The 70,692-nt window shown below is 41.1% G+C and overlaps 3 protein-coding genes, 2 long non-coding RNA genes and 2 pseudogenes across 8 annotated transcripts in view; 1 reads left to right on the forward strand and 6 right to left on the reverse strand.

Annotated features, from left to right (window-relative positions):
- The window catches only part of LOC146499002 (uncharacterized), a 9,918-nt gene extending 893 nt beyond the window's left edge, over nt 1-9,025 (reverse strand). Inside the window, exons 1-3 of the long non-coding RNA XR_014870224.1 lie at nt 8,474-9,025; nt 7,320-7,728; nt 1-1,426 (exon numbers count right to left, since the gene is read on the reverse strand). The exon at nt 1-1,426 is cut by the window's left edge and continues 893 nt beyond it. This is a non-coding gene — a long non-coding RNA (uncharacterized LOC146499002). The remainder of the gene's footprint in view (nt 1,427-7,319; nt 7,729-8,473) is intronic.
- LOC146499001 (uncharacterized) overlaps nt 1-16,141 on the reverse strand; it is a 19,517-nt pseudogene extending 3,376 nt beyond the window's left edge. Inside the window, exons 1-8 of the transcript XR_014870270.1 lie at nt 16,022-16,141; nt 14,808-14,991; nt 14,332-14,469; nt 14,131-14,248; nt 13,887-14,029; nt 13,597-13,755; nt 12,349-12,755; nt 9,989-10,050 (exon numbers count right to left, since the gene is read on the reverse strand). The product of XR_014870270.1 is annotated as an uncharacterized LOC146499001 (transcript). The remainder of the gene's footprint in view (nt 1-9,988; nt 10,051-12,348; nt 12,756-13,596; nt 13,756-13,886; nt 14,030-14,130; nt 14,249-14,331; nt 14,470-14,807; nt 14,992-16,021) is intronic.
- Nucleotides 16,142-20,535: 4,394 nt separating this feature from the next.
- Nucleotides 20,536-23,273, reverse strand: LOC146499003 (leukocyte elastase inhibitor-like). Its single transcript, XM_085138084.1, has 7 exons — nt 23,142-23,273; nt 22,711-22,894; nt 22,143-22,280; nt 21,942-22,059; nt 21,700-21,842; nt 21,406-21,564; nt 20,536-21,272 (listed from the first exon to the last, which is right to left on the reverse strand). Exons 2-7 carry the CDS (start codon nt 22,876-22,878, stop codon nt 20,862-20,864), a joined length of 1,137 nt encoding a protein of 378 aa, XP_084994210.1. The 5' UTR covers nt 22,879-22,894; nt 23,142-23,273; the 3' UTR covers nt 20,536-20,861.
- Nucleotides 23,274-26,333: 3,060 nt separating this feature from the next.
- LOC146499004 (leukocyte elastase inhibitor-like) lies at nt 26,334-30,415 on the reverse strand (annotated as a pseudogene). Its single transcript, XR_014870220.1, has 7 exons — nt 30,330-30,415; nt 28,183-28,366; nt 27,703-27,840; nt 27,504-27,619; nt 27,260-27,402; nt 26,959-27,126; nt 26,334-26,791 (listed from the first exon to the last, which is right to left on the reverse strand). The product of XR_014870220.1 is annotated as a leukocyte elastase inhibitor-like (transcript).
- A 4,272-nt stretch (nt 30,416-34,687) lies between these two features.
- On the reverse strand, nt 34,688-36,966 carry LOC146499005 (leukocyte elastase inhibitor-like). Its single transcript, XM_085138082.1, has 6 exons — nt 36,783-36,966; nt 36,013-36,150; nt 35,812-35,929; nt 35,568-35,710; nt 35,279-35,437; nt 34,688-35,145 (listed from the first exon to the last, which is right to left on the reverse strand). The coding sequence occupies exons 1-6, from the start codon at nt 36,948-36,950 to the stop codon at nt 34,735-34,737; spliced, it is 1,137 nt and encodes a 378-aa protein (XP_084994208.1). The 5' UTR covers nt 36,951-36,966; the 3' UTR covers nt 34,688-34,734.
- Nucleotides 36,967-49,553: 12,587 nt separating this feature from the next.
- On the forward strand, nt 49,554-56,291 carry LOC146499006 (uncharacterized). The gene is made up of 2 exons (XR_014870225.1): nt 49,554-50,371; nt 51,859-56,291. It is a non-coding gene; the product is annotated as an uncharacterized LOC146499006 (long non-coding RNA).
- LOC146499007 (leukocyte elastase inhibitor-like) lies at nt 52,299-57,940 on the reverse strand. Of its 2 annotated transcripts, none has more exons than XM_085138074.1 (7): nt 57,780-57,940; nt 57,290-57,478; nt 54,034-54,171; nt 53,833-53,950; nt 53,589-53,731; nt 53,315-53,482; nt 52,299-53,154 (listed from the first exon to the last, which is right to left on the reverse strand). In XM_085138074.1, exons 1-7 carry the CDS (start codon nt 57,912-57,914, stop codon nt 52,747-52,749), a joined length of 1,299 nt encoding a protein of 432 aa, XP_084994200.1. In that variant the 5' UTR covers nt 57,915-57,940; the 3' UTR covers nt 52,299-52,746. The 2 variants fall into 2 exon arrangements, with proteins under 2 accessions (XP_084994200.1, XP_084994201.1); XM_085138075.1 differs by lacking the exon at nt 57,780-57,940 and adding an exon at nt 57,661-57,768.
- Between the last annotated feature and the right edge of the window lie 12,752 nt (nt 57,941-70,692).

A 70,692-nucleotide genomic window follows, 5' to 3' on the forward strand; every position in this document is an offset into this window, starting at 1 on the left:
GCCCTAGAAACCTGGAGCACTTCTGTTGTCTTTTGTATGTATTTTGGAGTTTGTACGTGCTTCTGAGTTTTTATGTGTTTTGGAGTTTTTACGCATTTTGGAGTTTGTACGTGCTTTGTCTCTTAAGGTCCACCATAAATATACTTTATTTATTCACGCCACATAAAATGTAATAAATAAGTCATATAATACAAAAAACAACTATTTACATTTTAAACTTTTAACTATTTAAATTTTCAGCTTTTTCCTTTTAACCAAATTTAACATGAAACAACACAACACACTGCAAACCACAACACAATTAAATATAAATTAAAATATTAAAACAAAAAGAAGATGCACATTCTCTGTCATATGGGCCTGCATGATTTCTGAACCCTTTATCATCTGCAACTGAAAATAGCGGATGATTACTATACCTTTCTAATGTGACGTTGTTGTCCCTCGCTCTCTTTCTCTCTGGCTCTGTTCCTGTGCTACTGCGAGTGTAACTAACGCCCCTCCCCCCTCTGCCCAGCGCAAAGTACAGGCCGCGCATGCGGAGTTCAGCGGAAAAAAGTGCGAGAGAGAGGGTGAGAGAAAGAAAAAAAAAACAAAAAAACCTCACGGCTCCCAATAAGGAGCCGGCTTGCGTCATTCACTTCAAAGAGCCGGCTCTAAGAGCCATTTCGTTCGCGAACGACCCATCACTATTATTTACACAAACGAGCCTGTTTACATTTTCAAAGCTCAAGACAGCTCTCTTTTTTGTTACTATGTGACCTGCAAGTGAGAAAAGTCTCTCACATTAGACAGAAATGGCAGGACTAATCAGATACTTGCGGGTAGGGATGGGTATCGTTTAGGTTTTATCTGATACCGGTGCCAAACCGGTACTTTTGAAACGGTGCCGGTGCTTAAACGGTGCTCGAACCGGTGCTTAAAGAATGGAGAACACAAAATTGGTCCAAAAACCTCTCATGTTCAGCTGTTTTTTTGTAAAAAGATAACAATGTTAGCCTTTTCTGCAGCTATGGGGCATATATGGTATCACTCTGGGCTGGAAGCAGTGCTTAAACAATGGAAAAAACACAAACTTTGTCCAAAAACCTCTCATGTTTAGCTGTTTTCCACTTTTTCTTTGGTCATTTTAGCCTTTTTGGCCAGGGTGAAGGGAGTATCTGCCATCAAACAAGAAGACAGCCGCATGTAGCTATGATGGTGTTTGCTAGTTCACCTTACATGCAGTAATGTAATAACGTGGTTAGCCTAGTCAACGTAAATTACACACGAACAACATTAAGCTACTCACGCAGAGAAGAACGGCTGCTGCTGCCATCATCATCCTCATCATTTCTGCTACACTGGCAGGGCTAGGGGCCAGGACTCTACTCTTCAGCTTTTTGGGGGATGTTGCTAACTCTGGGTCTGATAACAGGCACCACACCTGCAGTAGATGCGCTCGGTGTGAGGTCTCGCAGCAAGCTATCAAATACGGCGCATTTTTCGGCTTTTAAAAAAAAACGCTAAGCGTCGCCAGGTGTTTCATCGGATTTCAGGTGTTACCTCCTTTCCACAGTATCAGCTTAAAGCACTTGTTGCAGGCTGCTGAGTTTGCATCTTTTGCTGTGAAGTACAGCCAGACTTTTGACCGCTCCGCCTTGGGCGTTTTTAATCTGTAGCTCTGCTCTAAAAGAACATACGTACCTGGACCCGCCTACTATCCCCGGAAACGTAAAATGATTGGCTAGAATTCAAAGTGTATTACATCTCAGGCAAAAAAAGCACCGAAATAAAGCACCGAAATGTGCGCTGCTTTTCGGTCTGGTTACTACCGTTTATGTCAGAACCGGTGCCATCATGGCACCGGACACCGGTACCCATCCCTATTGGCTAGAATTAAGATTATTTTTATTTTTCCAGTTCATGAGGACCGTTTTCTTGGCGATGCATAGGGCAATAAAAACCATGTGGACTGTATTAATTTCTGTAGTGACATCATCCAAATTTCCCAACAAACATACTAAAGGGGAGGTTGGAATTTTACATTTCAGACACTTTGATAAGTCCTCACATATCTCGTGCCAAAACTTCTGCACTGGTGGACAGAACCAAAGAGCGTGGATGTAACTGTCTGGTGTATTGCCTTGACAGTGTGAGCAGTTGTTGGCGGATGTAAAGCCCATCTTAAACATTCGATGACCTGTATAGTGCACTCTATGCAGTATTTTGTATTGTATTAATTGCAGATTGGGATTTTTAATCAATTTAAAAGGTTTTTAAGCAAATCTGAGACGTTTTGGTCTAAGCTGACTGATAAATCTGCTTCCCACTTTGCAATAGGAAGGGATATTGATTCATCTATTTTAGAAAGTGTTCTGTATATTTTAGATAATAGTTTGGGGGATTTAAGAGTAAGAAATTGAACCACACTTGGTGGTGTTTGTAATTCAACTTGACTGAGGTTAAATTTCTTTTTTACTATGGATTTAATTTGTTGATATTCTAAAAATCTTTTCTTGTTGATCCCATATTGTGTAACTAGTCTGTCAAATGGAATAAATTCTGTTCCCTCTAATATATGTTCTAAGTATTTAATTCCTTTACAACTCATTCTGGGAAATTAATCATATTATTGTTTTGTAATATGTCAGGGTTATTCCAGATAGGTGTACGTTTGCATGGGATTAATGAAGACTCCGTTATTTTTAGAAACTCCCACCATGCTGTCAGAGAAAAGCTGATGTTGATGCTTTTAAAGCATTCATGTCTTTTGATGTTTGAGCTAATAAATGGTAGGTCTGAAATCTCTAGATCATTGCATAGTGCCTGTTCAACATCTAGCCAGGGCTCATCTAAGAGGGTACATTTTAACCATTCTGAGATGAACTGAAGCCTGTTGGCTAAGAAGTATTGGTGAAAATTAGGCAGATCTAGTCCTCCTCTATCCTTGGTTCTTTGTAGCGTTTTTAAGCTGATGCGCGGGGGTTTATCTTTCCAAAGGAATTTAGAAATATGTGAATCCAGAGATCTGAACCAATCTTGTGATGGTTTTTTAGGGATCATTAAAAATAAGTAATTTATTTTTGGCAAGATCCTCATTTTTATAGTGGCGACCCTTCCCATGAGTGATATGGGTAGAGATTTCCATCTAGTCAGATCGCCTTCTACTTTCTTTAGAAGTGGGATGTGGTTTAATTTAATTAAGTCTGAAAGCTTAGGAGAAACATTAATACCTAAATATTTAATATTTCCAGATTGTAGTGGGGCAGAAGATGAATTATGGAAGGAGCAGTTAATGGGAAGAACTGTAGATTTTGGCCAGTTAATTGAATAATCTGAAACTCTTGAAAACCAGTTTATTAGAGTAATTACCTCAGAGAGGTTGATTTGTGAGTTTTGCAGAAAAAGCAACACATCATCCGCATAGAGACTGATTTTGTGTTCTACGTTATTACATTTTATGCCCTTAATTGTTGTAGCCTGTCTAAGTGCTGCTGCTAGAGGTTCGATAAAAATTGCAAAAAGTGAAGGGGAGAGTGGGCATCCCTGTCTGGTGCCCCTCAGGAGACAAAAGCTGGAGGATGTCTGGTCATTTGTTCTGATACGAGCTGTTGGGGAATTGTATAATATTCTTATCCAATTTATGAAAGAGTTTCCAAAACCAAATTTGTGTAAAGTTGCAAATAAAAATTTCCAGTTAACTCTGTCAAATGCTTTTTCTGCATCTAGAGATAATATTATGGTTTCAATGTTTTTATTGTATGAGTAGTCTATTAAATTAAGTAATCTACGAGTGTTTGTTGAGGAGTGCCGACCTTTTATGAAACCAGTTTGGTCAGGATGAATTAAGAGGGGGGTTATTTTCTCTAATCTCTTTGAGAGAGCTTTGCAGATTATTTTAAGGTCTACATTTATAAGGGATATTGGACGATAACTTGAGGGAAATAAAGGGTCTTTTCCTGGTTTTAGCAGGAGACTAATGTTAGCAGAATTCATATTTGGTGGTAGTCTGCCATTTTTCTTGATTTCCTGCAACATTCCATGGAATACTGGTGCCAAAATTGTCCAGAATTCTTTGTAGAATTCTGCAGGAAAGCCGTCTGGACCTGGAGCCTTATTATTGGGCATACTTATCAGGGCTTCCTGGAGTTCACCTGGCGTCAGTGGCGAATCCAGTGCCATTGCTTGACTGTCTAGTAATTTTGGAAGAGTTACGTTGTCAAGAAACAAATCAATTTCATTTTTAGACGGGTTTATTTGTGGTGAATATAAAGTTTCATAGAAATCCCTAAAAATCTTGTTTATTCTTCCAGGGTCATATATTGTGTTCTCCGATAAATCTTTAGTAGCACATATAGTTGTTTTTTCTTTATTTATTTTTAACTGGTTTGCTAGAAATCGACCAGATTTGTTACTGTGTTCAAAATTCTGCAAGCGAAGTCTTTGTACAAGGAATTGTGTTTTTCTATTAATAATTTCATTTAATTCTAGTTTTGTTTTGCATATTTTGTTCATTATTTCTTGATCTTGGTGGAACGCGTAGGCTTCTTCTAAGGATTTGATAGTTTTTTCTAATTCCTGAATATTGTTGTTTTCTTCTTTCTTTTTGTGTGATGAGAAAGAAATTATTTTACCTCTCATCACAGCTTTTCCTGCTTCCCATAGAACAGAAGCAGATGTTCCGGGAGTGTCATTAAAGTCTAAATATGAAGTCCATTCCTTTTTAAAATATTTAATAAAGTCTTCATCTTTAAGTAGTGATGTGTTAAATCTCCAGTTTTTACTTGGCGTAGTATTATTCTTGTGTATTAGTGTTAAAGATACAGGAGCATGATCGCTGACAGCTATAGGGTGAATCTCAGTGTCTGAAATGTCACTCAGCAGTGAGCTGCTGACCAAAAAATAATCCAGACGAGAGTAGGAGTGATGAACATGTGAGAAGAAAGTATATTCCTTACTGTTGGGGTGAAGGGAGCGCCATGCATCGCAAAGGCCATAGTCGCTCATATACTGTTTGATTATATTTGTGGATTGCCAATTGCGCTGAGTTCCTGTTGTGTTGAGCCTATCCATTTCTTCATTTAGTCCAAGGTTGAGGTCGCCTCCAAGAATGAGTGTGCAATCAGGGTGTTCAGAGAGTGCACTAAAAAATCCGTGGAAGAATGAGGGTTCATCAACATTTGGACCATATATACTTACAATACATAGTTTAATAATTAGAAATCTACCCTCTGGATCTATAACTGTATCGAGTACTGTAAAATTAACATTTTTATGTATTAAAATTGCTACTCCTCTTTGTCTAGAATTATAACAAGCTGCAAACACATTAGGAAACTCAGGTGTTTTTAGTTCGTTTAAACCTGTAACAGGTCTGTGAGTTTCTTGTAATAAAACAACATCTGCCTGTAGTTTTTTAAGCTGGTTAAATATCTTTAACCTCTTTCCTCTGGTGCCAACCCCATTTACATTCCATGTGACAAACCTCAGCATGCCCATAATTGTGTGTGTATGTCTAATGATGTAAGCTGGGTGTTTCGTTTAGACGGGTGGAGAAAATGTGGAAACATCACTTGTTTGTAAATAGAAAGAGAAAAAAGTGTGGTGATAGGCTCCATAAGTCTGACTATGTGTGTGACTATTCACTAATATGAACAAGCGTGGCTTGCGTATGTGTCCTGTAAGTCTGTGCTTGCTGTGAGGCTGTTGTAAATGTGCTGCCGTTGAGCGCATGTGTTTGCGTGATCGTGGTGTGAAAATATGGAGAAATAGAAGGTGTTGTTTGTAGGTGAGTGGGGAAGTAGGTGATCACAGCAGTGAAAGACAAGAGAAAGAAAGAAACCACATAAACTGTGAGCGACAACAAAAAAAAGAAAAGAAACGGAAACATTCCAATTAAAGTAATGACGGAGGGTGACTGTGTTATATCTGCTATGACATCATACTGATATTACTAGGTTAAACCCATGTTAAAGGCGAAAGTGTGAATGAATAAGAAAAGAGTGTAGCGGGTTCTTATCTGGAGTGCAGTCAATATAACCACGGTGTGGTGCCGGGGTCGCGGTAGAGCTGTCCGTCCACGTAGAGCCAGTCCACGGCGATGACAGCGCGGGAGCCTTTCCGCATGAAGCTACGTCGGACTGGGAACAGGACCTTGCGTCGTTCCAGGATCTCTTTGGGGAACTGGTCGTTCACGCTGAAGTCCGTTCCTTTCAGTTCCCTGCCGCGACTCTTCACCTGTTCCTTCTGTTTGAATTGACCAAATTTGGCCACAATAGGACGTGGTCTCCCGGTCCGCGACCTCACGCCCCCCAAGCAATGCACTCTATCGAAGGCGATGTTCTTTACGGTGTCCTCCGGCAGCTTCAGGTGGATTTTAATGAAGCTTTTCACCGTTGCCTCCGCGTCCTCTCCGGTAGATTCTGGAATACCAGAAAAAACAAGATTGTCTCTCATGCTACGGGCTTGTAGATCGATAACGGACTCTTTTATTTTTTTATTTTCAGTGTTTAGCTGGGTCACGTTATCGGCGAGAGATTTGACCGACTCCCGTAGCGTGGCATTTTCAGCGGCAAGCGTTTCCACCTGCTGCTGGCTGAATTCCAGGGATTCTCTCAGAGATTTAAATTCCCGGTGTAAAATCTCCACCAGGGACAGCCTCGCATCGAAACTGGACAATCGCTTGTCGATTGACTCCAGGATATCTGCGATGTCTTTGCCGGCAGGCGATGTTGTGCCGGGGGAGTCTGCCGGGCGACATCTCTTCGATGACGGCGTCTTGGTTTTGGCCGGGGAAGATGCACTCTGGGCCTTCTTCATTACTAAATCTTGGAAGCAGCGGTCGATGTATTCTTGGAGAGCGTCTAAACTCTCCCCGTTGTCCTCCAGGGTGTTAGAGATGATAAGACAGATGTTGTTAGTTATATGACAGTTGGTTAGTTTATTTGGCAGTACTGAAGCTTAAGGAAACTTTGTTAAACTCTACGCTACCATTCGCTTTTTTTTTCCCCGCCAAATCTCCGGCGTCTGACGTCACCTACAACATGGGTCGCTTACCTTACCCGTCACTTCCGTCACTTACCTCCCGTCCGTCACTCCATGACCATGCTTGATGCGCAATGTTGGACAGCAGCAAGGCATTCTTGCTGCTAGTGATAGTCTTATTGCACCAATAAGACTATCTTGTGGTCACTAACGACCACAAGATAGTCTTATTGGTGCAACCTGCCAGCAATGCAACTATCACCTGAGGGCTTGCTCTCCCTCGGCGGTCCCAGATGCTCGTTGCTTTAAAAGAAACAAATCCACCCCAAATAAATACGAGCCCAACAGAACACTTATCGCATGCACTAAGTGTTTTAGTTCAGGCAATAATCGGTGGCACTAAAATCACTCTTAAAACTTATTCACTGCAAATCCACACAGAGCACCTCTAAAAGACCTAATTCCCCTTAGGTAAGAGCCCAGCTCAGGGATTGCCTGACTAATATTGCACCAGCCCAGTAGAAATAAAAACAAACCTGGCATAAAAAACAGTTTTAAAAGGTGACCCTACTAAAACCAAAAACGCAACAAAGGAGAAGGAGGAAAGAACAGTGACAAATTCACATGTGCAGCCTGTCCTGCAGGAGGCAATACAATATAAATTGTAGTGCATAAATACACTTTTTTAAAATGTCAAAGTTAACATACCTCCAGCAGACAACTGTGTTTGCTGCACACCTGGCTTGTCTTCTAAAATCACTACTAGAAACATAAAATACAATAAACATCAAATACATTTCAACGAATTTAAAAAAAAAAAAGCACTAAAAGAAAAACAGCCTCTACCTCGAACCTCTGCTGTAGAGGTTTAAAACAACCGTTTGTGTAGAAGACAAGTAAAACTTCTCAGGCTTTTCACCTACTCACACAACCATTGTTCACAGCTGCTCATCAGTGCAAATGACAGAAGAGCACCTGCTGCTACTTCCTCTTTTATACCCTCTCTTGGGTCCCCTGGGTCCTAAAGCCTTCCCCATTACATTAACATTACTCCTTTATACAATGTATTTTATTGTAGTTTAGGTGACAACAGTTAGTCCACACACTGATCTTTCTAAGCCACACAGGATATTACAGGCTAAAAAAAATACAAAAAACTGGAGCTCCCCTCTTAAAATCCAGAAAAAGGGTTAAAAGAATTAAGTTTCCCTAAAGTCAGGGCTCAATTTCTTCCTCTCCCCCAGAGGATAATCTTCAAACCAGGAGGGCTAGGTTTACTTACTCCCACTTTAAAATATCAATAAAAAAAAACTTTAATACATGAATTGGGAGGGCTAATTTGCTTATTCCGCTGAGTTAAACTTAAAAAGTTTAAACAAAAAGTGGGAGACTTAAGTTACTTACTCCCTTGTTCAGTTATCCAATGAAGCCCTCAATGGGGAGAACAAAAGTGTGTTTCACTCCCACTAAAAACTAGGGCTAAAAAAACTGTTTGAATCCTAATTACCTTGTTCTGGGGGAGTTAAAATCCTTGCTCACGCTGGTCTGAGAGGCATCCCTAACGTTTCGCGACTGCTACCGCTTCATCAGAGGAATCAGCGCAAGTGAGGGCAGGAGAGACAAGACAGTAGTTAAGTGATACTCTGAGGTACGCCCACCTGTGTGGGCCCTCCTCAGGATAGGTCACCACGGGTCACATGACAGTGTTCCTCCCGTGGTGCATTCACAATCACCTTCTTAATCATGTACATTCTATTTCCCCACAGGCTACAAAACACATTTCACAACACATAAGAAAAGGACAGATGTAAATTCTCAAAAATAAAAAACACTTAAAAACAACCAATCCTCTAATAAAAACTTTTATTAAAATCATCCTAAAAAAAAGGAAAAGAAGAAGGGGGGGGGAACTCCACCCTCAGGACCTGCCTGGCAGTCAGCGAAGAGCTAACATGATTATCCCTTACATTTCAACATAACCCATCAGGTAGAATGCCCACACCCTCAGGAATCAGCCATTCAGGATACTTACTATTTCCTGCAGGGGCTATTAAAAAGGTTTGAGGCCGACTTTATATCAAGGGTCCTTATTAAGGGTAAGATTAAAGGCTTTATTATCCAATTTCGGTTATCATGCCTTTTATCTCCACAAATTAGCTTTAGAATAAAGAGGCCTTAATTTTAAGTTGCATATCATATGCCTTTTATGGTTAAGGTTAGGGCTCCCACCCTCACGGGTTATGTTTAGGGCTACTAAATCCTGGGTCAGGATTAATATCTCGGCCTTCTCAAGGTTAAGGTCAGGGCCTTATGCCCAGGTCAGGTTTTCAGGACCTGATTGCCCTGCTTCAATGGGTTTAACATAGTAAATCATGTCCATTCAATAATGTCACCATATAAGATACACAGTATCTATAATATATGTGGCAAGGTCAAAGGTCAACGAAACACATTCTCTATTAAAGTTCATTTCACACTTTATTTCAGATCAAAATCAGGAGGGGTCCAGGATAACAGACCCCTGGCACAGGCTGGTTAGGTATTAGGAAATTATGGCTCAGTTATCTCCATTTGGAGCTCAGGTGCACGGTCCTAGCGGCCGACTGGACCATTATTCTCCTTATGATCTCCTAGTGTGCTTCTCCTCTGCTTTCCATTGTATGTTAAGGCCTGGTAAACATCCCACATGATAGCATATAGAGAGGATGCAGATGTATAATCCCTGTTTTGATGCACTTATCAAGGGAAATGGCCACAAGTGCTCAGGTCAAAATAAAAGAATAAAAAATTAAAACTCAACTAATTGCCAACAGGCGATCAGATCTTCCCACACCTCCATAGGGGAAATCTCACCCCATTTTTTTTTTTTTTTTGATAACACTTTATTTGGTTTGTGTATTTAGTAAATGTGAGAGTAATGCAGCTGTTAGCAAACACAGCAAACACAATCAATTAGTTTTAAACTCTTTTATTTACACATCCATGTTAGTGAGTACTTGGAGGTCAAGGAAGATCTGCTGACCTGTCGGTGTCTCGTCAATCTCCCACTCCCTTATTCGGTCTGCCAGTTCAGGGGTACTGCCCCTGATCTCCACACAGCATCGTAGAGGCGTGTCAACCAAGACAGCCCTACAACATCTAGAGCCTTCAGGAACTCGGGGCAACCCTCATCCACCCCAGGAGGCCTGCCACCAAGGAGATGTTTATTAAGATGACCTCACCCCTGGTGATGGACGAGTCATCCTCCTCATCCCCAGACTCTGCTTCCTCTACAGAAGACGTGCCAGTGGGATTAAGGAGGTCCTAGAAGTATTCCTTCTACTGCTCAACAATATCCTTAGCTGAAGTGAGCAGCACTCCACCTATTACCTGCCTACACAAGGCAGGTAATACCTCCCGAGTTGCCTGACGATTTGACAGAATCTGTTCGAGGCAAACTGAAAGTCTTCTTCCATGGCCTTTGCGAACTGCTCCCACACTAGAGTTTTTGCTTCAGCCACTGTCCGAGCTGTGTTCCGCTTGGCCTGAAGGTACCCATCAGCTGCCGTCAAAGTACCACAGGCTGACTAAGCTCAATAGGACTTCTTCTAGAGCCCGATGGTTCCCTTCACCTCCGGTGTCCACCATCTGCTTCAGGGGTTGAAGCAGCTTCAGCAATGGAGATGCTGAACATGGTTCATTCAGACAGAATGACCCCAGTCTCCCTTGGAATGCTGTTAGAGCTCTCCCGGAGGTGGGAGCAGAAGATCTTGCAGATGGGGGTCTCTGCCAGGCATTCCCAGCACACCCTTACTTTACGTTTAGGCACTCCAGGTTTGTCCAGTATCCTCCCCCACCACCTGATTCAACTCAAAGCCTGGTGGTGATCAGTTGACAGCTCAACACCTGAGTTTGCCCAAGTGTCCAGAACATGCGGCCGCAGATCTGATAATACAATTACAAAACTGACTTGCAGCCTGGGGTGTCCTGGTGCCACGTGCACTCATGGACATCCTTCTGTGCAAACCACAGTTTGTTCATAACTAACACCATGTTTGAACATCACTCCAGTTCAGATCTGGCACGCCGTTCCTCCCAATCACGCGTCTCCAGTTATCACTATCCGTGCCCACATGAACGTTGAAGTCTCCCAGTAAGATGACAGAGTCCAAGAAGGCCCAGTAGTCTGACCTATCATTTGGTATATAGCCGCAGACAACAGGGACTTCCCTACAGGTAGGCCCATGTCCCTTTTTTGGACTAAGGCCTGGCCTCGAGGTGCTTGCCCTCGGACACCCCACCTGGACCTGGCTCCAGGGCAGGGCCCCAGTAACCCTATCCCAGGCAGGGTGAAATGTTCCCTGGATCCTCTACTGATAGGGGCTTTTGAAATGCTCTTTGTCTGGACCGTCACCTAGGATCAATTTTCCATGGGCAAAAGCCCCCCACAACATAGCCCCTGGGGTCCTTGGGACACACAAACCCCTCCATCAATATGGTAGCGAATTATTATACATATAACATTCAATTTACAACAACGTTTCAACATTAAACTTGTCAGTGGTAGATTTCATTTTTGAAAACATTGTGTCATTATGTGAACTGTAAGATTTTAGAAGCATATGAGGCAAAGGAGATAAGTTGATGATGGCATTTGAAAATGCATCATTGCCTTTCAGAGCGTGTCTTTAAGGACCGATCAGGTCCCATCACAGGTAACGGATGTCATTTATACCTGCATCCATGCAGGCCCGAGTATCATTTGAGAAACGTTGATACTGAACAGCATAAGCAGTTCAGTTAATAAGATATCAGTAAAGTCTGTGGGGCTCTGTTGTGAAACACAGACCAGGAGAAATGGTGTTAAAACCTGTGGTTAATTTAGAATGCCAATTTCAAAAATAAAAATAATAAATCTTGAGCGACTAAGTGTAAACAACTGCATTGAGGTCACCATATTTTATTCTTTGTAAAACAAAAAACATACGAGATGTGTTAACTTAGAAAAATTGAATTTTAAGCAAAAAGGCCCTTTTAAATATGATGGCAACAGGTCTCAAAGTTGGCACAGAGTCATGTTTGCCACTGTGTAGCATTCCCTCTTCTTTTAACAACAGTCTGTAAACATGTGATGAGAGCAGCTGCGAGATTTGTCTGGTCTTGGAACCTGGCTACTCATAATAGCTGCACAGTATCCATGTTCTACAAAGCTGCTAGAGCTCGTGCTTGTACAAATACCATCTATTATCAAACAAACTAAACAAAACCCCAACACCCCACCCCCATTTTTTAAAATGAAAAATAAAGTTTTATAATTAGCAAAACATCACAACACTCCATTTACTTTATTTCAGAGATTTTTTTTAAATTGCAACATCATCTTCCTCTGCTGCTTCTGTCTACTGAGGAGATGAGAATCTGCCAAAGAACAGGATGGACTTGGTCTCATTATATCTGATGAAGAAGAGGAAGGGGTGATCTGCTGTGAAGTGTGTGTCCGCTATAAAACTCTCCAGCTTGATCACAGCACCTGTGGCTGCAGCGGCCTCTGTGCCCTCCTCATTCACCTCCGCAAAGGCCTTGTGGGCCACCGTAGACAGGAAGAGCCCAGCTTCACCGTTCATGCCAGACAGGTCAGCCCTTCCTGCACAGAACACGTCCTTCATACCCAGTTTAGCCAGAGGATCATTCAGCTCGTAGTCTTCCTCCAGCTTGAACTTTGGCAGGTGAAGGACAACTTCTGAATCAACTTCCATGTTTTTCCTGTCGGTCCATTCATTCAGCCTCTCCTGTGTTAGCTCCTTCTCCAGCTGGAACACAGTTAATACATTTTGTAATATTTCTTTTGCTCAAATTCAATTCATTTTATACAGGGAATCAGAAGCGGTCTGTTAAATGATCAAATTTAAGTAAACTGAAGTGAAGCATTTGTGTAAATGACCTTATTTGGCCAGACATAATTTGGTAATATTGACACATATATTGATATAGGCCAATTTCCTTCAGGGTCAACCTTCAGGATCAATAAAGTTTTATTGAATTGAATTGTTTTGGAACTACTTTGGTTTTATTTTGAAACAGGAAACTAGCGCAAAACACAAGATGAAGGTTTGTTAATAACGTGGGTTTTACAATATGGCCTTACGAAGATAGATCATGTATTTTGTCTGTATTAATTAATACCCGGCTGACAGTGGCACGAGTTTTGTTAATGTTACCTTTAATGTAATAAGTTATGTGCAATCAAGATGTTGTTTAGAGTTTTTGTAAGCTAATAAAGTAAGAGCAAAGCAGTTGAACTGAAGCAATGTCATAAGAGAATTTTAGTTTCCAGTGAAAGGACTTACCACCCTTTGATTATGTAGGATTGAGAGGTGAAAAATATGCATAAGATTCATGATATAAAGTGTAAATTTGAAGTTCATGTTATAGTTAGTGTGCAGGAGAAATGAGTGTTTCCTTAATATTTTAATTTTATGGTATTAATATGTTGGGTTTTTGACAGTGTCTTCACCAAATGTTTCAGTGAACCACACCTCTAATAAAAATTCTGTGAAGCATCAGTATAAGAGACCATCATTCAATCAGGGATGCTACAAGAAGAGGTTTTCGTGGTTTTTCCTTACAGGAACTTGTTTCTAGGCTGTGTACCTTCAGCAGAGGGTCTGAGGACTCCTTAGGCAGCAGAATGAACATGCTGAGCTCCTCACCCACATAGGGCAGCTCCAGGATCTGCAAATCATGGTCAGCAATGTAGTTGTAGGGAAGTTTGTTCTTCTGGTACATCATCTGGACTGGTACGGTCTCATTCTGACACACAGGAAATCCAGGCGACCAGATCATGTTATTATAAAGCTTCTGATGGTGTTTACCGTAAACATTTTAGTTTCCTGTATTCAAACTTTTGATTCAGATTTTGTATCCTTCAGTTAAATTTCTACCTGTCTGATTTCAAAGGGCATCTCTTTGGTTTTTGCCTCATCAAATCTGTTCCTCCAGTTGCCCTTGAAGTAGACAGCATTGACCAGAGCCAGTCTGGTATCTTTGTTGACTGTTCCTGGCTTCAGAAGGTCTTTTATCTTATCTGACCGGAAATACAGAAACACAACAATATTTCATTATAATCCACAGAGGATGCTAAAATGATTCCCTGCTGTTCAGGCTGTGGAAGATACACAGTCTCACTTTCTGTCTGCTGCTCAACCCAGCTGTTGATCTCTGCTCTGCACGCCTCTGGAGCTCCGATGAAGTCCACAGTCTTCAGGTCTGCCTGGTAGTTCTTATGTGTGTCTTCAATGAAGTCCTGCAGAGAGCAGACATCTGTTTATTAATCCAGTCTTTGTAATGAAGAACTTTATGAAGAGAATCATTGATGTGGACACTCACTGGGAGGAAGTGGGCAGTGTTTTCTCCATAAAGACGGTTGGCTAGTTTCAGGATGTAGGATGCAGACGGTGAGTTGATGTCAGCGTTCAGTTTCTGGAAGTCTGCATGGACGCCTTCACCTGAGCTGAATGAGAGGGCCTGTGTGGCATTGAAGACAAAGACCGAAAGGATGTGACACTGAGCGACTCTAATGTAACAATTTATGGTCCAAAGGTAGAAACTGGACAACTATTCTTTATTTATATACACGTTTAATGAAACCCGCAAAGTTGAATTCTGTCCATTCATAAACCTACTGAGAAGAAAGTATAAGACAGCACTGGTGTCACAAGAAGGACAAGGGGACACACACACACACACACACACACACACACACACACACACCTTTTAAAATGCAACGAGGGCTTAAAGTTTCACAGGCATGCTGGCTGATTAACTGATGGGCTGGTGCAGGTAACAAGTGACAGTGAGCTGACCTGAGCAATCTGAGCTGCAGTGTCTCCTTTAGCTCCCATGTAGACCATGGCCAGGGCTGAGCTGATGCTCAGAGGGGAGACAAAGATGTTCCCAGCAGGGTTTGTCTGGCTCAGAGCTCGGAACAGCTCCAAGGCAAAGGCTGTGTTTGAGCTGCTGACAGCGGACATGGCTGATGGTGTTTTCCTGTAACATGCAAACAACCGTTTAAACTGCAACAACATTACATACCGGAAACACAATAGGAGCCTTTATATTAACGCAATGATGGGGAAAAACAAAACAACACACTTCAGGAAGTAACACCAGCACTGCTGGGAGAATATAGATAATCACCCCCAATCATCTGCCAGCTGTGCATTTATTTTAACAACCCGAGCCGTTTTCACAAAGCTGATTTCTGTGACTTAAGCACGCTTTACTCACTGAGTGCGAGAAACTCAAAGCAAGATGAGAAGAGAACGATAAGTGAAACTCGTAGACACATAAAACGAGGATGAGCACAGGAATGAGGAAAGCGTGTAAATAAGGTTGGTGGAATAAAGAAATGCGGTCCTACGGAAGACGATCAGGGCAAAAACAAGAAGAAAAAGAAAACTGGGGACTTTAATCTCAGAATTCTGTAAGAAAAGTTGTCCCCACTTTTTTCCTGTTTCCAGTGGCAGTGGAATCCTCTTCTGGTGATGGCTTATTTTATAGAAAACAGCATGACTAGTTCTCGTGTGTAAACCGGAACTCAGATCGATCGACTCTGACGGGAACGGCTGATGGGAATGAAGCTCCTCTAGTGCAGCTCATTGGTTATTCATTTAGTTCCTACGAAACATGGAGCCTGTTCTAAAAAGCACATTTTACAGTCTGGCTGTAATCTCCGACTGTAAGTTGAACTCACAGAACACAGTGTCTCCGATCTGATTATTAACCACATATTACGGCTCCTCCAAACCAACGGCCGCGGCAGGCTAAACATGGGGATACTGAAGACACGCAACAATAACGCAGGAAATGCACTTCTGAGCTACTGTTCTCTTTATTCAAAACACACATCAGTACATGGGATCCAATATAAAACAAATGCACAGACTTCACAAAGAAAGATGACTGCCACTCTCAAAGTTTTACACCAATTATTATGCCAAATTGCGATATCCACCCGCAGAATCAGACACACTGCACATTCAGTTGCGGTCAACAGAAAGTTTTACCCCATGCTCACCTTACGTCTCTGCTCATCAAACAGCAGGTGCGCTGAACAGGTGAGTGCAACAACATTTATTGCCCAATACACACTCATGAGTCACGCCCCACGACCGTGCACCAATGCAGTGTGTGCATTTTAAACCAACCCTCTTAACCCCAACAAGGAAAAACTCACATATGGCTCGTACAACATATGCACATACGTACATTCCTCTATAAAATACTCCTGTGTTCTGGCCGGAAATGTTTCCTCTTTGCTAACTGGTGTTATTTTTTCTTCGTCTGTTACATCATCCAGGACCTGTATCTCTCTCATGATGCCCTCCTGTACCTCTGTTAGCCGACTAACATCCTACAAGGCTTTCCTGATTCTGGTATCCAGCTTTCTTCTTCTTCATGATGGGCATTCTTGATCTTCAGGGTGAGTTTGTTTTTCGAGCAATGAATATGTTAAATATATAAACAAAAAAACAAACAAACACAAACAAAGAACAACAGTAAAAAAAATTTTTTTTCTTCATTGCTGATTGGAAGCATATTGAAGTGATGGTTATTCTTAAAACGTTCAACTTTAACTGTTAACAGATGAAAGTGTCATATATTAAAAATAACTAAAATCATTCAATAACTGTAAAACAGCCAAAAATTCTCCTTTCCATGAAAGAACAGCGGCACACACAGCTGCATACAGCGTAGGAGTGATGGGGGTTTTAGAGTGTCAGCAGATGGCGATAGAGAGCTTGTGAGAGGGCCCGGCCTCTCTGTGGAACCGTAATCTTTTTGGCCTCACAGTATTCTGTAGAAGTGAAAAGAATTCCGGTTTAAGGACATTGCAGTGCACTGGCTTTTCATTTCAGACCTCTGTATCCATGTCCATATTTTATCATGTCTTAATTCCAGCAAATACTTTATTGCCAGTTTGAGGTAATTAATGTGAGTCCGTATCTTTCAACGGCAAAAACGACCTTACTTTTTTTTTTTTTTTTTTTTTTACATATTTGTGTCTCCCATGAGGAGTAGACTGTTTAGTGGAGTGCCCACTGATATTGATCATAAGATCAAAGTCATAATTTCCATTTTGTTGAGATGCCCTTCTCTCTGTATCAAAATTCCTCTCTTGACATTGCTGCACCTTTACCTCTCTCAGTGCACATGGATCTATTATCATATACAAACTGATTACCAGTTCTCTCTCCTTCATCTGCAGCTGATTCTTCTCATCTCAAAGCTGTATGTATAAAGCTTCTATCAGAATGTTGAAGTGGCATGCTGTATGTTGCTGTCTACAGCCTGAGGAACATAAAAATAACAGTGGCTCCTCGTTGCTCATTTGGAATGCGTAGTCCTTCCTGCTTGACTCATTGGAAAGTTTTCCAGTGTATTATCTAGACCGCACTGAGGATAATTACGGGGGAATAAACACACAGGCTTTTGCCATTTTCTGGACTTGAACATAGTCTGAGAGAGAGAAACTTTATTGACAGCCACTGATATATACACATGTACATCACTTGCCAAACACTATGCATGTTATAGGCTGTTTCCATGTTCCTTTATATACTCTCTGCATTCATTCAAACATTGTCCCTGTGTGTTGACAATGCTGTATAATTATGTTTTTTAATTGAGAGCATATTTGTCTTAAATGAATGTCAACACTGTCATCCCTAAGATTTGATTTTTTGGAGAAAAAAAAAGTTTGGAAATTCTCACAGTTGTGCATTCTTGTGAACTTGCTTTATGTGGCCTTGGTGTTTCAGGTATTTCCATGCTCAGTTTACCCAGAGCAAATACAATGATGAGTCACTCTTTTAGCACCAATTAGTGATCAACTTAAATATGACTGCAATATTTTTCTAGCAATGATTCAGCTCAATACTGGCATCAATAGGCCAGTATGTTAACGAGCTCGCATTCTCAGCCTGGTCATTCCACAAGCTTCCTTTCAACCCACTCAGGTCAAATGCTCCTTGCGGCAGGTTCACGTTAATATAGAAGCATTTAGTGAAATGACTGCATTGTCTTACTGAGAGACTTCAACGCTCATGTGGGAAACTACACTGAGACTTCCGGGGGCAGGAAGTCTCACTGATTGGGAGGAACCGTCAGGGTCCGACAGTCTTCCGCGGCCTACCTGCCCGTTGTGTCCATGTGCGCTGTTTTTGTTTGTGTCGTCGAAGCGACCTCTCAGCTCAGAAGTGTTCCGGCGCTGGAGGTAGCTGCACCTGAGCTTCAGTCAATGCTGGATCATTGAGTTAACCCTCATCAGTATGGCCGTGATTGATAGTGTTTAGAACCTCGTGTCACGATGGGGTACGCTGGTGTGTTTCTGGAGCGGACCCAAAATCAGACGAACAGTAACGAAAAGGGAATGGCTGCAATCACAGCATTGTAAGATGGTGAAAGATGCACCCTTAGGCCCCCTCCTCGATTCAGAGATGGTATTTCCCTTTTCACCCAAATGGTCTCCTTGACTCCACGCTTAAACCAGCGTTCTTCCCTTTGCAGCCATTCCCCATCTGTCTGTGAATGGTACTCATGGCCATTGATCAGCGGTCCTTGATCAATGAGCTTTGATCAGTGGTTTTTGTTCAATGTTCATGAGAATTTTCATACTAATGATCTAGGAACTGATGTCCCAGCCCATTGTTCATTCAGTGGTGCTAGTTTCTGTCATTATGCAAATGTACTGTTTATAAGATTGGGGAAACCTGCAGTCAGCTGAGACTGAGAAAGTAACTTGAAAGAGTGATGAAATGTTTCTCCCACTGAAAACGCTACGTCCAGATGAACAGAATCAACTTTTTGGGATTTACTTACCTGGATGATTGAGCGTGCATCAAGACGTTCTTTTGATTTGGTTTAATAATATGCTGCAGCAGAGAGAGCAATCCGGTTAAACGCCAAAGGCAGCGCACAAGGCAGCGCCCGTCTGAAGATGGGCGCTGCCTTGTGCGTGCCTTGTACAAGGCAGCGCCTTGCACAAGGCAGCGCCTTGTCTTGTGCGTGCCTTGTATGCAAAGTGACAAAACATACAGACAAAGACATTCCACAACACTTACACATTGCCACATCACATGGGTCTATACCTTTAGCTTATTCTCCCAGAAAGAGTTATGACCTTGTTTTTTACTTAACCGTCACCCAAAGATTAACTTCCTGAAGCCTCCTTCTTCCATGAGTAAAGGAGAAGGAGTTCCACTATCTGTCTAATCTCCACAACGCCTGGATGTCTCTAACTTACTCACAATGACCTAACTGCGTTTGTCTAATAAAGCATAAAACACATGTGTGATGCTATCATATATGTATATAACTACATGACACAAAAAGTGATATTACTATTACTAAAGTGAAATTGCAAAAACATTTAAACATAATAAAATAAAGAAATTTGTATCACACCCACCTCCTCAGTCATGTTGGTTATCATGATTGCCACTGAAATAGTTTATCAGCATTCTGGTTTTTAGGGTTTTCATTTCAAAATTATGTCAATGTGTGTTGTGCAAGTTCAGATTTCTGCTGAGGGGGCTCAGAGACTTATTTGCTGGACCTAGATGCCCGAGGCTCTTTCATAACCACGACACTGCTTCAGCGACAGGCAGGATTCATATGTTTGCATCATCCTTGCACACTACTGTGTCACTGTTTCCTGATAGGGAGATACATTTAGCATTGCTTTCATTTCCTCCTGAGAACCAGCTTATTCATTTATTTCCTCTGCAATGGACATTTGTTTTTAGTCTGTCTTTTGACTCATTTGAGATATCTTACTATGTCCCGATCTACTAAATAGAAGCCATCCTGGGCTTTCCATTAATATCAGATGTGTTTAGGTGGGTGACAAAAAAAGTTCAATGGAAAGAATTTTTGTACTCGGTTCTGAGGACGATATATCCACATGAGTCATTGTATGGAAGTTCATTCAATCCACCATATTGAGCCTTTTATATTAAAACCCATTGTGTAACCTCTCCTGCTGATTTTCTGCAAAGTGAAACTTCATAAGTCTATACAGGTTTTGCTGTGTGTAGCCACATGTGGAGTTTCTCTGCATGTTAATGATTAAATGCTGCACATCTTTCTTTGCTCACTGTCCATTAAATGTTGTCTGCCTCACCTGCTTGGCTGTCTGAATCCCACATGTCACATGTATTCAGTCTTGGCTGTTACTGTCATTACTGCAGTCCAATCATCTTCTTGCCTGCCTTCTCTGAACCATCAGCCTTTGTGCCGCATGGTTTAAATCTGTGCTCTCCTTCATTTTCATGGATTGTATTTGTAGGGCTTCTCCTTCATCTACATAATCTGGACTGGACAGGTGACTAATGATGTCATGTATATCTGTAGTGTGTGCTACAGCCCTGCAGGCCTGAGCACCATTTGAGAAATGTTGATACTGAACAGCATAAGCAGTGGAGTTAATCAGATATCAGTAAAGTCTGTGATACTCTGTGTTTAATGTATAACCCCAATTTTAAAAATTGTTGACAGACTATGTAAAATGTAAATAAAAACAGTCTGCAATGATTTTCCCACATTTTATTCTCAGCAAAACACAGAAAACACATCAGATGTGTAAACTGAGAAAAACTGATAATTTTGAGTAAAGAGCATCACGACAGTCTCAAAAAAGTTGGTACAGAGTGTTTGCCACTGTGTAGCATTCCCTCGTCTTTTAACAAGTCTGTAAACATGTGAAAAAAGCAGCTGCTAGATGTTTTTTGTGATATTGTTACTGCTCATTTTTCATTGTGGCTGTAATACCTGCAGTATGCAGTTTAGCGTCATCATGGTGTAACATAAAAGGCCTTCTCTGAAAAATATGCTGCTGTAATAACTGCTGCTTCTGTCTACTGAGGAGATGAGAATCTGCCAAAGAACAGGATGGACTTGGTCTTATTGTGTCTGATGAAGAAGAGGAAGGGGTGATCTGCTGTGAAGTGTGTGTCCGGTATATAACAACAAGCGGTGATCATAGCACCTGTGGCTGCAGCGGCCTCTGTGCCCTCCTCGTTCACCTCCACAAAGGCCTTGTGGGCCACCGTAGACAGGAAGAGCCTCCCTTCACCGTTCATGCCAGACAGGTCAGCCCTTCCTGCACAGAACACGTCCTTCATACCCAGTTTAGCCAGAGGATCATTCAGCTCGTAGTCTTCCTCCAGCTTGAACTTTGGCAGGTGAAGGACAACCTCTGAACGGGTGTTCATGTTTTTCCTGTCGGTCCATTCATTCAGCCTCTCCTGTGTTAGCTCCTTCTCCAGCTGGAACGCAGTTAATACATTTTGTCATATTTCCTTTGCTCATATTTAAATTCATTTTATACAGGAAATCAGAAGCAGTCTGTTAAATGATCAAATTTAATAAAGTAAGTAAGCATGTTTCTAGGCTGTGTACCTTCAGCAGAGGGTCTGAGGACTCCTTAGGCAGCAGAATGAACATGCTGAGCTCCTCACCCACATAGGGCAGCTCCAGGATCTGCAAATCATGGTCAGCAATGTAGTTGTAGGGAAGCTTCTTCCTCTGGTGCATCATCTGGACTGGTACGGTCTCATTCTGACACACAGGAAATCCAGGCGATCAGATAATGTTATCATAGAGCTTCTGATGGTGTTTACCTTAAACATTTTACACAGTTTCCTGTATTCAGACTTTGTGTCCAGATTTTGTAACCTTCAGTTAAATTTCTACCTGTTTGACTTTAAAGGGCATCTCTTTGGTGTTTGCCTCATCAAATGGGTTCTTCCAGTTGCCCTTGAAGTAGACAGCATTGACCAGAGCCAGTCTGGTATCTGCATTTACTGTTCCTGGCTTCAGAAGGTCTTTTATCTTATCTGACCAGAAATACAGAAACAACAATATTTCATTATAATCCACAGAGGATGCTAAAATGATTCCCTGCTGTTCAGGCTGTGGAAGATGCACATTCTCACTTTCTGTCTGCTGCTCGACCCAGCTGTTGATCTCTGCTCTGCACGCCTCTGGAGCTCCGATGAAGTTCACAGTCTTCAGGTCTGCCTGGTAGTACTTCTGTGTGGCTTCAAGGAAGTCCTGCAGAGAGCAGACATCTGTTTATTAATGCAGTCTTTGTAATGAAGAACTTTATGAAGAGAATCATTGATGTGGACACTCACTGGGAGGAAGTGGGCAGTGTTTTCTCCATAAAGACGGTTGGCTAGTTTCAGGATGTAGGATGCAGACGGTGAGTTGATGTCAGCGTTCAGTTTCTGGAAGTCTGCATGGACGCCTTCACCTGAGCTGAATGAGAGGGCCTGTGTGGCATTGAAGACAAAGACTGAAAAGATGTGACACTGAGCGACTCTAATGTAACAATTTATGGTCCAAAGGTAGAAACTGGACAACTTTATTCTTTCAGCATCAGGTTTAATAATAACCTTTAACATACTGTCAGTCTCACTGAACATCATGCTCTCAGTAACTATACTGCTTGTGCGTTTTATGGACTTTCATGCCATTTATATAACACATTCTAGCTTCATATGTTATTTACATGATGGTGTATTGTTAGAACAATGAAGTTTTGACGTTATAACGTGATATAGTTCGATTTTTCTTTTGCCTAGGTGGCAGCTCAACGCTTCCGTAACTGCTTTTAAAATACAACGAGGGCTTGAAGTTGCACAATCATGCTCGCTGATCAACTGACAGCGCGGTGCAACTAACAAGTGACAGTGAGCTGACCTGAGCCATCTGAGCTGCAGTGTCTCCTTTAGCTCCCAGGTAGACCATGGCCAGGGCTGAGCTGATGCTCAGAGGAGAGATAAAGATGTTTCCAGCAGGGTTTGTCTGGCTCAAAGTGCAGAACAGCTCCAAGGCAAAGGCTGTGTTTGAGTTGCTGACGGCGGACATGGCTGATTGTGTTTTTCTGTAACATGCAAACAACCGTTTAAGCTGCTACAGCATTACATACCGGAAACACAACAGAAGACTTTATATTAAAGCAACGAGAAAAAGAGCGCATACAGACAGAAACCACCGCCCCACTCACTGAAGCTAAGACACCGGACACGGCGCAGCCCGTTTCAGAAACTTGTCAACAGCGACTCGCTTATCTGAACTACAAGCTACTTTATTCCCACACACATAAAACGAAGACAAATCCAGCAGAATACCTGATTTACAGGGTGAGATATTAGTCGAACTGCAGTTCTTTGCTGGGTGTAAATAAAGTTGGAGGATTGGAGAAGGACGATCCTACGGAAGAGGAAAGGGCTTCGGAGCGTGATGTCACGGGAGGGGCGGGGCCAAGAGTTTTGGTTTGCAGGTAAACAGAAACAAATGATCCCTGTTGTCTTTGCTTAATGATTGGATTTTGTCCTGACAATCCACATTGCTGGCATCGTATCTTTCAGCATGTGTGTGGGTTGATTTGAATGATCCAGATGTACGTGCAGCCACTCAGCCTCTACTGCAGATGTGTCACAAATTAATCTTGTAAGTAAACTATGGCACTTGGCCACAGGTGGCAGTAGTGGACTGACTTCCATTTGAGACTGCTCCAGCTGCTTTGTGATAGTCAGTAGATCTGCTACAAATTGCAGATCATATGGAAGTTTTGGAAATAAATCATGAATATTCCTTGCTTAGCATTAAAAGTAAACATTTCTAGCTCTCCCCCACACTCAAAAACAGATGACAAACCAACTGACACACCTGAGTCACTCACTTTCTTAAATCCACTCACTCTCACTGGCTCTGTTTATTACTAAACTTCTGCCACCCTTGAGGAGTCAACTATTAAGTGGAGTGCCCATTGAAATTGATCATAAGATCAACGTCATAATTTCCATTTTGTTGAGATGCCCTTCTCTTTGTATCAGAATACCTCTCCTGATATTGCTGCACCTTTACCTCTCTCAGTGCACATGGATCTATTGTTATATACAAACTGATTACCAGTTCTGTCTCTCCTTCATCTGCAGCTGATTCTTCTCATCTCAAAGCTGTATGTATAAAGCTTCTATCAGAATGTTAAAGTGGTGTGCTGTATGTTGCTGTCTACAGCCTGAGGAACATAAAAATAACAGTGGCTTCACACTACTCTCCAACTGTCATCCTCCTTATTACATGACATATAGCTGCATCTCACCGAGCACAGTACAAAGACTTTTTTTTTTTCTTGACATTTTCTTGTTTCATGATGTGAATCTAAGGAGCTTTCAGTTACAACCAGTGTTGGGAAGGTTACTTTTAAAATGTATTCCATTACAGAATACATGCCCCAAAATGTATTCTGTAACGTATTCCGTTACGTTACTCAATTAGAGTAACGTATTCTAAATACTTTGGATTACTTAATATATTATCATGCTGTTTACAACTACATGAATGTACTATTGCTGTGATTTATTACTGTAACTGAAGGTCCGCGGCTCCGAACCGTAGTACGTAGTAAAGGGACCTCTGGCTAATACCGTGGGTACTGTGTAGGGCTCGTAGCCGAAAACTAGCTTTACTTTGTTGTCTGGGTCAACTTTGCTAGCGAGACACAGAGAGAGGCGTTGAAAGGCTGCTCCAACGGAATTTATTGTTTTTGGAGGAAAACACGAACACAGTGTACAGTCGAGTCTTAATAGCTTACAACTGGGCTCGTCAGGCACTCTTCTTGGCTGCAGTGGTTATTATTATATTTACATGCTTCCAGCTCCCGTTTTTGCTAGATGACAGCTCGTACTTTTCCTTTTTCTCCCTCCTCGCGCTCACAGACACATAACGTGTGTGGCAGTCCATTCTCCCTGCAGCACGGACTACACTGCCTATGATGCTACATTCTTTAGAGCTATACCGGTAGCATTCTGCCTATTAGCTTAGCACAACAACAACAGGCCCTCTCTCACCCAGGAAACACGCAGAGAGAGAGCGTCATCCTGTAACCATGACAACCGTAACGCTGCCGCCTGGAACAACAGAACGTAGCTGTCAAACAAAACCCAAACAGGCCTGACCCGCGACAATATGAAACAGGAAAATACCGCCGTGTAATCCATTTATTTCAACAAAGTAACTGCATTCTAAATACCACCTTTTTAAATGGTAACTGTAACGGAATACAGTTACTCATATTATTAATTTTAAATACGTAACGGCGGTACATGTATTCCGTTACTCCCCAACACTGGTTACAACTAATAAGATGCAAGCAATATCTGCCCATACTGCTCCAGGGTGACATTTGCAAACCTTCTTACTAAACATATAACAGCATTAGCAGCTTCACAAAGCTTTCCATCATCTCTCCTTCACAAATGGACTGCTGTAACGCTGGACGATCCTGGGTAGAATGAACATGCTGAGCTCCTCAGCCACATAGGGCAGCTCCAGGATCTACACATGCAAAAGCAGTTCAGTTGTTATCACTAAAGTCTGTGATGCTCTGTTGTTAAACAGAGCAGGAGAAATGGTGCTGAACACTTTGTGTAATATATAATCCCAATTTCAATAAATGTTGAGAGACTATGTAAATAAAAACAGACTGCAGTGATTTTCCCACATTTTACTCTCAATAAAACTCAGAAAACACATCAGATATGTAAACCGAGAAGAATTGATCATTTTAAGCAAGAAAAGTCTTCAAATATGATGGCAGAGTCGTATTTTCCACTGTGTAGCATTCCCTCTTCTTTTAACAATGGTGTGTAAACATGTGATGAGAACAGCTGCTCAATTTTTGTCTGATCTCAGATTCTATGTTGTGGTCCTGGGTCATTTTGAACCAGCGTTCTCAGTTTTCTTGCATTTTTGTATTATATTAAGATTGTTATTTTAAAGATTTATTCTATGGTTCCTATTGTTCTGTTTAGTTTATTAGACTCCCCCTTGTGTCTTTGCCCTCTGTATGTCTTCCTTTATTTAATTGTGAGTTCTTGTGCTTTGTTTCCTCTCCCTGTTTTGTTCCATCATGTTTCCCCTGCCTGGCATGTCTGTGCTCTCCCTCGTGTTCTCTCTCCCCTTCCAGTCTTTGTCTCGGTGTACTTCCTGTTTTACTTTGATAGTCTCCCGTCAGTGTACATCACGGTGTTTGCTCCTGCCCTGTCTCGTTATGGTTATTCGTTATCAGCTGCCCGTTTCATAGATACTAATGCACCATCATACAATCAGAGCTACAGACTCTTGATAATAAGTTGGAGTTTCCTCTTCAGTTTGGAGGACACAGTATCTATGTTCTCTAAATCTGCTAGAACTTATGCTTTTATACAAGTACCATCTATTTTATTAAAAAAAAAAAAAAAGAAAAAAAAAAAAAGAAAGAGTTCTTAATTAGCAAAACATCACAATACAAAACTCCATTTACTTTATTTCAAAGATTTCTTTTAATTTGAATTGCACCATCATCTTCCTCTGCTGCTTCTGTCTACTGAGGAGATGAGAATCTGCCAAAGAACAGGATGGACTTGGTCTTATTGTGTCTGATAAAGAAGAGGAAGGGGTGATCTGCTGTGAAGTGTGTGTCCGGTATATAACAAAGTAGCTTGGTCATAGCACCTGTGGCTGCAGCAGCCTCTGTGCCTTCCTCGTTCACATCCACAAAGGCCTTGTGGGCCACCGTAGACAGGAAGAGCCCCCCTTCACCATTCATGCCAGACAGGTCAGCCCTTCCTGCACAGAACACGTCCTTCATACCCAGTTTAGCCAGAGGATCATTCAGTTCGTAGTCTTCCTCCAGCTTGAACTTTGGCAGGTGAAGGACAACTTCTGAATCAACTTCCATGTTTTTCCTGTCAGTCCATTCATTCAGCCTCTCCTGTGTTAGCTCCTTCTCCAGCTGGAACACAGTTAATACATTTTGTCATAATTCTTTTTGCTCATATTTAAATTCATTTTATACATGAAATCAGAAGCAGTCTGTTAAATGATCAAATTTAATAAATTAAAGTAAAGCAGAAGAGTTTGTGGCTTTTCTTTACAGGAACATGTTTCTAGGCTGTGTACCTTCAGCAGAGGGTCTGAGCCGTCTGAGGACTCCTTAGGCAGCAGAATGAACATGCTGAGCTCCTCACCCACATAGGGCAGCTCCAGGATCTGCAAATCATGGTCAGCAATGTAGTTGTAGGGAAGCATCATCTTCTGGTGCATCATCTGGACTGGTACGGTCTCATTCTGACACACAGGAAATCCAGGAAACCAGATCATGTTATCATAGAGCTTCTGATGGTGTTTACCTTAAACATTTTACAGTTTCCTGTATTCAGACTTTGTGTCCAGATTTTGTAACCTTCAGTTAAATTTCTACCTGTTTGACTTTAAAGGGCATCTCTTTGGTTTTTGCCTCATCAAATGAGTTCTTCCAGTTGCCCTTGAAGTAGACAGCATTGACCAGAGCCAGTCTGGTATCTGCATTTACTGTTCCTGGCTTCAGAAGGTCTTTTATCTTATCTGACCAGAAATACAGAAACACAACAATATTTCATTATAATCCACAGAGGATGCTAAAATGATTCCCTGCTGTTCAGGCTGTGGAAGATGCACAGTCTCACTTTGTGTGCTGCTCGACCCAGCTGTTGATCTCTGCTCTGCATGCCTCTGGAGCTCCGATGAAGTCCACAGTCTTCAGGTCTGCCTGGTAGTACTTCTGTGTGGCTTCAAGGAAGTCCTGCAGAGAGCAGACATCTGTTTATTAATCCAGTCTTTGTAATGAAGAACTTTATGAAGAGAATCATTGATGTGGACACTCACTGGGAGGAAGTGGGCAGTGTTTTCTCCATAAAGACGGTTGGCTAGTTTCAGGATGTAGGATGCAGACGGTGAGTTGATGTCAGCGTTCAGTTTCTGGAAGTCTGCATGGACGCCTTCACCTGAGCTGAATGAGAGGGCCTGTGTGGCATTGAAGACAAAGACCGAAAGGATGTGACACTGAGCGACTCTAATGTAACAATTTATGGTCCAAAGGTAGAAACTGGACAACTATTCTTTATTTATATACACGTTTAATGAAACCCGCAAAGTTGAATTCTGTCCATTCATAAACCTACTGAGAAGAAAGTATAAGACAGCACTGGTGTCACAAGAAGGACAAGGGGACACACACACACACACACACACACACACACACACACACACACACCTTTTAAAATGCAACGAGGGCTTAAAGTTTCACAGGCATGCTGGCTGATTAACTGATGGGCTGGTGCAGGTAACAAGTGACAGTGAGCTGACCTGAGCAATCTGAGCTGCAGTGTCTCCTTTAGCTCCCATGTAGACCATGGCCAGGGCTGAGCTGATGCTCAGAGGGGAGACAAAGATGTTCCCAGCAGGGTTTGTCTGGCTCAGAGCTCGGAACAGCTCCAAGGCAAAGGCCGTGTTTGAGCTGCTGACAGCGGACATGGCTGATGGCGTTTTCCTGTAACATGCAAACAACCGTTTAAGCTGCAACAACATTACATACCGGAAACACAATAGGAGCCTTTATATTAAAGCAATGAGGGGGGAAAATAAAACACAACACACCAGCACTGCTTGGAGAATATAGATAATCACCCCAATCATCTGCCAGCTGTGCATTTATTTTAACAACCCGAGCTGTTTTCACAAAGCTGATTTCTGTGACTTAAGCACGCTTTACTCACTGAGTGCGAGAAACTCAAAGCAAGATGAGAAGAGAACGATAAGTGAAACTCGTAGACACATAAAACCAGGATGAGCACAGGAATGAGGAAAGCGTGTAAATAAGGTTGGTGGAATAAAGAAATGCGGTCCTACGGAAGACGATCAGGGCAAAAACAAGAAGAAAAAAAAGTGGGGACTTTAATCTCAGAATTCTGTAAGAAAAGTCGTCCCCACTTTTTTCTGTTTCCAGTGGCAGTGGAATCCTCTTCTGGTGATGGCTTATTTTACAGAGAACAGCATGACTAGATCTCGTGTGTAAACCGGAACTCAGATTGATCGACTCTGACGGGAACGGCTGATGGGAATGTTTCAGAGAATGAAGTCAAAGGAGCTTGTAAAGATAAGCGTCTGGACTTCTTTAAGTTGCTTGAAGACGTTTCACCTCTCATCCGAGAAGCTTCTTCAGTTCTAAGGTCAAATGGTGGAGAGTCCCAGATATAAACCTAGTGGGAGTATCCCCCCGCAGAGGGACAAAAGGACCCCTGATGATCCTCTAATCGCCTGAGCCAAGGTGTGAAACTGGGCGTGGGTCCCAATCAGCCAGAGTTTCGGGTGAGCTCGTTGTGAAACCTGGCCCCACCTTATCATGCAAATTCCTGAGGTCAGATGGCCCAGGATGTGAGTGGGCATTAAGGCGTCTGGGGAGGGAACTCAAAACTGGATTATAAATGGCAGACAGTTGGTGTTGTAAACCACCGCCTCTGTTCAAAGATGGTCGCTCACAGTGGACATAGATGGCTTCTTTCACGCCTCTTTCAAACCATCTGTCCTCTGTCCAAAATGTGAACACTGGTATCCTCGAAAGAGTGACCTTTGTCCTTAAGAAGCAGATGGACAGCTGAGTCTTGTCCTGTGGAGGTGGCTCTTCTATGTTGTGCCATGCACTTGTGAAGTGGCTGTTTGGTCTCTCTAATGTAGAGGTCTGGGCATTCCTCGCTGCATTGTACAGCATACACCACATTGTTAAGTCTGTGTTTTGGAGTTTTGTCTTTTGGGTGAACCAGTTTTTGTCTGAGTGTGTTGCTGGGTCTGAAATGCACCGGGATGTCATGCTTGGAGAAACCTCTCCTGAGTTTTTCTGATACACCGGCTACATAGGGGATGACAATGTTGTTGCGTCTGTCCTTCTTATCCTCCCTCGCTGGTGTCTGATCTTCAGACGCTTTTCTTTGCAAGCTCCTTTGACTACGATGACCTGGATGACTGAGAACCTTCACAGACATATTTCAGAGAATGAAGCTCCTCTAGTGCAGCTCATTGGTTATTCATTTAGTTCCCACGAAACATGGAGCCTGTTCTAAAAAGCACATTTTACAGTCTGGCTCCAATCTCCGACTGTAAGTTGAACTCACAGAACAGTGTCTCCTCTCCGATCTGATTATTAACCACATATATTACGGCTCCTCCAAACCAACGGCCGCGGCAGGCTAAACTTGGGGATACTGAAGACACGCAACAATAACACAGGAAATGCACTTCTGAGCTACTGTTCTCTTTATTCAACCATTATACTATTCAAAACACAAATCAGTACATGGGATCCAATATAAAACAAATGCACAGACTTCACAAAGAAAGATGACTGCCACTCTCAAAGTTTTACACCAATTATTATGCCAAATTGCGATATCCACCCGCAGAATCAGACACACTGCACATTCAGTTGCGGTCAACAGAAAGTTTTACCCCATGCTCACCTTACGTCTCTGCTCATCAAACAGCAGGTGCGCTGAACAGGTGAGTGCAACAACATTTATTGCCCAATACACACCCATGAGTCACGCCCCACGACCGTGCACCAATGCAGTGTGTGCATTTTAAACCAACCCTCTTAACCCCAAAAAGGAAAATCTCACATATGGCTCGAATGCACAATGTACGTATGTGCATTCCTCCTTTTATAGAGGAATGCACATACGTACATTCCTCTATAACAGTGGTTCCCAAACTTTTTTTGCTGGGCCCCCCTTGTTTTACAAGAAAAATGTTCGCGCCCCCCCTCGCGTGCACGCACGAACACATCCTCCAACCACACACGCCCATATTTTGCTCCATTGCGGTTTATTTCACACCTCAAACATTTAGTAAACAATTAAGGAAATACAAGTAATCTGCAATAAATTACAGGTAGTAAGAAAATAAACTACTAAGTCTTTTACGCTACGTCCACACCTACACGGGTATTTTTGAAAACTCAGCTGTTTCATCCACACGTAAACGGTGTTTCGAATCACCGAGAGCAGAGATTTTTTAAAACTCCTTTTTTGCGTTTACGTGTGGACGAGGAATACAGAGTTCGTCACGCAATGTCAAAGGTATGTGCCTTTTTTCACCTCACGCTGTGTGCACGTTATTGTTTACATGAGATGAATTGCAGAATGGCAGACAGAGACGAAATACTGTTAATCTGACTATCTACAGGTTTTACACGCAGTTACTGTCCCTCCATTTAGAAAGGCAGAGGCATCATGGTGTAATTATTTTACATGTAGTTGTTTTTTTTCCTGTGTAATAATATTCATCATTGCTATCAATACATTTTTCAAAAAATCCCTCTGCAAAATGGGTTCAAAAACATAAACAACTGTTGGATGCTGTTTGTCCGTGATTTGAACCGGGGTACAAATTGTGGCAGGATGAGCCTGATGTTATTTGTATCCCACTGTAACTTTACTGTATAAAGAGCTAACATCTCCAAAATGTCAGGAGTAGTTAGTCATTACAACAAGTGTTTATGAACTAAAAATCAAGAATGTGGGATACTGTTTGTCCGTGATTTAAACAGCCCAGCGCTGCTCCCAACGAAGGGAAAACCAATCCTGCAGGGAGACCTACCTCGGCACTTGTGCAGGTGAAACCAAACGGAAGATATGCTTCACCATAGAATGAAGTTGGTTTGGAAACATATTCAGCTATGCTTCATCTCCTGCTTTGCGTGTGGGCGCCCGTGCTAGCAGTGTCCAAGCGTTGTTTTTTTTTTTTTTTTTCCCTTTTCATGCCGCGCCCCCCCTGCAATGGCTCTGCGCCCCCCCTAGGGGGCGGGCCCCACACTTTGGGAACGTCTGCTCTATAAAATACTCCTGTGTTCTGGCCGGAAATGTTTCCTCATTGCTAACTGGTGTTATTTTTTCCTCTTCTGTTACATCATCCAGGGCCTGTATCTCATGATTGTATTTTCTTTTGGAAGACTGTTTCCATGACCTTATGTATTTCCTTCCAAAATGGAACCACACAGGGACATTCCCAAAAAATGCGGAAATGATTTGCTGTTGCATGTCCACAATGCCTCCAGCATGTTGTATTCTGAGAATAATTGGATTTTTGAGCTGGGGTAATAAAATAACGAATTACATTCTTCCAACTGAATTCCCTCCACGAGGGGGAACTTGTTACTGACCACTGCTGCCTACAGATCCCATCCCATTCCTCTCCTGTTAGGGATAGATTTCTCTCTGTTTCCCATCTTGCTTTAACATATCTTGTATCTTGACCCCGTAGATTGATCAGTGAACAATATAATTTGGAAATTATTTTTTGATAGGGTCCATCTCTATATGCATTCTCGAATATATATATATAATCTCTTCATTCCCAGTCGATAACTGAGGATTTTTTAACTTTTTATTCAGGAAGTCCCTCAGTTGCAAGTATCTAAAAAAGTCTTAATTTTACAACCCAAACTTTTTCTTAAGGTCTTGGAAACTCATCACTTTTCCATTTTTCAACAAGGTACTGTATGTGGTGAGACCTTTATTTGCCCATGTTTTGAATGTCGAGTCGATCTTACTAGGCAAAAATTCTGGGTCATATGCAAACCACTTAAGGAATCTGACCCTCTGGTTTAATTGATACCTTTTAAGTACTCTTTCCCATATCTTTAATGAACTTACTATCCAAGGGTTGCCCAGGTCTCCCAGGAGTCGTAACTCTGAAGGATCTCCTATCAGTGCCCCAACAGGGAAATTACCTCCCAAGGACAATTCCACTTCCTTCCATCTTGAACAGTATCCAGGTTTACACCAGCCCACCAGATTTCTTATTTGTGTTGCCCTGTAGTAGTCCTGTAGGCAAGGGAGGCCTAATCCTCCTTTATCCTTGGGAAGCTGAAGTGTTTTGAACTTAATTCTTGGCTTTTTACCCACCCATGTAAATCTTGAGAGGATCCTATCCCATTCTACAAAGTATCGATCAGGATTTTCTATAGAAACAGACTGGAATAAGTACAGTATATTTGGGAGCATATTCATTTTTATGATGTCCACTCTAGATGAGATGCTTAGATAAAGGGTTAATGACCATCTGCTAATATCTAGCATGATATCTTTTTTAAGTAGGGGGTAGTTGATTTCTTCCAAACTGGTTCTAGCCATTGATAAGTTTATGCCCAGATATTTGATAGTTCTTTTGTCCCAGCTTAGTTTGTATTTGCTGAGCAGATTTTTTTTTTTTTTTGGTTGGGGTGGGGGGAAGGGCTACAAAAGCTACTAAGCACTTGGGTTTTTTGTATATTCAATTTATATCTCAAGTATAGCCCATACTCCTTTAACACTGACATGAGCTCCATAAGTGATTCAGTAGGTTTTGATAAGTAAACCAAAACATCACCTGCGAACAAGGCCAATTTCTGCTCACTTCCAGCAATATTAATCCCTTTTATTTTACCATTGTGCCTAATCCTTTGAGCCAATGGCTCTATAAAAATAGCAAATAAGAGTGGACTCAGTGGGCATCCTTGTCTTGTGGAGCTTTCAAGCTTAAAAGCATCTGAAAGTTCACCGTTAATCTTTATTTTTGCAGTTGGGCTATTATACAAAGCCCTCAATATTGTAATGATGGACCCATTAAACCCAAATCTAAGCATTGCTTGGAATAAAAATTCCCATCTCACAGAGTCGAAAGCTTTTTCAGCATCTAGACTCAATAATATTGAGTAATGATTCTTCTCATTTCAAAGCTGTATGTATAAAGCTTCTATCAGAATGTTAAAGTGGTGTGCTGTATGTATGTTGCTGTCTACAGCCTGAGGAACATAAAAATAACAGTGGCTCCTCGTTGCTCATTTGGAATGCGTAGTCCTTCCTGCTTGACTCATTGGAAAGTTTTCCAGTGTATTATCTAGACCGCACTGAGGATAATTACGGGGGAATAAACACACAGGCTTTTGCCATTTTCTGGACTTGAACACAGTTTGAGAGAGAGAAACTTTATTGACAGCCACTGATATATACACATGTACATCACTTGCCAAACACTATGCATGTTATAGGCTGTTTCCATGTTCCTTTATATACTCTCTGCATTCATTCAAACATTGTCCCTGTGTGTTGACAATGCTGTATAATTATGTTTTTTAATTGAGAGCATATTTGTCTTAAATGAATGTCAACACTGTCATCCCTAAGATGTGATTTTTTGGAGAAAAAAAAAGCTTGGAAATTCTCACAGTTGTGCATTCTTGTGAACTTGCTTTATGTGGCCTTGGTGTTTCAGGTATTTCCATGCTCGGTTTACCCAGAGCAAATACAATGATGAGTCACTCTTTTAGCACCAATTAGTGATCGACTTGAATATGACTGCAATATTTTTCTAGCAATGATTCAGCTCAATACTGGCATCAATAGGCCAGTATGTTAACGAGCTCACATCCTCAGCCTGGTCATTCCACAAGCTTCCTGGCATGTCTGTGCTCTCCCTCGTGTTCTCTCTCCCCCTCCAGTCTGTGTCTCGGTGTACTTCCTGTTTTACTTTGATAGTCTCCCGTCAGTGTACATCACTGTGTTTGCTCCTGCCCCGTCTCATTATGGTTATTCGTTATCAGCTGCCCGTTCCATAGATACTAATGCACCATCATACCATCAGAGCTACAGACTCTTGATAATAAGTTGGAGTTTTCTCTTCAGTCTGGAGGACACAGTATCTATGTTCTCTAAATCTGCTAGAACTTGTATAAAAGCACAAGTACCATCTATTTTATTTTTTAAAAAAGTAATGAAAAATAGAGTTCGTAATTAGCAAAACATCACAATACAAAACTCCATTTACTTTATTTCAAAGATTTCTTTTAATTTGAATTGCACCATCATCTTCCTCTGCTGCTTCTGTCTACTGAGGAGATGAGAATCTGCCAAAGAACAGGATGGACTTGGTCTTATTGTGTCTGATGAAGAAGAGGAAGGGGTGATCTGCTGTGAAGTGTGTGTCCGGTATATAACAAAGTAGCTTGATCACAGCACCTGTGGCTGCAGCGGCCTCTGTGCCCTCCTCGTTCACCTCCACAAAGGCCTTGTGGGCCACCGTAGACAGGAAGAGCCTCCCTTCACCATTCATGCCAGACAGGTCAGCCCTTCCTGCACAGAACACGTCCTTCATACCCAGTTTAGCTAAAGGTTCATTCAGCTCGTAGTCTTCCTCCAGCTTGAACTTTGGCAGGTGAAGGACAACTTCTGAATCAACATCCATGTTTTTCCTGTCGGTCCATTCATTCAGCCTCTCCTGTGTTAGCTCCTTCTCCAGCTGGAACACAGTTAATACATTTTGTCATATTTCTTTTGCTCATATTTAAATTCATTTTATACATGAAATCAGAAGCAGTCTGTTAAATGATCAAATTTAATAAAGTAAGTAAGCATGTTTCTAGGCTGTGTACCTTCAGCAGAGGGTCTGAGGACTCCTTAGGCAGCAGAATGAACATGCTGAGCTCCTCACCCACATAGGGCAGCTCCAGGATCTGCAAATCATGGTCAGCAATGTAGTTGTAGGGAAGCTTCTTCCTCTGGTACATCATCTGGACTGGTACGGTCTCATTCTGACACACAGGAAATCCAGGCGATCAGATCATGTTATCATAAAGCTTCTGATGGTGTTTACCTTAAACATTTTACAGTTTCCTGTATTCAGACTTTGAGTCCAGATGTAACCTTCAGTTAAATTTCTACCTGTTTGACTTTAAAGGGCATCTCTTTGGTGTTTGCCTCTTTAAATGGGTTCTTCCAGTTGCCCTTGAAGTAGACAGCATTGACCAGAGCCAGTCTGGTATCTGCGTCGACTGTTCCTGGCTTCAGAAGGTCTTTTATCTTATCTGACAGGAAATACAGAAACACAACAATATTTCATTATAATCCACAGAGGATGCTAAAATGATTCGCTGCTGTTCAGGCTGTGGAAGATGCACATTCTCACTTTCTGTCTGCTGCTCGACCCAGCTGTTGATCTCTGCTCTGCATGCCTCTGGAGCTCCGATGAAGTCCACAGTCTTCAGGTCTGCCTGGTAGTACTTCTGTGTGGCTTCAAGGAAGTCCTGCAGAGAGCAGACATCTGTTTATTAATCCAGTCTTTGTAATGAAGAACTTTATGAAGAGAATCATTGATGTGGACACTCACTGGGAGGAAGTGGGCAGTGTTTTCTCCATAAAGACGGTTGGCTAGTTTCAGGATGTAGGATGCAGACGGTGAGTTGATGTCAGCGTTCAGTTTCTGGAAGTCTGCATGGACGCCTTCACCTGAGCTGAATGAGAGGGCCTGTGTGGCATTGAAGACAAAGACTGAAAGGATGTGACACTGAGCGACTCTAACGTAACAATTTATGGTCCAAAGGCAGAAAGTTGACAACTTTATTCTTTCAGCAACATGTTTAATAATAACATTTAACATACTGTCTGTCTCATTGAGCATCATGCTCTCAGTAACTATACTGTTTGTGGGTTTTATTGATTTTAATGCCATTTATATAACACATTCCATCCTCATATGTTAGACAGAAATTGCTGACGTCCCACTGGGAACATCTTGGGGTTCAGTGTTTTGGCCACATAGAAAATTAAGCTTTTTAAAGGTGTTTAACAAAACCCCAAAATTTAAATTCTGTTTATTCATAAACCTACTGAGGACAAGATTTTGCAGAAATTTTGCAGTTTGTCTATAAACAGCACTCTTCTAGCAAAAAAGTTCAGATTTTCTTCTTTTTAAATACAAAAATAACAATAAATGATTTCTTCTGTATGGAAAACACAGTCAGCCATATTTGACAAGACGTTTTGTGGAAACATGTCAAACTGACTGCTTTTAAAAGGCAATGAGGACTTGAAATTGCACAGGCATGCTAGCTGATCAACTGATGGTGTGGTGCAGGTAATATGTAACAGTGAGCTGACCTGAGCCATCTGAGCTGCAGTGTTTCCTTTAGCTCCCAGGTAGACCATGGCCAGGGCTGAGCTGATGCTCAGAGGAGAGATAAAGATGTTTCCAGCAGGGTTTGTCTGGCTCAGAGTGCGGAACAGCTCCAAGGCAAAGGCTGTGTTTGAGTTGCTGACGGCGGACATGGCTGATGGTGTTTTCCTGTAAACAACCGTTTAAATTGCTACAGCATTACATACTGAAAACATAACGAGAGACTTAAAGCAATGAGAAAAAACCTTTCCGGAAGTAACACCAGCACTGCTGGAGAATAAAGAAAATCAAAGGATTCCTATCAGAGTTATCTGTACACCAGTCAGCTTTGCATTTTTTTAACAGCCTGAGCTGTTATCACATTAGCTGGTGTCTATGACTCAACCACACTTGACTCGCTGTGTGCTAAAAAGTCAAAGCAAAATGACAAGACATAGAAAAGTAAAACTACACTCACACATATAACAAGGAAAAATCCAGAGGACTACCTGATTTACAAGAGCACAGGACTGTGGTGAGACAGGAGACTGACTGTAGTCCTTCTCTCTGCATAAATAAGATTGGTGGAAGGAACACGGGCGGTCCAGTCTCACTGGTTATGACTCATTTTCCAGAGAACAGCATTACTAAATCTCATGGGAAAATCTGAACTAAGAATGCTCAACTCTGAAGGGAAATAAAATCCCGGACTGTAAGTTGATGAATCAGAGTGTTCTCTATAATGTGAATCATTGTTTCCGACATATGTATGTGTCATCTGGGGAAGAAGGACTTTTCTTACCTAGTTGTTGCATGCCCAGTGCATCGCCGGAGCACCATTTCCTGCCATACAAGACATCTACAGGAAGAGGTGTCTGAAATGGGCTGGGAAAATCATCAGAGACCCTAGTCACCCAGCACACAGACTCTTCACCCTCCTGCCCTCTGGGAAGCGCTACAGGAGCCTCCGGACTAGGCAAAAATAAGAAGCTCTTTTGAAAATAATAACATGTCTCAAAAAAGTTGGCACAGAGTCGTGTTTGCCACTGTGTAGCATTATCTCTTCTTTTAACAGCAGTCTGTAAACATGTGATGAGAGCAGCTACTAGACTTTTGTCTGATCTTGGATTCTAGCTGCTCATTTTACATTTCTGTTGTAATAGCTGCAGTATGCGGTTTAGTATACTGTAACATACAAGGCCTTCCTTGAAAAACATGTTGCTCTAGCACTTGTATATACTTTACCTTTCAGCATTGCTGGGGCTTTCCATAGCAAGCTGAGAGTACCATAGAGACTAATGCACCATCATTAGTGCCTATGGTAGTGTCTGCTAGAACTTGTGCTTCTATAGAAGTACCATCTATTTTATTAAAAACAGAAAAAAATATGAATTTTTTAAATGAAAAATAGTTTTATAATTAGCAAAACATCACAACACAAAACTCCATTTACTTTATTTTAGTGGTTTATTTATTTCATTATAATCCACAGAGGATGCTAAAATGATTCCCTGCTGTTCAGGCTGTGGAAGATGCACATTCTCACTTTCTGTCTGCTGCTCAACCCAGCTGTTGATCTCTGCTCTGCACGCCTCTGGAGCTCCGATGAAGTCCACAGTCTTCAGGTCTGCCTGGTAGTACTTCTGTGTGGCTTCAAGGAAGTCCTGCAGAGAGCAGACATCTGTTTATTAATCCAGTCCTTGTAATGAAGAACTTTATGAAGAGAATCATTGATGTGGACACTCACTGGGAGGAAGTGGGCAGTGTTTTCTCCATAAAGACGGTTGGCTAGTTTCAGGATGTAGGATGCAGACGGTGAGTTGATGTCAGCGTTCAGTTTCTGGAAGTCTGCATGGACGCCTTCACCTGAGCTGAATGAGAGGGCCTGTGTGGCATTGAAGACAAAGACTGAAAGGATGTGACACTGAGCCTGAGCGACCCTAATGTAACAATTTATGGTCCAAAGGCAGAAACTGGACAACTTAAATTTTTCTGAAAAAAAGAAAAGTAAGAACCCCCCCCCCCCCCAAAAAAAACAAAACAAAACCTTGTCCTGTAAGTTATATTCCTTTTGGAAGGTTTACTGTATGGTAATGGGTATAATGGTTTGTACATGTTAAGGTTTTGCCTCAGTACTTAGTACCAAATAATCCTACCAACATGGTATCAAAGTTAATAGCAGTGGCCATAATCTCCTGCAATGATTACATCCAGCGGTATTAGGAATAAAAGACATTTCTATTGTTTAACTGTTGGTAGTTTGCCATGTTTGTGCCTTAGTATTTGCAACTTGTAAGACATGTACTATTTAGCCAATTTATGTTCTACAGCAGTGTGTAGAACATACCTTTTGGAGCCATGGCACATATTTCACGTTAGGAAAAAATAAATAGGGTTAGGGGTTAGGCATGTATCAAGTCCTACTGACACTGCTGGGCATACTCTGGACTTGGTCTTCACCTTTGGTGTTTCCCTGACCACTTGAACTTAAATGACATTGTTTTTAGCGATCATAAGTCAGTTTCTTTTAATGTATCTGTCAACTCAGAGTCTCCTTCCCAAGGTTTTATTAGGCACACTCAATGACTTAATTACAGTAATAGGTAAAATAATATTCTCATTGTGTTCTTTAGATATATTGCCTCCCTCTGTCCTGTCTGGTACTCTCACCATCATTGGTCCCACATTGTTATCCATCATCAACAGTTCACTGAGGCAAGGTTGTGTTCCATCCTATTGAAAACATGCTGAGGTAATTCCACTTTTAAAAACACAGAATCTAGATGCTAGCTCTGCTAGTAATTATCGGCCTATTTCAAAATTGACATTCATAAGTAAACTACTGGAAGAAATTGTAGAAAATCAGTTCAGGACCTTACTATGCAGATTACAGATTTTGGACCCTTTTCAGTGTGGCTTTCTAAAGCAGCACTCAACTGAGACCGCTCTCTTAAGGGTCTATAATGATTTGTTAATGGCTTCTGATGCAGGAAATTTTTCTGTGATCATTTTGCTTGATCTTAGAGCAGCCTTCAATATCATTGACCACAAAATGAACAGGCTGAAGGTTTTGGCTGGTATATCTGGATCTGCGTTAGACTGGTTGTCCTCCTACTTATCAGATAGGACCTTTTCTAGGACTGACAGGTTGACTGACAGGTTTACCTTTAACATTGCCCCCCTAACCTGCGGAATTCCACAGGGTTCAGTTCTGGGTCTGTTATTATTTTCTTTTTACATGCTCCCTTTAGCTGGCATTATTCAATAATTTAGTGACATTTCTTATCATTTCTATGCCGATGACATTCGGCTGCATATGTCCTTTAATCCTCATCAGCTGGATAGGCTGTGAACCCTAGTCCAGTGCTTAACTCAGGTTTCTGGTTGGCTTTCTAGCAACTACCTTGTATTAAACATGGAGAAGACAGAGACCATGATCATAGCTCTTCCTGAACTACATTCTAAAATCAGTCACGTTGTTGCCCCTTTCTGTTCTTCTCCCAAGTCAAATATTCGAAATCTGGGAGTAATATTTGATTCTTCTCTGGGCCTGGACTCACATGTAAAATCTCTGTCTCGTTCCTGTTTCTTTCATTTAAAGAACATTTCTAAACTGTGAAAAATGGTCTGCTTAGCTGAACTGGAAAACAACTGTTCATGCATTTGTGTCATCACGTTTAGATTATTGTAATTCCCTGTTTACCAGCTTGGACAAATCATCTCTTTCTCGCCTCCAAACTATACAAAATGCAGCGGCCAGGCTACTAACATCTTCTAGCAAGCGTGCTCACATTACTCCTATTTTTATATTCCTTACATTGGCTCCCAATTGATTTTAGAATACGCGTTAAAATTCTTGTCTTAACACTAAATGCACTAAACGGCCAGGCCCCAGATTATTTATCCAAGCTTCTTATAAAGTATACTGCTGCTGCTTGTCTCCGCTCACAGACTCAGAGTTTGTTGGTTGTTCCCCGTACACGACTGAAGACCAGAGGGGACAGAGGCTTTCGGTCTGTGGCACCAAGGCTGTGGAACAGTTTACCACCACAACTACGTTTGGTTGACTCTGTGGAATCCTTTAAAAAGCAGTTAAAAACTTTTCTTTTTAAACAAGCTTTCTGTTGATCAACACTTTTTAAATTTTAATTTACTATTAATCTTTTATATTGTGTATATTGTCTATTTTGTTACTTAACTTTCTGTTTATTTTAATCTTTGTGTACAGCGCTTTGTGACGGCCTGTCTATGAAAAGCGCTTAATAAACAAACTCTGCTTACTTACTTAAAAAAAAAATTATAATAATAATCACACGGCACACCACCAAACAAAAATGACACAAAAAGGATATTGACATTTTCCCCCGCGCACCAGGTATAGAAGAATTAGCTCAGTTTGTCCCCAGTATAACTTTTTTGTTTTTTTTTCTGACCACTACTCATGCTAGGGCCTTCATCCGGGTGAAAATTTTCTCCAGGGCATTGACTACTTTTTCTTTTCTGTTGCTATTACGCGCTGCATCGTCTAACAGCATGAGAATTATGTAATTTCTTGTTCGTTTTCTTCTGCTTACTGGCAGTTGGCAACTAATTTAATTAGAGCAGGTAGTTGTACTGCCTGCTATTGGAAGACAACGTAATTGTTCTGCAAGTTACTCACGCTGGTCGCAGGAACCAGATAATCTTCAACGTAACACTTGATCATCTCTCACGGCACTATGCGCCGGCACAGTGGTTGGGAAACACTGGTCTACAGTGACCCCTTGTGGACACTGAGATATTGCGGTGATGAGTAGATGTGATTGTGACTCTAATAATTATGATATTGCCTGTTTCTGTTTTCAGAAAATCATGCTCATAAGTCACACCTACTGTATTCTCTACAATAATAAGTTCAAGTATGGCTGCACCAAATTTGGATTGAGCCTGGAAAGATCTCTGATGTAAACAATTCTTCTGTGGAACTTAGTTAAAGACAGTTAACCCAACTCCTGCGGTCTTTCTGAAAGAAGACTTAGTCCAGACTTGTATACCCAGACTTCATGTATTTCTGTATGTATGAATGCATATAGTCTATAATGTGGATGGGTCCTTATGCTGGTCACAATCTTAAATAATGACTTGTTTTCAACACACTAACAATACACTAACATGGGATGAACATGTGGAAGATCTACTTCTTTTGTTACTGTGTGTAAAGCCAGTTTGATATATGTTATTTGCACATCCATAGAGTTAAGGTTCAGAGGCACTGCATGTTTTGCAGTGGTTCTTACAGAAAAGCTGCAAGTGTAAAGCATTTGCTTGGCACTGGCAATATATCAGGGTTTAGCCCCAAAAACATCTTAGTTAACCAAAATAAAAATAGAAACGAGACTTTTGAAATAAAATCTTAAATTAACTGAAATGACATTCGTAATGGAAAACTAACTACATTTTTTTTAAAAGGAAATATCCTTTAAAAAACTGTTACTACAACTTTCCTATTGAGGCTTTGATGGAAGTGTTTATTGAGTGTACAAATAAAATAATATTAGAAGAAGGGAAGAAACTTTATCTTAATTCTAAGAAATGTCCTCAGCTTGAATCAGTTAAATAGAAGATGAATAAAATAAAATATGGAAAAAAATACCTTTGTTTTTGTGCTGCCTACATTGTAGAGTGTGACTTTATCCCATTCCCTACTCATTATCCTGTTTAGAGACAAAGTGGGATACAGAAAGATGAGGGGACCCTAAAATCGGTCACAGTGGCTCAATGTGGGGAAAAGAATCACAACTCATAACAATTTCTATTGTGAGTTTTAGATTTTCTTAACGTACAGGCTGTGATCAGCCGATCTGAGCTACTGCTGCTCTGAGGTTTACTGCTCTTTGTGAATTTACACAACTCAATTCAACAAGATGTCAGCAGAAGTTGTCCTGATGGATTCCATCCTCTGCACTGGCAGTACACTGTTTATGTTGTCTTTATACTAGACCAGAGGTGGGGACCTCCAGGCCTCAAGGGCAGGTCTCCTGCAGGTTTTAGATGTCACCCGGGGTCAGCACACCTGAATCACATGATTAGTTCATTACCTCTGGAGAACTTCAAGACATGTTGAGGAGTAGGGCTGGGTTTCAATTATCGATTTATCGATTAAAATCAATTTTAGCTTGAATAAAGGATATTAATTCATTAAATATGAATTAATTTTTAAATAAAAATATATTTTGCCAGAAACGCCAGAATCTCAGGTTAAAGCTTTCATTTCAACAACCACCAAACAGCTGAAAACAGCAAATGAGAGCAAATAAACGGATTCCACACAAAGACGTAAACACCAAGCACAGACCCGACGCATCAGAAACTGAGATGTCGGCTTTCTCACCCAACAACACGTACACGGACACGCCGTCAGGGCTGAAAGCCTACGGCTCACAGATTCTGAAGCTGCAGGTTTTGTCACTCTGACCAAAATTCACTGAACCAGCAGCAAAATAAGATCAAAACTGCGCTTCGCATTTGATAAACATCGTCATTAATTCCCTCTTACTTTTGCTGTTTTTCTTCCACCACGATAAAATTCACACTTCCTGCACAGCTCTGTCTCTCAGTACTTCAAGAACAGTTTCCCATCTCAAATGTCTGTTTTCTGGATTGTTTGCTTATTACGCTGTCGTCCCCCCCCCACAAATGACCTCCGACAAGTAAGCCTCATTTCCGCTGTTCAATACCGCAGAAATGTAAACTTTTTAAATTGTACCAAATTGCAAAACACTTATCTGCGACTTTAATAAAACCTCTATAACTTTGCTCTGCTTCATTTTAGCAGCATCAGGTAATGTTTACATCTTGATTCATGGTTTTCTTCTGCTTTTGTTCTACTGAACAATATTTTTAAGGCGGTTATCTGCTATGAAAAGCCAGGCCAGGAAAATCTCCTTCATGTTTTTCTGTGTTTTATCCTTGGTTACTTTGACACAAAGGCATCTGCTGTGATGCTCACACCTCTGATGAAGTCTCGCAAGTCTCAGTACTGATAAATTTCTCTGAATCTGGGATTAAATCAGGACCTTGTGAATCGGAGAGATTTTAAATCAGCTGTCAGACTGTACAATCAGAACTGCTCCCAACAAACAGATGTATACATCAGTGCTGTAACTTGCACTATTTTATCAACCGATTCACAATATAACCAGGGTTTGCCTCTTATCTGTATTTAATTTTATTGAATTTAATAACGGTACAGTACTCTGTTTTTGGTAATCATTGTCCTTGATATAAATATGTAAAAATTGTGTGTGTTTCTGTTCTGTGGCTTGTGTGCTGTTTGTTTGTATATGTGTCTTTCTGGCTGCTGTTACACCCAAATTTTCCCTTGTTGGACAATTAAAGGATTCTTCTTCTTCAGTTACTAAATTCAAGCATCATCAGCTGAGCTTCAAATTCAGGCAATCGTGGCTCAAGAGTTGGGAGTTTGCCTTGTAATCGGAAGGTTGCCGGTTCGAGCCCCAATGTAGCTTGCCATCACCCGTGCGTGAATGGGTGGATGACTGGATGTGTAAAGTGCTTTGGGGTCCTTAGGGACTAGTAAAGCGCTATACAAATACATTAATCTCTGTTATACTCTGCACCACAGCCACTGTGCACTAGTCAGACATGTCTAACCTGTTTATCCTGCACTAAACTGCAGAGCATTGTAATGTAATGTAGTCTTGAAATAACACAGTTCATCTACCTCATTTGGATTAGCAGCATGTTTCACAATATCATCAAAACAAAACAGCTAGCTGTTTCTTTTCTCCCTCTGTGAAATTCAGCAGCTTGCCCTTTAGCTGCAACCCACTATGAGACTTATGCTTGCTCCTTTCCAGTATTGCTAGCTAAATGGTGAACCACAACTTATGGAGATCTGCATTCATGCCACAGTTGTAGCCAATTAAATAAATAAAAACATAAATAAACAAAAAACACTGACCCATTGACCTCTGGCAAATAGCTTGTTTCCCACAAGCTTTTCAAACACGTTTAACTAAATACCAAAAGGTGAATTGTATTTATTCATAAACTTACTGAGGGTGAGAGATCATGCTGTTTATCTATAGACAGCAGCAATGTGTGTTTTTTATAAAGACAAAAAACAAAAAAACAAACAAAACAGAAATGTTTTTTTTTCTATATGGAAAAACACAGACATCTGACAAGACGTTTTGTGAAAACAGGTCAGACTGACTGCTTTTAAAATGCAACGAGGTCTTGAAGTTGCACAGGCATCATGCTAGCAGATCAACTGATGGCGTGGTGCAGAGAACAAGTGACAGTGAGCTGACCTGAGCGATCTGAGCTGCAGTGCTTCCTGGGAGCTCCCAGGTAGCCCTGGCCATGGTCCATCCTTGCTCAGAGGAGAGACAAAGATGTTTCCAGCAGGGTCTGTCTCGCTCAGAGTGCCGAACAGCTCCAAGACAAAGGCTGTGTTTGAGCTGCTGACGGCGGATATGGCTGATGGTGTTCTCCTGTAACATGCAAACAACCGTTTAAGCTGCTACAGCATTACATACCGGAAACACAACAAGAGACTTTAGATTAAAGCATAGAGAAAAAGTGACTTTTTTAGGAGAGCGCATACAGACAGAAACAACCGGAGCTGCCCCACCCACTGAAGCTAAGACACCAGACACGGTGCAGCCCGTTTCAGAAACTTGTCAACAACGGCTCTCTGCTCACTTATATGAGACTACAAGCTACTAAAACGAAGACAAATCCAGCAGACTACTGTTGTGTACCCACCTTATTACTAAATTAGGCAGAGCACCCTGAATTGAATCAGGACATAAAGCACGGTCTTTATCTTGCTTTATTGAATACTGTCCATCTGACAACTAGCCACTTAACAGGGCCTCCTTCGGACCACAACATCCGGTTCAAAAGTTATCACATAAAGACATAGCCATATATCAATACATGACATCCCCCTTTTCCTTAGACTCAAACTTTAGTTGTAATAAGTTTGATGTCTTTTTTTTTCCAACATTGAACATTCTTTCTTGTCTTACTTTCTAACAATTATATTATCTAACTGCCTCACCACACATGTACCTTTCTTTTTTCAATATATACATGTCGACATACACATATGAACTTGAAACTTGCCAATTTTAAGTTACCTCTTCACATTGACATATTATAGTTCATTTCACCACAAAATCACAAAACCTCTCGGGCATCTTTTTAGCCCTCTGTGATCTACTTGGTCTCTCTGGCCCCTGGGAACCCTCTTGTGGTGTTGGAGTGAAGGTGTCAGTCTTTGTGGGTGTTTCACCTTCCTCCCTTTCAGGTATTGTGTCGTAGTGTCCTTCTCTGGTCTCATTTGTCTCGTATTTCTTCACGTGTGTGGTATTCCGGTGATAGCGAGCTCCTGTTGGTGATTCAATAATGACTTGGTTTCCAGTTCTGCTTACAACTTTGTGTGGTGTTGCGTTGAATGGTGTTGTAAACTTGTCCACTTTGTCTTGTTGAACCAGCACTGTGTCTCCCCTGTCAACTTTTGAATACTCAGCTCCCCTTTGTTCATCAGCATAAATCTTTGATTTTCCTTTCTGTTCGGTGTCTCTGTCACGCACGTCCAACTCCGTTGTTTTTGCCTCACTGATGTTCGGTAACTTTCCTCTCATTTTGCGGTTGAACAGGAGTTCTGCTGGACTTTTGCCCGTGGTTGGATGTTCAATGCTGCGATACACTGTTACATATTTTCTTAGCTCTCGCTTCCAGTCAAGTCCTTCGGCTTGTGCGATCCTGATTCTTTTCATCAATGATGCATTTTGACGTTCCACTTCTCCATTTGCTTGAGCCCATTTTGGTGTAGTTCTTATATGTTTGATTCCATTAGTTTCACAATATTCGCTGAACGGCTCAGATTTGATGGTAACTGGTAGCCCATGTCTGCTAAATATACAGTCAATAGAGTCAATGACTTTTTCAGCAGTTGTAGATGACATTACATCATACTCATAGTACCGACTGTAGTAATCTATCAGTACAAGTATTGAGTGGTTCGAAGGTAGCGGTCCCAGTAAGTCTACCGCCACATCTCGCCATGGTCCATCCGGTAAAAGTGTGTTTCTCAGTGGTTCAGGTGGATCTGGTCTGGCTGCTATTTGACATCTGTGACAAGCTTTACAAAACTTTTCTGCAGCTTCGTCCATCCCTGGCCACCAAACTTTTGTTCTGAGATGCTGTTTGGTTCCAACAATTCCTAAATGTCCTTCATGAGCTAGTGAAAGTGCTTGAGCTCTGAGGTTTTCTGGCAATACAATGTGAGTTCCCCGCAAAACTATGTAGCCGATGACACACAGTTCATTTGCAATGGGTGCATATGTTTTGCATTTTTCAAAGTGTCCATTTTCAATAGCTCTTCGCACTTCTGTTAATTCTGAGTCTGTAGCAGAGGCTTCTTCAACCTCTCTTGTTGTGAGTGCTTTTGGAGTAGCATTAACTGCAACAAATCTCACATATTCTTCAGATTCATGCTTATGTATCTCTTTTGACGTGGTGTCAGACAGCAGTCTTGACAGTGAAACCGCAATGTTTTGTTTTCCCGCGATGTGCACTACTTTAAAGTCATATGGTTGCAGTCTGAGAACCCATCTTTCTATGCGTGCACAAGGTTTAGATCGCTGGCTGTATATGACCTCTAATGGCTTGTGGTCTGTGATGGGGTCAAACTTCCTGCCATACACATATGGATGTAGTCTCTCACATGCCCATACCAGTGCTAGGGCTTCTCTTTCTGTTTGAGAATATCTTCGCTCACAGTCTGTTCAACTCCGACTTACGTAGCACACTGGTACCTCTTCTCCGTTCTGTATTTGTATTAGCACTGCGCCCAAGCCTACAGGGCTTGCATCTGCTATGACTCTGGTTGGGGCTTCTTTGTCAAAATAGGCTAGGGTACCTGCTCTGGCTAACTCAGTCTTTAGTCTTTCAAATGCTTGTTTTTGTTCTGGCCTGAATGTAAACATAGTTTCTTTTCGAGTTAAACGTCGAAGTGGTTCAGAGAGTGTAGCAAACTGTGGTATGAACCTGCTACTGAAACCTACCAGTCCAAGAAAGCTTCTCACCTCAGTAGCATTCTTCGGTTCTTGGGCTTCCACCACAGCTCTCACTCTTTCTTCAGTTCGGCCGATGCCTTTCTGTGTCAGCAGTATTCCCATGAACACGAGTCTGTCCATGTTAAACTGGCACTTCTCTGAGTTTAGTGTCAGACCACAGTCAGAGAGTCTCTTCATCACAGCATGCAGGCGCTTATCATGGGTTTCCAGGTCTGGCGCGTGTATGATTACATCATCTGAAATTTTCTCAACTCCTTCAATGCCAGCTAGTGCATTGGCAATATCTTTCCCTGATTATTGCCTCATTTGCTTTTCTCATGTCTAAGCACATTCTGATATCATTGTCACATTTCTTTGGGAGTACCACTACAGGATTTACCCTATGGTGTAGGTCCTTCTACACGTTCTATAATGTCCATGTCGATTAGTTCATTGATCTTTTTCTCCACTGCATCCCTCAAATGATAAGGTATGCGCCTCAGTGGCTGTGCTACTGGTTTCACATTTGGATCAATGTACAGGCTGTTCTGTTTGGTGTTTAGCTTTCCTACTCCTTTGAACACTTTTGGATACTTTTCTTTAAGAGTGTGCTTTAAATTTGTGACAGCCGCCACATTTTCACCTATTTTCAACACTCCTAACTTTATGACAGTCTTTTTCCCGAGGAGTAGTTCACCATTACCTCTAATCACAATAAATTCAGCCTCTTCAGTCCTGTCACCAATCTTGATTTCACATCTGAATGCACCTTTAACCGTGAGTGCCTGTGCTGAGGAATATGAATATAAATTCCTCTGCTCTTTAGGTACATATGAGTGACATTTTATCTTTTCAGCTTTTCCCATATGTTTTCTCCCATCACATTACTTGTAGCTCCAGAGTCAACTAACATTTTCAACTCTATTCCCCCAACAGGAAAGGTAAGTTTCTCAGGTACATTATCATCATTTACAGTAAATGCATAATCATCTTGTTCAACAGCATTCACGTTTTGTTTCTTTTGTCTTTTTGTACGACACATTTTTGAAAAGTGGTCCTTACCATTACACTTGTGACATGTTTGTCCTCGTGCTGGGCATTTGGGATCGTTGCCCATGTGGTCAGTATAACCACACCTGTAACACTGTCTGTCTGTTTTATTATCATCTTTCATTTTTCCTTTTGGTCTGTTGTTCTTCTCTTTCTTTGCTGTAAAAATCCGGCTGACCGTTTCCTGTCCTTTCTTTTCCCCGGCGACGCTCATCGCCGCCATCTGCTCCTCCACGCGTTCACAGTGTGAAGCCACCTCCAACGAGCGAGTTAAGCCTGGACCCTCCTCAAGCAGCTTTCTCCGTACATATTCAGAAGTGCATTTACTGAGGATAGCGTCCCGTATCTGGTTATCATTGTCACCTTGAAAGTCACAGTCTTTTGCAGCTCGCCTTAAACGTGTAATAATTGTTGCACAGTCTCACCTGGTGTTTGGGACAATTTGTGGAAAGTTTGGCGTGCGCATGCCGCATTCACTTGAGGAACAAAATAAGTGTTGAGTGCAGTCACCGCAGCGGTGTAATCCTTTGCCTCTGTGGTAGAGTGGAGAAGACGTCCTGCACGTCCTGTCCGGCCAAGTGCAGTAGAAGAGCGCGTCTCCGCTGTCTGATCGCGTCTGTAGCATTATCCGTCAAAATAAGACCTTTCCTATCAGCAAACAACTCAAAGGACGTTAACCACCGCGTCCATCTCGGTCCGAGCGTAGCTGGATCAGTGTAGCAGGCGAACGGTTGAATACCCGACTTTTCCATGTTAGCCCACAAGTTTTTCGCTAACACCGTGCCGCCGCTGGGTCATCCTCGTCACCATTGTTGTGTACCCACCTTATTACTAAATTAGGCAGAGCACTCTGAATTGAATCAGGACATAAAGCACGGTCTTTATCTTGCTTTATTGAATACTGTCCATCTGACAACTAGCCACTTAACGGGGCCTCCTTCGGACCACAACATCCGGTTCAAAAGTCATCACATAAAGACATAGCCATATATCAATACATGCCAACTACCTCATTTACATGTTGAGACACGAGTCTAACTGCAGTCCCTTGTTAGATAGCCAAATCAGCCCAGTACCACTCTGAAGAGCTGCATGATGAAGGTGTGCGACGTCTTGTGTCCAGACAAAACGCAGATTTTGGCAAATGTGAGCCTGATTTAAGAACACAGTTGTGTGAAAGAAGCAAAAACTTCATTGCATACTCTCTTGCTGTGGATGAAAGTACAGACATGATGGACATTGCACAGCTGACCATCTTCATCCGTGGAGTGTAAATATTGGAAATTAAATCGATGCACGGGACAGCGACAGGAAAAGACATTTTTTAAAACGTATGTCAAAGTGTAACCGACATGAAATCCTGAATCCTGACATGAAATCCCGACATGAAGTCTCCATCCTGGGACAACAGATGGAGCTGCTGGTGTTGTGCAGGATGTAGGATCTAGTAAAGATGCAGGAGGAGAACTGTACCGGTGAGTTAACAGCATATCACTGCATCACACACCAGGAAACGCTGTGTGGTAAATCTGTAACATAATGTATTGTTTGGAGTTTAGTCTGTTACTGTTACTATTTTTTTTACCATTTCTTCTTGCAGCAACTGTAACACACATAATTTCCTTAGGGATTAATAAAGTATTCTGATTCTGATTGTTTCAAGATGACCTGCCATTATCCAGTAACAAATCTGCTTACCTGTATCTTTTGCTCGTTTCTCTTCCTCTTCTTTTCTCTTTTTTCTAAATGAGGACCTGATGCCTTTGAACTTTTCTTGTCCATCTTCCATTGGTTTTAATTTTGCACTCCAGTATGAACACCCATCCCTCAACCCAAGGATCACCACAACATGATCTAACACACCTAAACCTTAGTTCACAGATTCACTTTGTCTAGGGTGCATTTCTGAGATTTCACACAACCCAGGATTCAAATCATGGGCTTGGATTTACAACATTATAAATTAAATATGCTCTATTTGGAAGCAGCCGGCCCCCCTCCCCTTTCGACGGGTTGTGTGTGAGACTTTAAATCATCAAACTGTAAATTTTAAATTGTTATTGATCCCTTTATCCCGAGTCCTAAAGTGTATATTTATTTTCTTACTCTTCTTATATTTATTGTTTGTTTACTTGCACTGCTGTAACTGCAGCCTCGTCGTCTCGTCTCTCTATATACTGGACTGTAGCGGAGATGACAATAAAGTTTACTTTGACTTCAGCAGCGAGCAGGCGCACTGAGGGCTCTCGCGCTCACTTTTCATGTATAGAATTTCGAAAAAACATCGGTGCAAATTATAAGTTTGTATCATAATGTCTGCTGTTTTCGTGTTTGTTGGTTTGTTTTTATTTTGTTTTATTTTGCGAGTTGGTTATTAGATGCCGCTCCAGCCGGTCAGAGACTCCCCCGCCGCCCCGCCCTCTCCTCTCTGTCACTGCAACATTATCCCATTAGTCTTTAGCCCTGGAGATACTTTGCTATAAGATTCAGAATACAAAGCGCAATGACTGTTTTATATGTGATGGAAGGTTTGAAACCAAGATTCAAAAGGCCAGAGGGAGTTGGCTTGTTGGCAGCTTGTTATTAAGAGTTAGTTGGCTATGGCCGTAACTCAGTCAGGTCTTGGATTAAAAAAAGAAGTGCAATATGTCCATAAGTGAGGCTTTATAATCTAATAATAAAAAAAAGAGTCAGAACTCTGGCTGCTGGTCTAGAACAATAGAAGATGCACAATAAAGAGCCATCCTTAATAACTCATCAGCCACTTTGCAGCAACTTTATCAAACAAAGAACATCAGTACAACATCAGTACTGGAAGACTCCTCTCTCTCTAAAATCATTCACACCCACAGCCATCAGGCATTTTATTTTTCATGAAAATAGCAGATGAGCTATATCAGATATTACATTTCCGTTTGGTAATAAATAAAGTTCTTATGACCTTTATTTCTTCTTTTTTTAGAGAATGATATGTTTTTCAAAGACTTGTCAAGGATGAATTCCCAACTACAAGGGAGCAATGGCACAAGGGGAGGCCCTCCCGACGCTGAGACTGAGCAAAACTGGAGAGATGTCTGTTAGAAAGAAGCATCACACTACACCAGCATCAAATGGCTAATGGTTTTAATAGCTGAACAAAACTAATCTATATCACATATCGAGACTTCAACAAGGAGTCTGAGGCATAAAGAGCTAAAAACACCAGGACCTGACACGGTCCACACCTTTTAGCTAAAGAGCCACTCCATGATGGACATTCAGTAAAAACCAATGGGCTTTTAGGGACAAAAAAGGGTGACTAGAAAGTCATAAGGTTTATGATTTTCAGCAGAAATGCTGTGAGCAACAAAAATATGAAAAAGGTTATGTTTTCTGGTCCAAGGGACAACACAGACAATTCTGTTCATTTTACAAGCAGTTTTAATCCCATACTGATCTTTAGTGTATTCTATAGTATTCTTGTAGTAAAAAAGTAAAACAAGAGCCAGACTTGTGACTTGTTTGAGAAGCAGAGTGCAACAGTGTTTTTATAAATAAAGAACTGTGTGCAACTGAGAAGCTGTGTCGATGCAATCTGTGCCACAATACCATTCTGTTCAAAATAAATGAATAAAAGACTGGATCGATTAAAAGCCTTAATTTCTACATTAATTTCTACAGCCATTGTTTCCAATATTAACCCCTCCAACAAAAACCCAACTTAATTAAGAATGAATTAATGTAAAATAATCAAACTTTATTCGCAAATAAAGCAAAATACAATTTCTTAATTAACTCAACATCACAAAATAAAGCCTTCATTTATATTGTTTTTAAGATATTTTATTTTAATTTGAACCATCCTTTTCCTCTACTGAGGAGATGAGAATCTGCCAAAGAACAGGATGGACTTGGTCTTATTGTGTCTGATAAAGAAGAGGAAGGGGTGATCTGCTCTGAAGTGTTCCTCCCTCAACATGCAGAATGCTATCATTCCAGCTGTGGCTGCAGCGGCCTCTGTGCCCTCCTCGTTCACCTCCACAAAGGCCTTGTGGGCCACCGTAGACAGGAAGAGCCCCCCTTCACCGTTCATGCCAGACAGGTCAGCGATTCCTGCACAGAACACGTTCTTCATACCCAGTTTAGTCAGAGGATCATTCAGCTCGTAGTCTTCCACCAGCTTGAACTTTGGCAGGTGAAGGACAACTTCTGAATCAACATCCATGTTTTTCCTGTCGGTCCATTCATTCAGCCTCTCCTGTGTTAGCTCCTTCTCCAGCTGGAACACAGTTAATACATTTTATGGCATCTTTGTTGTTTAATTTTAACATTGTAAACATCACCTGAGAGCTACTTGGTAAACTCTATAGTCATTAAACTTTAATAATAAAGCAAAACGCTGACTTTTCTTTATAGGTATTTATTACTAAGTTCTTTACCTTCAGCAGAGGGTCTGAGCCATCTGAGGACTCTGCAGGTAGAAGAACAAACATGCTGAGCTCCTCATTCACGTAGGGCAACTCTAGAATCTGCAGACCATGGTCATGAATGTAGTTGTAGGGCAGCTTCTTCATCTGGTACATCATCTGGACTGGTACGGTCTCATTCTGACACACAGCAAACACAAGAAATCCATCTTACTTGAGTTAAATTGCTTTCTCTGTTTAAACTGTATGTCCCCATACTTAGAACAGGATTACATTTAATTTTTACCTGTTTGACTTTAAAGGGCATCTCTTGGGTGTTTGCCTCATCAAATGGGTTCCTCCAGTTGCCCTTGAAGTAGATAGCATTGACCAGAGCAAGTCTGGTATTTGAGCGTACTGTTCCTGGCTTAAGAAGGTCTTTTATCTTATCTGACAGGAAATACAGAAACACAACAATATTTCATTATAATCCACAGAGGATGCTAAAATGATTCCCTGCTGTTCAGGCTGTGGAAGATGCACATTCTCACTTTCTGTCTGCTGCTCGACCCAGCTGTTGATCTCTGCTCTGCACGCCTCTGGAGCTCCGATGAAGTCCACAGCCTTCAGGTCTGCCTGGTAGTACTTCTGTGTGGCTTCAAGGAAGTCCTGCAGAGAGCAGACATCTGTTTATTAATCCAGTCTTTGTAATGAGGAACTTTATGAAGAGAATCATTGATGTGGACACTCACTGGGAGGAAGTGGGCAGTGTTTTCTCCATAAAGACGGTTGGCTAGTTTCAGGATGTAGGATGCAGACGGTGAGTTGATGTCAGCGTTCAGTTTCTGGAAGTCTGCATGGACGCCTTCACCTGAGCTGAATGAGAGGGCCTGTGTGGCATTGAAGACAAAGACCGAAAGGATGTGACACTGAGCGACCCTAACATAACAATTTATGGTCCAAAGGCAGAAAGTGGACAACTTTATTCTTTCAGCATCAGGTTTAATAATAAGCCTTACTGTGAAACTGTTATATGCTGTTAATATATTTAATATTTACTTTTCATGTCTATAGGAGGCTATTATGATGTGTTATGCTAGAGTTTATTATTCATGTGCTTGACCACTGTCCCAGCTTGCAAAATTTTTTATTGCAGCTAATTTTTTGTGGTTTAGCTGCAGGGGAGGGGTGGAGCAGTGGGTTCAGGGTGTGGTGTCAGGAGAGGCTGACTCACACACCTGACCATCATCAAATCATGTCTCTCCTTTTAAGGATGTTGCTGGGACCCGAGTAGGAAGCCATGTGGAGTGCTGAAAGGAGAAGGCATCTGAAAAGCTGCGCGAACGAAGTAGGTAAAAAAAAAAAAAACCCATATCAATAAAACACCTATAAACGTCCAACACCTTTGCCGGGGCAGGCCCGGGAAATGGCCTAGCTTGTGGCTATGCAGCGGGAGAATGCTTCAGTGTTTCACCGCCAGTAGGAACAGCTGCAGGACCAGTCGAGCATCTGAATGTAGTCGAGCATCAGGTCGCTCGGGCTGGCTATTTGCCGACGCATCTGCCGCTCCCAGCTGTGTCCCACTACCACACGGGAAAAGGAGATGGCCCCCATGCCTTCATGGAGGTCTTTTGGGCCACAGCGGAAGTGTCCCATTGGCTGGAGGAGTTCTTCACCACCATGACCCACTGCCACAGAGCAGCAGCTGCGAGAGGCACTAACCTGCTTCCCTCTGCTTTTTCTCCACAGGTCCTGGTGGCTACACACCCTCCCCTTGATCTGAGAGGGGCATACAGCGTACCAGTAAGGTGTCAAGGGGGTATACACCAGGCCTTGGTGGACATGGGCTGAACGCAGACCCTGGTTCACCAAACACTGATTCGAACCAGGGAATTGTTGGAGGCAGAGTGGGTGGAGGTTAGCTGTGTGCATGGGGACATACATGAACATCCCATAGTGCAGCTGCAAATTAAATACAAGGGCAAAAACATAGAGTAAAGGCTGGAGTTAACCCACAGCTGACACATCCCTTAATTCTGGGGCCAGATTGGCCGGGGTATAATAACCTGTAGCATCTGTGCTGCGCTAAGTGGTGATGCGGGGGTCGTGTGGCGCTGCCGGCTTGAGTATTCACTCCTGGAAGAGTTTCTGCTGAAGCAGTCTTGGAAGGACACCCTACGCTCAGCCTTCAACCAAGTGATAAAAATTTATGTTCACATGGTGCACCTTGAAAAAACATTTTATTTAACCAAAATAAAAACAGAAACAAGACTTTTGAAAGAAGAATGAGAAAACTGGGATACAGAAAGATGAGGGAACCCTAAAATCGGTCACATTAGCTCAGCGTGGGGGAAAGAATCTCAACTCGCAATAATTTCTATTGTGAGTTTTAGATTTTCTTAATGTACGAGCTGTGATCAGCTGATCTGGGCTCCTGTTGCTCTGAGGTTTACTGCTCGTTGTGGATTTACACAACCAAATTCAACAAGATGTCAGCAGAAGTTGTGCTGGCTGACTTCCATCCTCTACACTGGCAGTACACTGTTTATGTTGTCTTTATACTAGACAGTAAAAAACTGGAATGAAGGAGGAATTCAGTTAATGCTGTACTGCAATCTAACCTGTTTATCCTGCACTAAACTGCAGAGCATTGTAATGTAGTCTTTAAATAACACAGGTTGTCTACCTCAGTTTGATTAGCAGCATGTTTCACAATATCATCAAAACAAAACAGCTAGCTTTCTTTCTGTTCTCCCTCTGTGAAATTCAGCAGCTGGACCTTTAGCTAACAACACACTGTGAGACAAACTCCACACAAACAGTTTGTGTGTTTGCTGATATTTATTGAGCTGATAGAAACCTTGCCTTTAAGACTACCTGCCACTCAAAAAACATCACTCCCTTTATGCTTGCTCCTTTCCAGTATTGCTAGCTAGATGGTGAAGTACCACAACTTATGCAGATCTGCTCTCATTCCACAGTTGTGGCCAAATAAATAAATAAATAAAAACATAGATAAACAAAAACCACTGACCCACTTTACCCTCTCAGGCTCAAATTAAGTTTTTGTTGCTAATGCACAAAAGAATACCTGCAGTGGTACTTCTGAGTAAAAAAAACCTCATAAAATATGTATGTGGGGTAATCAGGTTGTTAGCTTTTAACTGTTGCAAATCTGCAACGCCTGCCTTGAGAGGGTTAACCACTGAGTAAAGCACTTTTGAAGCTTCTATCTATTTTTATGCGACATCAGAATCAGAATCAGAATACTTTATTAATCCCGAAGGAAATTATGGGTTACAGCAGGCAGCACGCTAATGGCCCTTGGTGATTGACATACACGAATATGTACGTCAATCTTTCAAGATTTGTATCCATGTACTCCATTCTATTCGGGGAGTACTTCAATGCAGAAAGACTCTCCAAAAATAACCCATGATTTGTTTGTGCTGTTGTTACACACATAAGTCTCATTTGGAAGTTAATCATCTTCTTTGCAGTTTTTTTAAATTGAGGTCTCTAATCCAAATTGTGAAACTGATACTAATATCATTCATTCATTAGCCTGCTGCCTGTCACACCGGAGATTAAACTGTATTAGATGAAACTCTCCCAGTATAAAAGTCCTTATTCTATGTAAAGGACACGCAAGGATTTATAACTATGGATTAAAGCTGTCAAAACCAAACTGTTTTTTTTAAACTGAAATTAATGTTCGCCTGCCAGTTTTACTTTTACAGTGTTCTGTTTTTTAAGCAAACAATAGATATCTTGTTGAGAGGCATTTATTGAGGTCAAAGTCCAGATGCTGTTTCAGTGCCTCTCCCAGGACACACCTTTCAGTTTATGGTTAGGCGGGTATTTGGGCCAATACTGATAGACAAAGTGCAGAAGTCACAAAATATTTTTATTTAAAAAAAAACCTCTCATAATGTATCACTACTTTATTTAGGAATACTAAAAGTTGTGCAAAAATGCAGTGCAGGTAACAAGTGACAGTGAGCTGACCTGAGCCATCTGAGCTGCAGTGTCTCCTTTAGCTCCCAGGTAGACCATGGCCAGAGCTGAGCTGATGCTCAGAGGGGAGACAAAGATGTTCCCGGCAGAGTTTGCCTGGCTCAGAGTGCGGAACAGCTCCAAGGCAAAGGCCGCGTTTGAGCTGCTGACGGCGGACATGTCTGACGACGTGCGGGTTTCCTGTAAAGTGCAACAAAACTAAAAATAAATAATGCACTATACGCATTTTGTCATGTAACACAATCCGCAATGCATATGAACCTTTATATTTTAAACACCCTAAACCGTCACTACAGAAACATGGAGCAAATTCAAGAAGCAGCTGAATGTAAAACACGGGATAAACGTACAAGGCAAGTTACCGGGATTTAAACCGTCACACGTCAACTTTAGCAGGCGTAAATACGCATCTCAAATACAAATACAGCTCGTCGCTCGATGTGCGTTGCTGTTACGAAAGCAGAAGTTGTTTTTACATTACCGGATGTTCCTGCGGCTGAAGTACGGTTTGCTCGCACAAAAACAGGGAAAGTGAAAGCAAAACGTATAGGAAGGCAAAATTTCCCCAAAATATCCTAGAAACGGTGAGGGGATCCGCAGGCTGACCGCTGCTCATTTATACAGAGCGCACAGTGTGGTGTGACAGGACAGGCTTCAGTGTGGGTGGGTGGAACGCGTGAATGGGCGATAAGTCACTGACGGTGACAAAACACGGTATTATACTGAGGAAGAAACAAAAATGCAGTTGGACAGAGCTGTGGACGTGTTTGTACAACCTGTAGAACACCACACTGTGCTGTCGGTACCACACAAAACTCCCATCCACGTCTTTCACGTGTTTTTATTTAATTTATGGTTGTAGTTTTTTTTATGCTGTTCAAAGATTGCGTGGTGATCTTACCAAGACAAAACCCCACCCATCTACCTGAGTGGCAACTAGCGTAACACTTTCTGACAAAGCAGAGTTCACTTTTTTAAATGTAAATCTGTGTAATGTCTTCAAACTATAGTCTAAATCAGGGGTGTCAAAAATAAGGATCGGGGGCCAGAATCGGGCGAACAAACACTCCAATCAGGCCCACTGGACGAAGTTTCTGTTTTTTTTTTCTATTATAGAAATTACTGCGTGATTATTGCAACTATAGGTAAAAGAAGAAAAAACTCACAGGGCAGTCTGGACAATGAGCTACCAGAACTTTTTCTGCAGTTTTACACATTTATTTCTTACAATTTAAAACCAACGAATCATGCAGATTTCTTTAATTTAGTGCTGCAGCATTTCTCTGTCAAGTACAAAACAACATACAGATTTAATTGCACCTTTTTCTTATATTAGAAAGATCGCCAACAGGATTAACAGGATTATCGCCAGGATTAAATGTGGAAATAAACTTCTGTACAGTAACAGAAAGGACACTTTTACTGGTCTGGCCCACTAAGATCAAAGTGGGCTGTATATGGCCAACGATGTAAAAAGAGTCTGACACCCCTGGTTTAGTCTTATATACACTGCGAGGTAGATTTTCAGCTTGGTGGAGAATACAATGTTATTTCACAATATTTTAGTATCAGAATTATCCTTGAAAATCTCCATCTGCAGCATAGAAACACTGGGAATCAGACAGGATGCAATAACCACTCTTTTGTCCCGATTTAAAAAAAAAAAAAATCATGCTTAATGCAGCTTAATTTCAACAAGCTAATATGGGAAGAATGTGAGTAAGACCCATGGCTCTTACCACTATCCAGGATATTTCACAATATCTTTTCCTTATCTTTTTTCACTTGTACGCTTACATCATTCAGGCTAAGCAATCACGAGCTGGTGGTCATAAAGTCAGGCTTACCCATTCCAGTTATGAGCACATTCATGTGAGAGGGAAGGTGTTACTAATCACAAATATGGACTAGGTGAACTGGCAGCACAAGACAGTATTTTATTAAAAAAGGGCAAACTATAATGCTACAGCCAAAACAAGTCATCTACTAATCTGGAGGTTGATGCTCCAATCTGTGGCTGCTCCAGTCTGTGTACCAAAGTATCCTTGGGAAAGATACTGAGCCTTGAGTTACTCTTGATGAGTTAATCGGTGTGTAAATGTGTGGGGATGTAAGATAGAAAGCACATTCAAATGAAATACAAGTATAAATTTGTAGCTTAAACCAGTAAGTTTGGGTACTTGTAAATTATATTCAATGACAACAAGTAAAAGGTTAAGTTTCCCTGTTTTACTGTTATATTACTATCAAGACGTGTAGAATGATAAAATAGCTTTAAATTGCTTGTGGCCAGAAGAAGAAGGAGATCTAAGGACATCTAAATATATTTCTTAATTATGCTCATTTTATTGTGAATAAAAAGAGTTTAGACAACCTCCACGAACTTTAAACCTTTATCCTGTTCACACCTTGATGTCAGACGGGCTTTCTGGGAATGGTTACAATATTTCCCAGAGAAGTGACGAATCAGTAGTACTTTTGTGGGATTGCCATTATCTTTGTCGTAGGTATAAAAAAAATAATAAAGATATGTTAAAGAAAACGTTCATGGTACAGCTAGCTGCGGATTAAGTAGACCTTTAAATGAGTATTTTAATTGGTATCTATCCAGAATGGGTGTGGTTGGTGTGCTAGAAAGTGAATCATGTTTTAACGTGTCTTAACTTTGAGTTTGCACATTTTGGTAGTGTGGTCATTCTGTATTGTACTGGGAATACACAGGAACAATAACTCCTATTCCCAGCAGCTTTCCACAGCTAATGCATGACTGTTTGTTTCCTCTATCTTTGTTTCTTTTTTTTGGTACAAACGTGCGAAATCTCTTTTAATAAAAAGCCAGTTTGTGGGTACGGGATGTGGTTCTTGGCTCAGCTCAGCTGTGGGAGGAGAGAAAGGGTAGGTGGTTTAGGGTGCAGTGCTAGGGGAGGCTGTGCAGAACACATATTGTACATATCAGCCTCTCTTTATGCAGAAGCAGTAGGTTAGCTGGCGGTCACTGAGCATTGTACAAAAGATAAACAGCAGAGCACTTGTAGGTACCTCCTAGGATATTTAAATGCAGAATGGATGGAAGAATCTTCAGCTTTCAGGCCCGTCTTCTATGGAACCAGCTCCCAGTTTGGATTCAGAAGACAGACACCCTCTCTACTTTTAAGATTTGCCTTAAAACTTGTCATTTTGACAAAGCTCATTCACCTCTTTTCACTCCCTATCATTAGGTATTCTTAATCGCTGGCTCTCCTACACATTGTGTCCAATGTCCTGTCTTCCTCCCCTCACTCCCAACTGGTCAGACCAGATGGCCGCCCCTCTCTGAGCCTGGTCCTGCCGGAGGTTTCTTCCTGTTAAATGGGAGTTTTTCCCTCCCACTGTTGCAAGTACTTGATCATAGGGGCTTGTGTGATTGTTGGGGATTTCTCTGTATTATTGTAGGGTCGTTACCTTGCAATATAAAGTGCTTTGAGGCAACTACCAATGTAATTGACCTTTAGTAACCTTTGCTGATGACGTGGTTATTTTACTTTCTCTGGTGTGCAGATTCAGTAGTGGACGGTACATTCAGTACATTAACTACATTTACTATATTTAAATAACGTCCTGTAATCACTAATTACAGTCCAAATATGTGGTATACAGCATATAAGTAAAGATTCATTAAGTACATAGTACTACTTACTCAGATGTGAAAACTACCACTCTTTTTTAGGATAAATATTTATTTAAGTTTGGTTTTCAGGATTCCAGATAGAGGGGGTTTGAAGTTGCAAAGCGTTAAATGTGAAGTTTACCTCACAAAAAACATGCCTTTCTGAAAGCTGTCTGTGTACCGTATTGACTCCAGTGAAACTGAATGAAGCTCTTACTTTTGTCTTTATGCCACAGTACAACTTTTTGTATAATATGGTTTTATCGCCTGCTTATGCGTAGGCAGGTAGGATGGAGCAGAAGTCACACAGGTGTGTCTGTGTGAGTCACTGTGTAGAGTGACTTACACAAAGGCTCATTGTATGCTAAAGCTTTGTTAGCCACAGACACATGATAAACCTTCCTGATTAATGACAGCTGTTAGACTCCAAGCCTCTCTGTTATGTTAACATTTCTCTTGTAACTCTCCGTCCACTGCACTGTTTAACTATCAATTCAAAAGCTGGTCTTTAACAGAAATTCTAATGTTTTTTTTTTTGTTGCTTTTTTTTTTAAATCAGTTTTTTTCTTTTTGTTTAACAAAAAAAATACAGATTTTGGCTGAAACAGTTCTTGAGCTATTGCAGGTAAATATGGGAGGCAGGGATAGCTCAGTAGGTAGAGTGGTGGCCCCATGGTCGGGAATTCGAACGGTTCAATGAAAGGCCACCCTGAGCAAGGTACCATCCATACACATTGCTGGGCGCTAGATTGTGAATGGATTAAATGCAGGGAGGAATTTCCCCACAGGGGAAGTATTCATCATTATCAAATCAAGGATAAAGTAAAGACATCTACAAAATATCTCCAACATTTGATCTCAATTTGCTGTTCTTTAAAAAAAAACTTGATGTAATACACCCCCATACAATGTTTTAAAAGGACAATAAAGTACACAGAGATAGGAGATGAATGCATTACCAAAGTGTGGGGTTTTGAGCAAGGTCTTGGCCCGTAGCGTCATATGCAGAGGGTTTGCATGTCAAGTGAAGGCTGTGTGCACGCAGGAATGGTGGATCTAAAGTGCAGACTCACAGCAGGCAAAGATGCACTCAAAAACAGCTTTATTGCTAGATACAAAAACTAACTAAACTGAAACTACAAATAAACTAAACAGGCTTGGCAGACAGAGCACACAGTACAGAACAAGGGAGATCACAACACAGACCACGAAAAACACAGGGTTTAAATACACAAAAGGAGCAATCAGGGAATAGGAGACAGGAGGGAAATAAAGCTAGGACAAATCGGGGCTAACGAGACAAGGGAAGCAAAACCTGACACATTAACATAGGACACAGACTACCAAAATAAAACAGGAGGACAGGCACAGACATACAGACTTGATACTAAACAGAGGGATGAACCATGGGACAGGAGAAACAGCACAGAGTAGTAACACGGATACAGGTAAGGCACATTGACTGAAACTAGAAAAACAAAAATAACCTCAAAAGAACTAAAACCATGAATAACAAGGATTTAATTAATTTAATTTAATAATTAAACACAAAGCACTGGGTCAGCAACCCAGGGCCCCCAATATTGCAGGCCATTCTGTTTTAGGCACAGGTGTCGAACTCCAGGCCTCGATGGCCGGTGTCCTGCCGGTTTTAGATGTGTCCTTGATCCAAGAAAGCTGATTTAAATGGCTAAATTACCTCCTCGACATGTCTTGAAGTTCTCCAGAAGCCTGTTAATGAACTAATCATTTGATTCAGGTGTGTTGACCCTGGTTGAGATCTAAAACCTGCACGACACCAGCCCTCGAGGCCTGGAGTTTGACACCCCTGGTTTTAGGCATCTCAAGGCCCAGTAAGCAGCAGAAGTATCCTGCAGGTGGCAGTGGATCTGCAGAGGACAGCAGGTTACCTGGATACCTAACTGGGTCACCTGCTTGAGGGTGTCTGATGTATCTGATGTCCAAATGTGAAAAAAAAAAAATTTGTTTCTTTAATAATCACTTAAACAAAATGATTTTTTAAATCTCTTTAATAAATGAATGTTTTATCTGATGTTTACATTTTATGTTGAAAGGATATTGTGTATTGTCATGTGTACAAAGAAAAGCATTTCTCTGTACAATGAATTTTTTTCCACACACAGATGCCGGTTAATATATACAAATAGAACTAGAACAGATAAATACAAATAGTATGAATAAATAAATGGAGACAACAAAACTGAAATAGATATATATTTGTGCAAAAGAGCTATGAGCTTAATATGCTGGTTTGATATGTAAGATGACCTGATGTGCAAAAAATTATTATTACTGTTAAAATAGGTCAGCTGTTCAAGAGTCTGATAGCAGTGGGCAAGAAGGAGTTGATGAGTCGAGATGTTCTGGATTTCACCTTCTAAACCTTCGTCCTGAGGGGAGAAGTGTGAACAGTCTGTGTTGGGGGTTTCTTTGAGGATGGAGGCAGCTCTCCTCTGGACTCTGCGATGGTAGATGCTCTGCAGAGAGGGTAGCGGGGTCCTGGTGCTCTCCAGAGTGCAGCTGTAGAACCTGCTGAGGATCTTGGCCGACATACCAAATTTCCTCAGCCTCCTCAGGAAATACAGCCTGGCCAGTGTCCAGGTGAGGACCTTGGTGACGTAGACGCCTACAGTTGCTTTTTGTCAGGTCACTTCTGTTTCTATTTTTCTTTTTGTATTGTTTTTTGTTTTCACAATGAGAAGTGGAATAAAAATAACTAGCCTTAGTCAGTTAATTTAAAAAAAAGATCTGATGCAGAAATCCTGAAACTTAAGTCTGAATAAACATGTATTCACCACAAGAGGGAGCCAGAGTCACATACTACTGCTTTTGAGGGCGGCTCTTTTGTTTTGTTTTTTCTCCATGTTCATTACTGCAGAAACCTGATTAGAGTCTGTGTGTATGATGTAAAGACTGATAAAAACAAACATTTATTCTGTGCAATAAATCAAAGAGGTAGACTATCCAGAGATTGTTTCAGAAAACACAAAAACTCTACCTCTCCTAACATCCATCTCTGAAGTGTTGTTTTCCTGCACTGGCATTTCTGTTAACAGCAGAATAATCTTTGTGTCCTGTCAGCATGCTCCAGTATCAAAAGGCAGTGCACTGTAAAAATATTCAACAAAAAAATTCCTTGTAATTTTCTACAATGACATTTTCTGTTTTTCATGTAAGTGCATGGACTTTTCTGTACATGGTAAAATGTAAAATTCTGTAGATTTACAGTATGTCCTCCTTTACTATTTACAGACATTTCCTTTAACTATAAAACGGAAAATTCCATTTTCTCACAGTAAGTTTTCTGTGCCATTAACGAACATTTCCATTAATAGTAAAATGGAAAACTCTATTTACATTACAGGCACTTTCTTTCACTGTAACTCAATAAATATGCTTGTATTCTCTTCAACTCAAAAACTTTACTAAAATATAATGACAGCATGTCATTATACTTCATCTAACACATGAACAAAATATATGGGCAGAAATCTGTGCCATCGGAAACTGAATTTGAATAAGTTAAATTCAAATTTGAATTGCTCGGATTGAATCTGAATTGAATAAATGCTTTTACAAACTGAATATAAATTAGCCTAATTTGAAATTCAATTTATTGGTTTGAAAATGAAAAAAACTGAATTGTAGAACTGAAACTGAACGGTGAGAAGTGAATCTCAGAGTCCAGAGTGAATTATTATTATTATTAGAGAGAATTATTTGAGAGGTAAATTTTTAAAGGATAAAATACAGTTTCAAAGCAAATTAATTCATTTTCAAAATATAAAATTCAATTCAATTTCAATTTCAATTTAGTGATGATCATTTTCAACAAATGTTAGAAAGACACATCTCCAAAAGTTGATTCTGTTCATCTGGACGTAGCGTTTTCTGGGAATTAGAAAGACACAGTTACAGGGAAAATTTCTGCAAATGTTAACTAAACATTTTTTGTTACAACGTAGACATAATGATAAATGTACTGGGGTGAAACTAAACTTTTAATAATAATAAGATACACAGTTTATTTGTGTGTTGACAACAAACTATATTATCCAGCTATAAATGAATAATCTTAATTTTGTGCCTTTGTAATACAGTCTTAAAATCCTTTCAAGGCTCAAAATGGCTGAGATATAACTCTACACATTTACTCCCTCTGGGTGGATCTATAAACATTGACACTGATTTCTATTTCGGTCTCCTCCTTCATCTGCAGCCGACTCTGCTCAAACACTGTAAAACTGCTGCAGTCTGTACTGCAACATCTATGTGAATGTTTTTCTAGTGTTACAGAAACGTTTTACCTGATTGGAAGTTCTGACAGGTTAGCCACACCAAAGTGACAGGATTGATTCCTCAGGTTTGCTACATAACCCCAGTTTTCTGAGTCCACTGAGTCAATTCCAAATTAAAATGCCTGAATTTGATACTGGTAGCTTGTTATTTTCATGATATTCTTCTAGCATGAAAAAAGAGAGAGTGGGTGGCTTTAAGATACTGAACCCCAAGTTGCTCTCTGATCCTTTCGTCGGGTGTGAATTTTAAATAGATAAAGTGCTTGTGTGAATGAGGCTCTATGTAATAGACAGTTCATTTAGCATATGGATATGTACACAAGATTAAAAAGCTGATTTTCATTGGAGACAGTCATATAGTTCCTTTGGTATTTTGAACTGTATGTTCTGTGCCTTTCCCTGACCCAGTATTTGATGGTGTTACACTTCTCTCTTCAATATGTTGCACTTGTCAGCAACAGGGGGGGCCATGTTGGAAGAGTGCCTGACCTTTCATAAATCTCATCATTGTTATTTTGACTTATTTACGAGAGTGAGATGAAAGCAGACCAGCTTTCCACCAGCAGCAGGAGGCAAAGGCAGGGGCAAGGAGTGTGTGTATGTGAGGGGTGTTTGACTTACTTACTACCTTTGTCCTTCAGCCTGCACATTTTGGGCACACTAATATCCCCGAAGCACAGTTAAACAGTTCTAAACTCTCAGACAGTATGGCTTAAATGATCAGGTTCTCCTGGGGCACATATTACAACACAAATTGAGGCTAGTGTTCCCTAAGCCAGCCTACTAGACCACAGCAGGAAAAACCCCATTGTAGAATATAAAAAGACATAATGATGATGTTCCACAGCAATGTTTGATGTCAGCCAAGGACTTTCAGCTACAACTACAACTATGTGAAGTTATGAAACTATTGTATATACATGTACATAAATATAACCATATAACAAGTTAAATGCTGAACTATTCTCTTTGGAGTTTGGAGTTCTTAGTCAGCTACAGGTTTGACTCTGGCCATGCTTTGTGAGGTGAAATCAAAGAAGTAGAAATGGAACATGCTGATCATGAAAGGCGTTATCATGTTAATGTGTGCTTTTCTTTTACCCTAACCCTAGTCATAACCATGTGTATTTCCTCCATCCTCCAGAATCACTGTTAAGCTGAGGAAAACACCCACTGCCACCGGGTCCATCCTCAAAGCACAGAACAGTAGCATTCATTTAACATTGGTTTGAATATTCATCATACTCTTGTATGGCATATAGAACTGAAGATTATATGTGACTTTTCTATTTGTCAACTGCTACGTTTTGTTGTCTTTGTCTTTCGGCACACAGAAATGTCCTTTGATTCTTGTGAATGTTTGATGTGATTTTTAGTGTTTAGTTATTAACAGGCCAACAGACTCACGGCTATGCTGATTTAAAAAACAACAACAACAAAAAACAGTGTTCCTAAGCTATTAACAAGGTTAATAGCTAGATGTCCTGTTAATAGCTAAAGCTATTCACTGCTCTTAGTTAGAAAAACACTGCATTTCACTTAAAATTAAATACGTTACTTCAATACATTCTGTATAGTTCACGAGTTTTGTAAAATACACAACACTCGAGTTTTACAGTTTATACAAACTGGCATGACTTTACCCCCCAAGTTGGCACATCTATGATATGTTTGATGTTTGATTCTTTTTAACATGAAGACACTTTTAAAGTGTAGCTTCTGAAAATCCAAACACAAGTGCCAAAAGGAGATAAAATGCCCGGTGGAGATGCAGAGCTGTGTGCTAATTCTCTGCTGCTTGATCACCCACCACTCCACTGGTCCGTTAATGACTCAGGGTACAAGTTCATGCATGGCAGGTTAGTGCGTTTAAGTTGTCAGTGAAGTTTGTGCGAGTGTGTGTACATCAGCCTGAACACATGCTGAACACACCCTGGCAAATGAGAGATCACCGATACCCCAGATAGCTGCATGTTTACAATACTGACCTTATAACCCTAGCATTAATGTTCCCTAGATGCAATTAAATAAGGTGTTACATATTTGATACAGATTCTGCAGCTGCCATGTATGAAACTACCAACAGAGAACGAACACTGTGTCCCATCTCATTCTGTGTTACCCTGATTTTCCAAGCTATTTAGCTTCACTGAAAATGTTTTTTCCCCATAGAATTTGTACCTGTTTGTTTTATATACTCTTATTTTTTTCCTTTTTATGTTGCCAGTCCATAATACTGACAGCTTGTTCCATTAGGAATTGATGTCAGCAGCTGTAATATTTGTGGAACATGCATTGAGGGTCTTAACAGAACATAAAAAAATCCCTGCGCAGACAGCCTCATGTCCGTGTTTATGCCTATTTATTTTCCATTTAAAAATGGCAACTAGGCTGCAGGATCAAAAAACATGCTGCAAATTTGTAGATATGAGATTATGCCATGTACTCCACTGACCAACCCCATCCTCCTCAAATGCATTTCAGAGCAAAGCCAACCTATGTGCCCTTAATTCTGTCATTCAGGGGAAGCAACCTCTGCAGCCGACCACTGTGGTCAGCTGCTATGCCAGGCTCATTGTGTGCCCACACAACTGTGACCTTCTCAGGGATCACTAAGGAATCCACACTTCTGATTGAGATTCCACGTAAGATTAAGCAAGGCCCCTGGAAATCTATGTCAAGTGTTCTGTGTGTCAACCATCAGCCTTTAAAGTATGTGTTGTGTATTTTGCAGCTCTCGTGCAGTCAGTGGCTGAAAGATTTGCACTTTCTGTGATGTCAGTGCCCTTGTCAAAAACACGATGTGTCTCAAAAACTGTACTATGCTATGTGTAATTGTAAAATTTTATTAACTGTTCTTTATAGTGCTTTTAATAAACTCCTGTCATTGCTAGTACCGGGTAGGACCTCCTTGTATTTTGATTTTTCGTGGCATAGATTTAAAAAGCTGGAAACATTCATCAGAGATTTTGGTCCACACTGACATGATAGCATCATACAGTTGCTGCATGTCCTCCACATCTCAAAGGTAATTTGTTGGATTGTGATTTGGTGACTGTGGAAGCCATTTCAGTACAGTGAACTTTTTCAGATTTTTAGAAGGCAGCTTGAGATGATTTAAACTTTGTGACATTGTGAGTTTTCCTGCTAGAAGCAGCCATCAAAAGATGTCTGTCCTGACGTTGCTGTCATTCAGTATCGCTACGTCTATCACTACAGCCATCTTCCTTTACTTGTCTACCGCTGCTATGTTTAGTTGGTTAGCCATCTGGATCTGGATCTTAGCTCAGCCATTCTCCACCACCCTTGGGGGCGTCTCCTATTTTGACCTCGGGACTTCGAGGCCATACTCGGCACAGATGTTTCTATGTGCTATCCCGGCAACTTGGTAATGGTGTTCCATGTATGCCCTGCCAGCTAGCATCTTGCACCCTACTGTTATGTGCTGGATTGTCTCAGGGGCTTATTTACAAAGCCTGCACCTGGGGTCTTGCCTGGTGTGATAGACCTCAGCCTATGGCTCTTGTGCTCAGAGCTTGTTCCTGTGCTGCCATGATTAGTGCCTCTGTGCCACTGTTCTGTCTTTCAGACCAGCTTTGTGGACCTTCCTCTATCCTCTACACACCGTGCAGGGGCTTGTCCTTCCATGATGGTTCCTCCTCTTGCTTGGGTTTCTGCTGCCTGAGGCATTCACGTCGTCAGTCATCGCAATCTTTCTGATGTACTTGTGGATGTTCATGGTCTCATCCTGGATTGTGGTACTGACACTCACTAGTCCTTGGTCCTTTCGCTTAGTGTACAATCTGAGGGTGAAACCCTCCAGGAGCGTCCTTGTCTTGATGTCAGTGGCTTCGATCTCCTCCTTTGGCCAGCTTATTATCCCAGCAGGGTACCTGATCACAGCAGGGTGTAGGTGTTGATTGCCCAGATCTTGTTCTTACCATTCAGCTGACTCCTCAGGACTTTCCTTACTCTCTGCAGGTACTCGGTGGTTGCAGCTTTCCCAGCAGCCTCTTTGTGGTTCCAATTTGCCTGTGGGATTCCCAGGTATGGTTCCCATACCATACCATACTATACCATACCATACCATACACTTCTCCAATCTGAATGACATTCCAATGTCCTTGTTGTATATGAAGCACGAACTTCATGTCACAAGAGATAAATAACAAGTATGATTCATTCATGTGAATATTTAATTTTTCAAAATATGTATTATGGAAAGGTATGAATTACATTTATGAAAATCCGTACAGAACTGACGAAACAGAAAAACAAACAGTATCTTAACACAATCAATCCCATTCCTGTTGTTGACACATTTACTGTATATTTATAAAATCACTATCTGTCATGTCAACTGAAAATTTAAATTGAAGGAAAACTGGCAAGAGTTTTTCATGGAACGGCTTTACTGTACAAATGAAAAACAGGTGTTTTGTGGCTATGCTGTGAAAGCTAACATGTTGGCTCTTGAAAGGCCTTTTAAAAAAGAATACAGGAGCAGAGACGACGGCTAGCAGCTGACCGTTTGTCCTTTGTAAAAAGCATCTTTAAATTTAGATTTAACTTGTCTTGTTGACATTTTCCAGTACAAGACAGGTTCACAACCGTTCTTGTACTGGATTACTATGATGTACAAAGAGTGTGGCAATACTCTGTCCTATTTCCTGTGGCATACACTACTATTGTCCCAAGATAATTTAATTGAGTGTGTCCTATATATATCATAAGTGGAATGCAAACATTTGGCCCTCGGTGACACTGTTGGACAGATGAAAAGTACTACTAAACCCTACAGCAACAAGCACCAGTGTGCCCACTTATCACAGAGGAAGGTGGAGGGAAAGGAGGACATGAGGAAGGACTCAGAGCTGGAAGTCTAAATGTCATGTTTAGAGTTTGAGCCCACTGATTAGGAGGTCAAGAGAACAACAGACGATGATAATCAGCAGAACAGATGACAATGAGACAATCCAGTGTAAGCCTGGTGCACATTTCAGATGTGCTGAAGCACATTAAGAAGCTGAAATGGCTGCTTACAAAAGTTGTTTTTGTGTGTGGTAGGTGTGTTTCTTTTTTTGCTTAAAATAAGATCATACAATTTTTAATAAAACTGAGTTTGTATTTTAGGCAAACAAAGTGTCCTTTAACTATTAATTATTTATATGTGTCCATGTGTCCAACAACTCCTTTAAATGAAGCAAATAAATCTAAATCTGAATCAACTAAATAATTCTTTTGGCTTTGTGCTTAAGTTTATGTGAAAAAAGTGTAATATAATGCATACAAACAAACATGTTATTTACAGCTCACTCAGACTTCTTTACATTGTTGGTCACAAACCTTAGATGAAAGGTATCAAAGGGAGCTGTCGCTAAGGTTAAAATTGGAATGTTTTAAATCATTCAAAATTACTTGGTTGGGTT

This window comes from Neolamprologus multifasciatus, chromosome 17, assembly GCF_963576455.1.
Source record: "Neolamprologus multifasciatus chromosome 17, fNeoMul1.2, whole genome shotgun sequence".
Classification (NCBI taxonomy): Eukaryota; Metazoa; Chordata; class Actinopteri; order Cichliformes; family Cichlidae; genus Neolamprologus; species Neolamprologus multifasciatus.

Excerpts from the sequence above, each read along its gene's own strand:
- LOC146499003 (XM_085138084.1), bottom strand. The coding sequence starts at position 22,878 with ATGTCCGCCGTCAGCAACTCAAACACAGCCTTTGCCTTGGAGCTGTTC. Across the intron at positions 22,281-22,710 it reads CTGCAGCTCAGATGGCTCAG|GCCCTCTCATTCAGCTCAGG; the intron begins GTCAGCTCACTG and ends AATGCCACACAG. Across the intron at positions 21,565-21,699 it reads TGCCCTTTAAAGTCAAACAG|AATGAGACCGTACCAGTCCA; the intron begins GTAGAAATTTAA and ends CCTGTGTGTCAG.
- LOC146499005 (XM_085138082.1), bottom strand. The coding sequence starts at position 36,950 with ATGTCCGCCGTCAGCAACTCAAACACAGCCTTTGCCTTGGAGCTGTTC. Across the intron at positions 36,151-36,782 it reads CTGCAGCTCAGATGGCTCAG|GCCCTCTCATTCAGCTCAGG; the intron begins GTCAGCTCACTG and ends AATGCCACACAG. Across the intron at positions 35,711-35,811 it reads GGTCGAGCAGCAGACAGAAA|ATAAGATAAAAGACCTTCTG; the intron begins GTGAGAATGTGC and ends ATTTCCTGTCAG.
- LOC146499007 (XM_085138074.1), bottom strand. The coding sequence starts at position 57,914 with ATGAGCAGCGGTCAGCCTGCGGATCCCCTCACCGTTTCTAGGATATTT. Across the intron at positions 53,951-54,033 it reads ACACTGCCCACTTCCTCCCA|GACTTCCTTGAAGCCACACA; the intron begins GTGAGTGTCCAC and ends TGCTCTCTGCAG. Across the intron at positions 53,155-53,314 it reads GCTCAGACCCTCTGCTGAAG|CTGGAGAAGGAGCTAACACA; the intron begins GTAAAGAACTTA and ends ACTGTGTTCCAG.